We start from the raw sequence: 72,089 nt of genomic DNA, 5'->3' as shown, positions 1-72,089 counted from the left end.
GCTGAATGCTCTTTTTAATCTGACTTTTCAATTGATACACTTTTACCTGATACTCTTTCATTTGGCTGGCCTGTCATTATCCTTTTACTATACTTTTTCACCCTTACTGTACATTTTTACATTGTGTATTTCTACATTAAGTCATCCAATTTCTCCCATGTTTCTGCATCTGGTAATTGGATATTTATCACTTTCCTATAAATTTCATCTACCTCTGTGTACTTGGAAATAGTGGGCTTATTCACAAACAGGTATTTTACCTCATGTTGGAGGTAAAACAAGTTTTCAAAGGTCTGGTATAAGACCTTGCCAATAGGCATCCCCTTCATAGATGAAGTATTTACCTGATCTCTGGCCACTTCTCTAATTCTTTTGTTGTAGTCCTCTTGTGGCATTAATTTATCATTTATTACTAAGGAATTTGGCAGACCCTTTTGCCTCAAAACTTCAAATTTAACCATAAATCTGTCTATAGCTAGTTGCATGGTTTGGCACTTATCTTCTAGGTTTAGCATTAAGTTTCTTTTGGTGAGGATCCTTTTTATTTCTAATATTATACCTGTCCTATCAGGTATATCCAGCTCCTGCAATTCATGCTTATTTTTGGAGTTAAGGAAGTGAATGATCCTAGTGGCTTCTTCTAACATGTCTCCCAGTTTTGTTTTCACTCTTTGTATGGCTTATGTAGCCTGCTTCACTAAGTCAATCTGTTCAAAAATAACTTGAATGAATGGCCAAATATCATTGACAGAGTCAATGATATTGGCCCATAATTGTTCCTTAGCTTGGCCAAGGGGTTCCTCCAAAGTCAATCCCTTCTCCAAGCTTTGTATTCTGTCATTCATCCTGGTTTCTTTCTGCACTCCTTCTTTGTGCATAATTTGTGCAAGCTTATAGTCAGTCTCTAGATTGGTTACCTTTTCCTTGAGCTTGTTCATTTCGGTGGTCTGAATGGACATGTGTTCCATTGCCTTGACCAATCTACTATCCTCATCACTTGACTGATCTATTTTTGTTGACCCTACTGCTGATGTAGCGCTGCAGACATTGGAAGTGTTAGCCATTGGAGCCGTAGGAGCTAAGGATGCTGCCAAAGTGGAAGGTACTGCTGTAGTAACTGTTGGGATAATAGTGGCAGGCGAAGCCTCCAGACTAGCTTGTTTTAATTATATCAATTTATCTAACTCCTTTTCCATTTCCTTTAGTTGATCATTCAATTGTAGCACCAGATCCATCATCTCCTCTCGATGTGTCTGGCTCTCTACGACCTCTTTTGTTTTTGGGTGCTCTGAATGAGGAAGTTTCAGTTGTTTTTTGAGAGCTGCAATGTCATCATTCTTCTTCTTGATCAATTTATCAGTAGCCTTGATGTCATTGGGATCATGTCCCAACTCAATTACAAAGTCCTCCAAGGACTTGATCCTGTTGTCCCTAGCCTGTGAGGAGGCATTTTCCAATTTGTATTGAGTTGTAATGTTATCTAATGAACTTTGCAGCTTATGTGCAGCCATGGACTTTCATGTCAAGGTGGAGTATATCATCTCTCATGCCTGCTTGTGGAATTTAATCTGGTCAATGGGATGAACATCCCTGGCCAACACCTCAAAGTCTATTTTTTTGTAGTCAACTAATGTCTTTGGATGTTGAATAGTTGGTTGCATGAAGGACACCTACATTTTTCCTACTTTGATGTCAAAAGCTGACATCAACCTGCTTTGATTTTCTGGTGTGTGCTTGAAGTATTGAGCATATGTTTCAGCCTTCAACTTCTTATTTCTCAACTTGATCTCCTTGTATTTGTACTTGATATCCTTTTCTTTATATGTTTGTCTAGTGAAAGAAGAAACCTCAACACTGAGCTCTCTCTCAATCAATTGAGTGTTAGATATTGAGGGATGTTGTGTTTCTCCTGAAGCTGTTGTACCTTTTCTTCTTTCCACCATTGTATCAATGCCAGTTATTTCCACTGATTCAATGGTGTCCTCCTATTCAGTTACAGGATTCAACTTGGGCCTCTTCCTGTAACTGATCTCAAACTGCTCATCAATGGTTTCCATAGAAGAACTGGAACCCTCCTCCCTGTTTCTCTTTGGGTTTCTCTCCTCATTTGCAGGAGTCTGTAAAACATGAGGAATGTTCATTGGTTCTTCTAGTTCTGGAACCTTTAGGAAGGAAATTTCATCAATCTGTCTCTCTACATTAATCAATGTATTCTCTACATCCACTACAATGCTATCCATGTCAATTAGAGTGTTTTCCAACCATTCTAATTGGTTGGCAAACCTCTCAATGTCTGGTCTAGGATGATGGATGAAAGGTCCCAATTTGACCTTGATCCTCAATTTATTTATGACTCCATGAGGGTCATACTGCCACATAAAACTATTTTTGAACTTCATTTGTTGTAGAATCTTATCTTCCTCTAGTCCAGCTTCCCTGGTGTTACAAATGAAGGGGCCCAATTGATTTTTCATTTTGAATTGGGTTTTCTTCCTAGTTGCTAGGAAGTTGACTTCATCAGAATTGATAATCTGCCTAAAATATTCTAGTGCAAATATCCTCACAGGGAGGTATTTGGGCAGTTTGTAAGGGGCAAGATGGCATCCATAAATTCTTATCTCTGTGTGGTTATGGTACAAATACCAGTCTCCCACCTTATTGTTCTTGGCCAACTATAACACCCTTTTGATCTCTTGGTTGATTCTAGGCTAAGGGCTATTGGTTAGCATATTCATGACTGGATGGACAAATGAATCAATGAACTCCTTATAAGTGAATGTAGTGGAGTACTTTTGGATCAAGGGTGTCCAATAAATAATTGATCTTTGATTTCCCTTAGTATCCAACTTCTGAATGCTAACAGGGAATTTATCTGATTGATAATACAAGAACATATGAAATAATACATAAGAGTACTTGAAGACTCTTTCAGTAGGTAATCTGGTGAACTGTTCCTACATCCTGCCTACAATGAACTGAGCATAGTTGTAAATAATAAGAAGAGGCTTGCCTGGGGCTAAAGATGGAAAGGAAGGCCAGGACAACCTCATCCACATGCTCATCTGTGGTGTATCCTAAGATGCAAGAAAGCATAGTAATAATTTGTTTGCCTCTCTCAGAAAAAATAGTGGCAGCATAAGGGGGACTATATGTGGGAGTATGACATTCCTCAATGGTGAAAGTTTGGAAAATTGGGCTATTCTGGGTAGGTCTAACTTGGTATAAAGGTCAAACAATTCTCCAATAGACAATGGGGTCTCATTAGGTCTTGGTTGGACCTCCAACATTTGGTCAATGGATTTTGCATTGATGGTAAACAATACTTACTGGTTAGGGGTAACAATGGCCCTTTGGCTAGGAATGTAGCAAGCATGACAAAAGTGGATAATGTCTAGGAATGAATTTACTTCTGGAAACAAATATTTGGGGAATTTATACTCCCAAAGGTGGATGTCATCGTTCTAGTTTAAGAATCTATCCTTACTCAAGCAATGGAGCTTTAGAAGGTAGGCAAGGGAGGTTGTGTCCTTATTTGGAAATCTTTGTCTGCTAATGCAAGGTGGTCGATGTATAGGTGAGGGGTTTATAGAGGTCTCATGTCCAAAGAGGTTTGGGAAGCCATAATTGGGTGTACATACATGAATTAGGCTTTGAGGGGTTTTAGGAGTGAGTTTAGCAATTCTCGTATAGTGAGAGAGTAGTTACAGTCTGCAAAAGAAGGGTTTTGGGGTATAAATAGGTTTCTTTTCAATTCAAGGAATTTTCTTTAATTAATTCGATTAATTAAGCTTCCAATTAGATTGTACACCTTCAAATTGAAGGGTCGTTCTGTTTTTCCCAAGACTACCTGGATATCGATGATTTGGCTTGCAAACTGGGTTGAGTGGCAATTGTAGAGGGTACGATGGCTTCAACTGTGAACTGGTTGCTTCAATTAGGTGTTTGGAGCTTGTTTCGATGGTAGATAGTGGTCAATTTGGTCGCAGAGGTCTTAGGGTGTTACAATGGCTAAGCAGCAGTTGTAGTGAAAAATGAGCGAAAAGTGTGAATGGGGCTTTTCCGGCCTTTTAACTGGTAACGGTCACATTTTGGCGGGGAAATTATAAATGAATAGTGGGCAGTTTTCATCTTTGGCAGGGAGGTGGTTTTCTGGGCCATCGCACCGCTTTTGGAGGGTAGGTGGTATTTTTTGCAAGCACGCGATTTCACCTGGTGCCACCACGTAGCAGAACAAGGCTTAGGCAAAACTGCAAATCTCGCATGCTCTCAGGCTGTTATCGGCTGGATAATGAACTTGCACGATATGGATGTGCACCATGGGATCTGGGGGCAGGAGATCGGATAGTTTTCGCGTGGTTAAGAAGCACGGAGGGAATTGGGAAAGGGATTTTCCGGGCCTGGGGTTTAATTACACAAAAATGTAATTAATTAACAAATAAGGTCGAGATTTTTAACATAAACAGCGGGTTAATAAAGTGGGACGAGGGGTTATGTGCCCAGGTTTTTTAACCACTCCAAGGGTTAGGGGGTTAAAAGATGTTTGTCAGGGAAACATGAAATGGGGGGTTTAATTAGATAAAGTGGGGGGATAAAAACTTAGGATAAAGGGGTTTTTGTGGGTTTTGAAGGGAAATAGGGAAATTATTAAGGGGGGAAGGTAATATTTGCAATGGGGAATGGGTTTCACACTAGGGAAAAGGGGTTTTTGGTAGGAGATGATTTTTGAAAGATAATTACTAGGGAAATGTGTGAAACCAAGGGGTAAAGGTCAAAATGAGGGGAAAAAATGGATTTATAATTGATGAAAGGGTAATGGGGAAATTAGAAAATAAGCATGGGGGGTGAAATGAGGGAAATTTAGTTAAACCAGCTTGTGAATATCCTTTCTTTCTCATGAATCCTCTTGCACATGAAACATAGGATTAAGCATGATAAATGTGCTCTTTGACTTAGCAACCTTGTGCATTTGTAACCTTTCTTCTACCTACCCTTTATTTATCCTAACATTTTTTCTTCATTTTATTGGGTGCATTTGAGCTTGCTGACCCTTTATTTCCTTTTCTTTTGACAAGAAAACTATCTAATTCTAACCTTATAACTTCCAATGGCTCAGATTAAACTGATGAGCTCATTTTTATTCTCTACCTAACTATTGATCTGCCAAGGTTAAACAGTTTGGCTAGATGTTTATTCTCTATCTATCAACATAAAATTTAAAGCATGAATAAGTCAAGATTAAGCTATTTGACCATCATGGATTGTGGCATTTCTAACAAGCTGCACACAACCTTATTTTACAAAGTAAAGTAAAAAAGTAGTGGCATTTGAATTTGCACACTTTCATGATCTGTTTTATTTCTTTTTTTGGGTTCATATTTTTCATTTTTTTTATCTTTTTCTTTCTTTTTGTTCTTTGATTATTCTTTTAGGACATACCCTCTTTACATTTTTAAATTTTTAATATGGAAAACATTTTGCAGAAAGCAAAAGTATGTAAAATATTACAAGAATAATCAAAGCCAATTCAAAATTATGAATCCTATTATTATAGGACCCTAACAACATCCATCCTTTTTTGGCCTAGTGATTGGATGTAGATCATGGTAAATCTTGTTGTGATCTATTCATTGTGTTGGCCTAGTGATCTATGATGGATTATGGTAAAGCCTAGTTTCCATTGATGAGGGTGAGGTGGTTTAGCCTCGGTATGCCCTTATTGGTTCTTTTGGTTTGAGTCTTACATTCATGCTTGGAATATGGCATGAGGGTGAATGGGTGAAGATAGATTTGGCTCAACCATTCTATGGTTGGGTGGAATATGGTAGTCCCATCTTGAGTTGGTTTATTGCATTCATTAATGAAAATTTCATTCACTTGATTTTCATGTGCAAATGTATTGATGTATATGTGGATTTTATGGCTGATATGTTTATGATATTTTGGTCCCTATTATGTTGGTTAAATGTATGTTTTATGAAAACATCTATGTATGGCTCTCAACATGTATTTACTTGTAAATGAATGGATAATGTATTTATGGCCTAATAGATGATAATGCAGCAAATGACATGAGGGAACAATGGTTCATAGCGATTCTCAAATAAGTATGAGATCCCTACACTTAATTCTATTGTTTACATCTATAGGTTACATGTTGAAGATATGTTTGACGAAATGTCTATCATGGCTAGTAGGGGTTTGGTTAAGGTATTGTTCAACTTATTGCTTTGGCATCATTATTTCCCTATAATTTTACTGATTTTAAGCTATCACTCCATTCTAGGTAGTGACCTGGGCTCTCAGCTTGAATAAGCAGCTTAAATCCCAGGGTCGCTAGCATATAACTGGCAATTTTAGTCTCTGGCAACTAGCAGGAAAACCTATGCAAGCGACTTTAGGTTTCTGGACACTTTCTTACCCATAGCATGGGAGCGACTGAGCCCTAAGATGTCCAGAACATTAGTGGGACCCAGGGACAAGCTTTCTGAGTGACTGACTTGTATCCTGAGGATTCTGAAGCTCATGATGGATGATTGTGTGTGATGTTTCCGTTGATTCCACTTTGTTAAGGTCACATAGGAGGTTGAATCCAATCATAGTAGCCTCTTGTCTCATGTTTACCTTGGTTGGCTAGTTACTTGTGTAGATGTGGGAGGAGGGTGTTACAATAGATGCTCCCATACTTGGTGGGGAACCTAACAAGACCCCCAAAGCCTTGACTTGGACATGTTATCTTTTATGCAAATGGTCCTAGATTTGGTAGGGAACCTGGCAGACATCCAACATCTTGACTTAGGTAGGTGTTTCACTTTGCAAATGCTTGTAGTCTTGGTCAAGAACCTGGCAAGCATCTAACGTCTTGAATTGGGTGGGAGCTTCGTTTTGCAAACACTCTTAGACTTGGTCAGGAACCTGGTGGGCCTTCAATATCTCGACTTGGGTGGGTGCTCCACTATGCATATGCTTCCAGACTTGGTTGGGAATCTAAAGACTTGGAACATCTTGACTTGGGCAGGGACTCCACTTTACATACTCTTCCAAACTTAGTCGAGAACCTGGTGGCCCTCCAACTTTTTGACTTGCAAATGTGCTCCACTCTAAAGACACTCCTGGACTCAATTGCGGACTTGGCGGTCCTCCAATGTCATGACTTGATTTGGTGCCCCAGTCTGCAATTGCTCCCAAATAGGGTTGGGAACCACACAAGCCTTCAAAGTATTTCCTTGTATGGGTGCTCCAATCTATAGATATTATCATACTCGATTAGGATGAACATATCAATGAAATTAGTCGATGTAGGATGAACACATCGACCTAGGACAAAGAGATTGGGGCAACTAATCAACTTATTCATTCAAAGAAAATAGCAATTGTTATTCCACCGATTTCACTTTTCGTTTCACAGTCTGACGAGCCCATAAAATCATTCCATGGTGAATCATAAATACCAGAAGAACATAAGAAGGAAAAAGGAAGTGCAGTAAATGACAACAATATATTTAGCACCTTGAAGGGTTATAATTTTGAATCGATAAATATCCCGGTAATTAATAAAAATCAGAATGTAAATATGAGCCAAAGAGAACATGATTGGGAAATCATAATCACACAATTTGAGTTTGAGCCTCCAATTTGTCACACCAAAAGTGAAAAGGATACCATCATACTTTCTAGACAAAGCTACAACAAATAACAACATGCAATACACTGGTCATTTATGATTAGCTACAATTTTAGTTTTTCCTTATCAATGAGAATATAAAAATAACTACATTTTGATAATGTTGTGCCTTTGGCTCTACAAAGTGTATGGATATCCTGTGCAATCCTATCATTTCTTAATTTTCTGACAACCAGCGGCCTTGCGAATACTTGGCAATGGACTGATTTTTATACTTTGTACACAATACATGTGTTCTTTATCAACATACAAAAATAATAGGAAATGTTGGACACCTAATCCTTTATGGGTTAGTGTGGAAGCGAAATAGACTAAGGAAGTCCAAGATACCTTGGGATGTGGAACCCAATAGTCAAACCATGTACTATAAATGTATATGTTTTGTTAATAAAAAATGTACTCTCATGTTTTATCTTTCCTAATTGTCTTTGCCATGTGTGTGTTTAACATGGTATCAAAGCGGGCGATATCCTACCCTGCTCATATTTGAGCCATTAGTTTATGGCCTTTCTGTGCAAGTCATTTTTGCCATCAATTTTGCATTTTATGAATATTTTCTTAGCTCAATTCTAGCTGCAAACTCTGTCATTTCTCCAATGCCATTTTTGGCTTCCCTTTGCTTTGTAACTCCCTATTCTACCTATGTTCTGCATTGCATACAAAACACTGCTCTCTGTCTATTATTCACCTGCATATAAAAGTGCTACTCCTCTGCTCTGCTTTGACATATAATATGCTACTGGTACATTGTGGTATCTTTTCTGACATATAATACACTGTTGGTATGCTATGGTATCTGATCTTACATATATACGCTGCTCGTACGTTGTTGGTGTAGAAATTTTGAATAATATGACACATATTCAACAGAGATTATCATGATCATACAATTTAAGCGGAACATGTATAATACATAATCTCCTCTACGTTGATCATCAAATTACAAAAGCAGAAACAATCACAGGCGCACATAGAAGCATCAATCAAACTCATAAACACAGTATGTATCCCGGGGAAAGCATCTCGCTAAAAACCCCACACTATCTGTATATTATATTGATTGAATCATGTAACAATACAAAGCATAATACTTCTCACAAGTATCTCCACCTGTTACACACAATACAGCTCAGATTTGATCTCCAAATCTCCCCCGCTGCTTGCCTGCCTCCACTGCTCAATACCTGCTCAAGAACTAATGAGAATAGCTTCCCAAACTCGATTTTACACTGCAAAATAGTCACCCACACTATGTTGGACGTGAGCAACAGCTATAATATCATGAAGATACGTGAGCAAACTCATTGGCATACTCAATCCTTTGATTGTGCAAATCATCATGCACAGCTATAGTCACAACTGATAGCAATCTGATCCTCTAACACCTGTCCCTGCTGAACTGAACATGCACTGACATGCAACTGAGTTAACTGATGTATTCTATAGTTGCATTATGAGTTAATAACTTGTGAATTAATTAATAACTAATTCACCCAACTCATCTTTAGTCTATTGATCAGTTAGACTAAATACAACCAGTTTAACAAAGCTAAACTGAACACAACTCCATCAACTATACCTCCAGTCCACTAAACTCAACTCACTTGAGTTCTAACTGAAGTCATGCATGCAACAACTCAACTGACTCATCAGAAAAACGAATTTCCTTCTGACAGCTGCATGTGCCACTTCCGTAGCTCAAACTGAAGTGCTCCAAGAGAATAAGATTAAGTTTATAGTCCAAATATTATTGTGAGATAATAATATTTGACTTTTCTATTTTTGACTTTGATCACTCACACTGTGATCACTCACACTGTAATCACTCACACTGTGATCACTCACACTTTCATCAAAAATAGAAGTCCATCTATTTTTCCCAACTTGATCAATCATCCATAGACATGATCCATATGTCTAAAAATAGACATAGTCTAAAAATAGACTTGCACCAAAAATAGTCTGCGGGCCCACTTAGTGAAGGCGACTCTTTTCACTAAGCTCCATCATCTTGTTGCACTCTCAACAAGCATTTCTTGTTGCACACTTTTCAACACTCCCTCTCAACAAGAAAGGCTTCCTCTCAAACCCGATCCTATAACTCTGGAATGTTCTCCATGCAACACATTTGGCCGGTCCACTTGCTCTGTCATCAAAGTCTCTGACTACTATTGCCTCTGTCGACTGAAACTCTACATCTCTGTGCTCTTCAGTATCTGACTGCTCTAGCCTCTGTCACTTTGATCTATGACTGCATCCGTGCTGCTGCTGGTTCTATCTCCCAGCATTGCATCCGCACTGCACCTCCCAACTGACCTCCCTGTTGGGATAGAAACATCCTCTGATGCTGAAGCTCTACCTGCTGCTGACAAGTGCTCCCTCTCTGACATCTGCGCTACTGCAACATCTCCATGCATCTCGCACCATTGCACACCTCTCTGTGCCACCTAACACTGTGCAAAACACTTGTGCCTCTCGCATTGCTACAGCCTGCTAGCTATGCGCTGTCCTGGGATTCCCTGCACTGTCGCTCTCTCTGCCGCTCCATCCGCATCTGTCTCTACCCAATCAGTCAGTTCCTGCTACTACACATCTAGGCTCCCGTAGCAAGGTCTCATCCAAGAGGTTGGGTACCTCAAGGATCTTGCCCCTCCTCCTTGGGACAATCAATCCACATCACCCCACCTCCTACCTGGAGGTATGGATGCATGCGATCCCTCAGCCCACCTGGCTTGAAGTTTCCCCCTACTGGAGGTCTCTGGATGAGTAGATGTCTCTACTCGATCTCCTTTCAGCTTCCATTGTTGTGGCTGCTCCACAACCTCCTGAAGCTGCTGCACCAATCGTGGCTCCTCCACAATCGTCTGAGACTTCTTCTGGCTCTGCATGTTGAGAGGTAATATACGCTCCCTCTCAACCACCAAGTCTCCATCAGTTGCCTTGCTGCTCAAGGCTTTGCATGCATCTTGAACCTCAAGAGCATACAGGTTCTTGACCCGTGAACCAATCTTCTTCACCTGTATGGTGATGATGTGTCTAAGGAAAACCTTTCCCTTACTGAAGACTACATCATAGCCTCTGTCTTCCAGCATCGCGATCGACACCAAGTTTCTCTTCAGTCCTGGTACATACTTGACATCGGTCAAGGTAAGGCGAGCTCCATGCTCCCTCTGAAAAATAACCGTGCCTACACCTGAGACACTATACTTCTCATCATTACCCATCCCTATGAGTATCTGGAGATCTTTCTCCTCCAAAGTACTGAACAAACTTTTGTCACCGGTCATGTGGAAAGAAGCTCCACTGTCAAGAAACCAACCACTTCCCATCATGGATGAAACCATGCATGCGAAGAGTGTGAAGTCCAACTCAAACTGTGAAGCAAGTGAGGCTGCCTCACCTTCAGATCCTTCCCCGGATCCCTTCTTGGACTTCTTCTTTGGGCAATTAGTAGCATAATGACCCAACTCATGACAACGAAAGCATCTCACCTTCGCCTTGTCAACCTTCTTCCCATCATTGGAAGAACTGGATTCAGAAAGAGAAACCTTCCCCTTCCCCTTCTTCGCCTTACTCGCTAAGGCACAGTTCTCCTCATCCTGCATGGATGAAGAACCGTCTTTGGTGCTCCGTCTAATCTCCTCTTGCATCAAATCCGACCATAGTCGTTCCCAATTTGGCAATTTCTCCCTTCCATTCACTGAGTCCTGGTAGCTATGCCAACTCTTAGGAAGGTCAAGGAGTGCTAGACTCACCATCCTCATCCGACAGTCACCCCCACACTTCCCAGCTCATCCCGGCATTGGGTGAACTTCGTGAGATACTGGCACATACTGTCTCCATTCTCACACTGAATGTTTCTGAGTTTTATCTCTTGCTTTGGAATTAAATTCAAATTCCACCAGCACAAAACTCAACCGCTTCCGATCTAGAATTCGTGAGAACAAAGTATTTCTTGTACAGAGATCGACTGTATGGGCATTCACTGGATATCTCACCTTCCAAAGGAAGGATGAATCCAAAGGCTACCTGGCCCGATTACAGACTCTGCCTAAAGAAATAGAATGTAAACACTTCCTGAATAGTAGATTTGATGATCAATCCTCGCTTGATATCTTGTAAAAATCTCTTCTACAAATCAAGCAGCTCTGATACCATGTAGAAACTTTTTCTACAATTATCTAGCTCTGATACCATGTAGAAATTTTGAATAATATGACACATATTCAACAGAGATTATCCTGATCATACAATTTAAGCGGAACATGTATAATACATAATCTCCTCTACGTTGATCATCAAATTACAGAAGCAGAAACAATCACAGGCGCACATAGAAGCATCAATCAAACTCATAAACACAGTATGTATCCCGGGGAAAGCATCTCGCTAAAAACCCCACACTATCTGTATATTATATTGATTGAATCATGTAACAATACAAAGCATAATACTTCTCACAAGTATCTCCACCTGTTACACACAATACAGCTCAGATTTGATCTCCAAATCTCCCCCGCTGCTTGCCTGCCTCCACTGCTCAATACCTGCTCAAGAACTGATGAGAATAGCTTCCCAAACTCGATTTTACACTGCAAAATAGTCACCCACACTATGTTGGACGTGAGCAACAGCTATAATATCATGAAGATACGTGAGCAAACTCATTGGCATACTCAATCCTTTGATTGTGCAAATCATCATGCACAGCTATAGTCACAACTGATAGCAATCTGATCCTCTAACACCTGTCCCTGCTAAACTGAACATGCACTGACATGCAACTGAGTTAACTGATGTATTCTATAGTTGCATTATGAGTTAATAACTTGTGAATTAATTAATAACTAATTCACCCAACTCATCTTTAGTCTATTGATCAGTTAGACTAAATACAACCAGTTTAACAAAGCTAAACTGAACACAACTCCATCAACTGTACCTCCAGTCCACTAAACTCAACTCACTTGAGTTCTAACTGAAGTCATGCATGCAACAACTCAACTGACTCATAAGAAAAACGAATTTCCTTCTGACAGCTGCATGTGCCACTTCCGTAGCTCAAACTGAAGTGCTCCAAGAGAATAAGATTAAGTTTATAGTCCAAATATTATTGTGAGATAATAATATTTGACTTTTCTATTTTTGACTTTGATCACTCACACTGTGATCACTCACACTGTAATCACTCACACTGTGATCACTCACACTTTCATCAAAAATAGAAGTCCATCTATTTTTCCCAACTTGATCAATCATCCATAGACATGATCCATATGTCTAAAAATAGACATAGTCTAAAAATAGACTTGCACCAAAAATAGCCTGCGGGCCCACTTAGTGAAGGCGACTCTTTTCACTAAGCTCCATCATCTTGTTGCACTCTCAACAAGCATTTCTTGTTGCACACTTTTCAACAGTTGGTACACATATAATATGTTGCCCATACTGATTTAGTTTCCCATATGATACGTTGTTGTTGCCTAAAGCCTGCTCCATGCAGATGGTGTCAATATGCATTTTATTCTCTCTGAAATTGTCTGCCCTCCAACCATTATGCTCGGTGAATATCACTGGTCTGACCTGCCGGATGGTGGTTACTTGCAATGGATAGCCAGCGATGGATGATGGCATTTTGAGTTTGATTTTGAAGCATTGATTATTGAAGGTTGTGATAGTGTCGTTGTTGGTTTTGCATTGGAAGCATTGATTAATGTTTTCGCATTAAAGAACCTACATGTTTTATAGTAAGTAGGACGTTGACAAATGCCACCGATGATCTAGACGCGAAGGAGCAGGGAGATCGCTTCTTGAAGTATGGAGGAGACTCAGAATTTTGTGGTGAAGATCGAAGAGGGAAAGAAAGCGCAGATTAGTGAGCCTTTAGTTGGCCCTGTTTACTGAAGCATTTTCTAAGTTCTTTTTCATTTCTTTTTACGATGCGTATATTTGATCTTCAAAGATTTTAAAGATTTGCAGAGATTTTTTGAAATTTTGCTACAGTGTTTTTAGCATTGGAAAATATTTCTTAAGACATTCAGTAGTTCGATACAAGATATTTTGAGAGCTTGGTTGTATATGCGGCAAATTTGATGATGGCCTCCGCACTGCATTAAACATGGTGGCGCCGCAGTGTTTCATATATAACATTGTTTTGGTATATATATATATATATATATTGCCATTGTTTTCTTTGGTATATATATAACGTTGGTGTATAAAGAATTTCTCCAAAACGCAGTGTTTCATATAACGTTGGTAATGATGCATGATTGTATTTCCTCTTCGGAGCCCGCTTGAAACATTGGAGCGTTCGAAACATTGGAGCATTCGAAAGCCGATATTTAAGTTTGATTTTATTGACCTGTTGTATAGAGTTGGGAAGCAAGAATTGGTTGATCTTTCGTATGCCCAATAGAAACGAAGCGCTGGTTTTTGGCACTCGAACCGATTGTTCTGTGACTAGAATTACGAAATCTTGTAACAGTAGGATGATACCAAATGGAGAACCAGTCCCTTAACGCATTGAACTAGAGTCGCGGAGCAGGTGTATCTTTCTAATTGGGACGAATTGTAAGCATTCCAATGATGCATGATTGTATTCCTCATGATCCCCTTTCCATGCAAATCATGTCTTAATTTGTCTTTTTTGAAGGTTTTATTGTGCTAAACGAGTGAGTTGCAAGGGAATTTGGGCAGGTTTATAGTAGGACAGACTGCACGAACAAATCAAGTGACAAAATTTGGTGATTGGAGCAATGTGTCGAGTTTAGTGAATGGTCCAACCAGTTGAATTATGGTGACAGTTGTAGTCACTTATCGTATGTAAATTTCATTACTATATTGAGTTTGTTGCATAAAGAAAGGAGCACATAATATCAAAGTTGCCAATGCATCCTTGGTCCATACCAGGCAGATAGTTCGACGTAGATTGAGGATGGAAGGAGAACTATGAGAAATATCGACCATTCACAAGTCATCCAAGGAAATTAAGGCTTGTGCACCACTCCAAGGCAGATTGAAGGGAATGAAGGGTGATTTTTTGTTTGCAATATAGAGTCGATATATTGCCGAAGGAGCATGTAATTGTCTGGACGTGGTTCTCTGAGAACAAAAGACAAACCACATTACCCTTATCATGGGAAGAATCACCTTAGTTCTGAGTCAATTTTCTGGTTGAAGGGACGAGAAGACAACTCCAGATTATATACATTAACTATCCAGTTATATACGCTGTTGAACACTATCCATAAGTATAACACTATCCATATACATTGTATTGTCTCATTCTTTGTGTGTCAGTTGCGAGACCTGAGCGTTCTCTGAAACCATATATTTATGCGTTGTTTGTTGACACTGGTCAATTTTAAGCGTTGAATTGGTTATGTGTGTTCTCAACGATATATATTGAACTTAATGTGGTGAACATATATGCCTTTGATCACATATATGTTGTTGATTCATAAGATGACATACACTGGATCAGTTTAAATTATATGACTATATGTGCGTTGGCTATACTTTGGAGTTAAATATGTGATTTGGTTTCAATAAATTTTATATGTGCATTGAAGACAAATTTATGTCAGTAGAAGAGTCAGGTTATGCATTGATTCCTTGTTACTTTGACTGCTGCATAAGAGTTTGGTGGGTTGTATAAAGGAAATGATTATTTTGACAAATAAAAGTAGTCTTTTGTGGAGGAAAGTTTAGTCGGTTGTATTGGCATAACATAGTGCTAGTCATGAGTAAACTCTTATTTTTATGTAATGGATTGTAATTGGTGCTTGCTGGTTGCACATTGATCATTTGCTGCATATTTATAAAGGATATCGCTGTGTACTATGAGTGGGTATTACTTTTCTGCATTGAGTAGTAGTTGTGATCAGTTTTTAAGGTGTAATTCTGACATTGAAAAAAAGGTCCATAACCAATGAAGTATTAGAGTTCCTCAAAACTCTGATATTTTCTACTGCTCATGATACATTAAAAGTCAACAAAGTTTCTCTCATAAACATTTAGGTTTGTCTACAAAATGCACAAGAGAAAATTGTTTTTTTTGCTGCTCGAATCTCAGCTACAGTAAGAAGAATTAAAACAGAGGAGTCATTCTCAACCTGTTTCTCTTCAAAAGATTGAAATAGACTCCCATAAAGCAGCAGTTGTACATGCAGAAGCATAAATTCAACATACACTTCCCAAACCCATCATCAGACCTTCGGAAGAGCTTGTCCACAACAAGCACAAAACTGGTCTTGGATATGAGAAGGACTTGTCCTTTCATATTCCAAATTACGCAAAGCCCATTCAGTTTTAGAGTGTTGGATTCCTTCATGACAGTTCATCTCCAGCTGTTCCAGACTCTGCCCCTCTTCAACAACAACAGATTGTGAAATGCCAACACTGTGACCGAGTTGGCCATTTGAAAGATCACTGTTTTGATCTTCATCCATGTAAGCATTGTCATAAAACTAGTCATTCTTCAAACAGATGCTTCAGAAGCAAACCTCCTGCAAGAACAAAGATTCATCTTGGATGGATTGCTTCTTGGCAATGGTCATCAACAGCCAAGAAGATATTCCAGTCACATGTCAAAACTTGTTCTTGAGTATTGAACAGTCTTGCAGTTGAGTTTTCTCCATCATCTCACCTTGTATCTTACAGGGGGGGAAATGATGGTCATCTACAAGCTTCAAAGGCACACCAAGCGAGCCTAAGCCACAACCTACCATACCAGATTCAGAGTTGTAGCCAGAGACAAAGATGCCCCTGAGCATGCCTTTAGTTGGTAATTTGGGACACTTCCTCTAGCAGAAGACTTCAGCTTCTTGCCAGTTTCGGAAGAATTCTAGAAATAGAGTTGGGGACACTTCCTCTAGCAGAAGACTTCATCTTCTTGCCAGACTTGGAAGAGTTAAAGGAATTGCATTAAGCATTCCAGAGTCGCTGGTCATCCTTAAGCCATCACAGGTTGAGACTTCCCTTTTTTAGGTTGAATTTCTCCCTTTTATGCAGGGTGAGACCTCCCTTTCATGGTTGAAGGTTTCCCTCTTCAAAACAATAGGAGCACTTCCTCTAGCAGAAGACTTCAGCTTCTTACCAGTTTTGGAAGAGTTCTAGGAATTGCACTAAAAATTCCAGTGTTGGTGGTCATCCTTAAACAATCACCCTTTATACCAACATTTCAGAGAGCACATTCAGCCTAGTGCTGCCATGCATTTTTGCACATTTTGTATTACAACTCTCTTCTTGGACTCATTCTTAACCCTTCGGATTAAGGGGGGGAATGTTGGACATCTAATTCTCTATGGGTTAGTGTGGAAGCGAAATAGACTAAGGAAGTCCAAGAGACCTTGGGATGTAGAACCCAACGGTCAAACTATGTACTATAAATGTATATGTTTTGTTAATAAAAAATGTACTCTCATGTTTTATCTTTCCTATTTGTCTTTGCCATGTGTGTGTTTAACAGGAAAAATGAAACTTTATTCATGGACAATTACACATTTCCAATGCAACAATTAATTCAATTCAAAGATCAACTAAATCCATTATTGTCTAGTTGGCATCGAAATGCGAGTAATTATTATTTTTAATCAAAGTATGAAAATGAGAAAGGAGAAGAATTAGATAAATATTTTTTATAAAATTTATTTTTTTTAAATTATTTTTTATTTCGAAATGTGCACTTTAGCTTAGTATGATAGAGATGTTGTAATGCCATGTCTTGTTTTCTTTAACATTGTTTAAAAAAAAAAATAGTGAATTATCATCCACACTACGTGAAAACATTTTTGCTCAATTAACATAAAATAAAATTAATAAAAAAATAGGATTTAAATAAAAATCACTTCATGGTATTGAATCATGGTATGAGAACCCATGGTATTGACCCATAGTATTCATGTGGAATATAGCATATTTAAATGGGGGAATTAAACTAGCCTATATTAATCTTAACTCTAGATCTACCAAGATCTATTTTCATTCTAAAAGATGTTTACATCTCAAGGGATTTGATCCCTCTCGGAGCTTGGTAGATCTAGATTTAAGATGGATTTAGACTGGTAAATTTAGAACTAGCAATTGCACATAAAGGTGCAAAGATACACCGAATGAATAGAAGATTTAGAAGAACCTCTAACCAAGAATAGAGCCCATTGCTAAATGGATCCTCACTACACTTGCTTGCAACCCCTAATAAACCATAAAAATTGTTAATGGAGAAAAAAAATTCATATATGTCTATGGATTTAGATTAAAAAACTATGAAAAAAACTGTCAAACAGAGAAAAAAATCCATATATGTCTACGAAATGAAATAGAAAGGGGCAAATACCTGTGGAATTTATGCCACACAAGGAGTGATTTTGTTTGGCGAATGTATAGTTTGGATAACTCTACCTAAACACTTTACTTGTGTGCGGTAAGTTACATACTTTGCGTTAACTTTTTCGAATATTCATCCTCTTCCCCAAAAATTCAGTGCCATGTATTTCCATCCAAGAACTAAAATGCGGGTTGTCATATTTCGTCACATGCCATATCATAGGTGGCATGTATATCTATCCAATAATTAAAACACAGGTTGTTAGAGATTTCCAGACTAACACTGTGTAATGAGTGTAATGGATTGATCACACTCATTACACAGTGTTAGTCCAAAAATCTCTAACAATATAATTCAATGTGAAAGTCTCCAATCGCTCAAAACACAGGTGTCGTATGTCGTCACATGCCTAGAAATGCTACAACTACACATGTTTTGTATCCATTATTCCATCACAAGAAGTAACTTTTCAAGAAAAAATAAATCTCATAGAGAAACACTCAGTACGTAACTTTTATGCAAAAACATTTAACATTTTATTGAGAGGATATTACTTTTTATAGCAATAAATTAATTAATCTCCTTATGTGTAGACTTCCACACTTGCTTATTGACTTGCAAAGAATCTATATTATATAATAACATTGAAAATAACAAATTAACCTACAATGTTAATTTTTATTTTGGTGAATTTTTCTTCTATCTCCTTATGGGTAGACTTCCACACTTGACTTATCGACTTTCCATTAAAACAAAGTGTTCTTTTATCAATTTGATAAAAGAAACATTATGTTGGTAGAGGCACACTATACCTGACCTGGCTTGGAGATTTGGTTATAGATTGGTGATGACAATAAGATTTCTTTAATCCCATAAATAAGCCATGACACATCATCTTGATTTACATTTCATATAAATTTTATAAAATACTTTAAAAAACAATATTTACAGATGTATGAATAATTAAAAAATATAATATATGCACATAATTTAATATATTTTCAACCTTGTCCATTTCAACCCATCCATCTTTATTCTCTATTAGCAAATTGGTCTTTTTTGGTTGGTTGGTTTCGTTTGGTCGAGATCCAACCTCAAACCACATCACTTTGTTGAACATTCTACTTAAATGTGGCACAACCATTGATTGGAATGACTGGAAAAAGGATGGTATAGCTTTCGATATTCTATTCAAATCTCATCAAGGCAATGAGTGCATGCCATGAGATTAAAAAGTTTGAATAATTTCTCACCATCAAAGCTCACGGAAGTCGCCATATCTTGACTTTCTTAGACGGATAATTATTTAGTGAGTATTCAGTTCATACACGGTGGATTGTTTGCGGTGTTGTGTGCACAGCCCTTTCTCTTGTGAACCCTCTCGCTTTAAATATCATTCGTGTTTTGCATATTGAGGTTTTTCTGGCAGAGAAAATCATTCATGGCGATTTGAAAAGCCTCCGTTTGAATTTATGTATTATGGGAAATCATAAAGCATGTGCAAGCTCAAACTCCACATGATCGAAGAGCCGAAGCCCCTGAGATCATCACAAATAAAGGGCCTTAGCACGAGTACAAACGACATCGGTGGCGCCCGCCTCTTCTCCACTAGCACTGCCAATTCGCTCGCGAGCAGTGATCAAATTTGAAGGGCTGGTCTTAATTTTGTTTGGAAGGGCATATATTTATCTAACCCTTCAAAGATGAAAAGTTATAAAAAAAATTGTACTTCTATTGACAAGTGTATATTAAATAATTTTTTTTATAGAAAATAATGCTAAAATGAAATGGTGTCCTTTTAAATATTTAAAATTTAAAAAGTGGCTACATTAAAACACTATAAAATCTCAATAGAATTTAGTATATAGGCAAACATTTTTCTCAAATTCTGTTTAAAAAATTAAACATATGTTTCTTCTATTCATTAAATAATCTTCAAAAGTATTTGAATTTACATCATTGAAAATATAAATTTATTTGCACAATGGAAAAAATAAAAATAAAATAGTTTTCATTGTTTCTAATTTATAATATATCTTTTGCTCAGCTTGAAACAATTTAAAGAAAACCAAAAAAACAAATATATACTTTCAACAACCAAGGGAATTGAACTTTTCTCTTAACATTGCTCAATCAAAGAACACTGTCAATAGACTTTTATGTCCATTAAAAACTTCAAGCTCTATAGATTCAAAAATTTATGTAATTAAAAGGAAAGTTTTCCATATCTAATAAGGAAATATTGTAATATGTAATACACATCTGCAGTGTTGTTGTTGTATGGCTTGGTTGATCATTTTTGTTGTTGTTTAAGAATGGTTTTCAAATTTGGTCCTTACAATGAATTCAAGTTTGGTTGATATCTTTTTCTAATAATGCGGTTTCTTTTCGTTGATGTCTTTTTCTAATAATATGGTTTCTTTTCATTAACAATGTCTTTTAATTTTTCTATGATTTCAACATCTCCTTAAAAACCCCTTCATAGCAGCAGCTACATGGACACCCACACACACAACTTATTTCCTAGATACCGAATGGAGAAAATGAAGCAGGAGAGACAATAATAGTTGTATGGATAACTATTGGCATTCTATATCTTTTGGGAAGACCGACTGGAAAAAGAAAATTAAGTTGTAGCCCTATAGGCAGACCAATCTTCGGTTGTGTGGTTATTAATAGAGCTTTGGAGTTTCATTTTAACACTTCTCCCCGGTTCAAAACTCTACATAATTTTATGGGAAGCACACTTATTATTTCTCAAATTTTTTTAAAGCATTAATTTCTATGTTTTAAAAAACTAGAGAGTTAATAAAGAAAAAGGCTTTTTAAGATAAGAGAAGAAATACAAGGTTTTAAATAAACTTTGATTTTACAAATGTTAGGCTTAATAGTAAGTGGGCTTAATAGTAAGCTTGATTACAGTAAGTTCAAATGGAAGCAATGTTAGGCTTTTGTAAGCCTTATGGTTGTCAGTCATGGAATCGTCTAAAATAGAAAAGAGATGGTAGTAGTTATTTACCACCATCTAATGGGGTAATTTCATAATTGAACAATCTTGTCTGAATGGCTGGTTGACAAGAAATAAAGAAAATTTTACAAATTAGGAAAGAAAATGAAGATACAACACATGTCCAATAGAGTTTCAAAGTAATGATGTTTTCATGGAAAATGTAAGCAACCATATCGGCCTTATTATACTATGTCAAGATATCTATGTGGAACATCAAAGTAATGTCATGAATATGTCTGCATAAAGGTAGGATGGAAGATGTTTACATAGCCGTAGGATGATCAATACTCGAATATATTCGGCATCCTCAAAGATGTAGTAGATGGTAGTAGTTATTTACAAGATGACAAATAAAAGTTTGTGAATCAATAAGCGTAGGTATCACTATCTAATGGGGTAATATCATAATTCAACGATCTTGTGTTAATGGTGGGTTGACAAGAAAGAATAAAATTTTACAAATTAAGGAAAATGGAGATACCACAAAAAATGCAGTATGTAGTTATGATGTAAAAATGTCAATACTGTCACTTTAATCTATTTTTAAGTGTTGGACAAGTATGCAAAATATTGTTTTAAATGCTGAATTGCATATCTGTTGAAGGCAATTGATTGGGACTTTGAAATCACTTGCCTTTATAGATGCTTCAGAAGCTTCATAACTCCCCTTCCAATCCCCTGGAAAAATGAATATATGAAAAAATATGAAGTGAAATACTTCAACGGATTGATTTTTCAGAGTTGATCAAAGCAAGATGTAATTACAAGTAGAAGTAAATAGAAGGAGAAACAAATCCACATCAAAACTTCGAGTTGAATGGAAAGATTAAGAGAGATACGGAGTGTAACCTTGACGATTCTCATTTCGCAGCTATTTCATTTCCTCCTCAAGAAGGGAAAAAAGTTGTCGACTTTGCTCAAAGACTTAGTCCAAAAAATCTTCATCGATGACATGATGGACGATATAAAAAAAATCCAGAGTCTACACATGACTATATAAAGATCAATAAACCATTCCAGACATAATAATTTTAATTGGTTCTGCCTAACTGAATGAAAGGCCAGGGAAATGAATGTTGAAAATTAAAATTGAGAGTTAAAAATACCTTGTGAACTTGTGTTGCACTCGTAGTAAGATTGGGATTGGAAAAATCAATGCAGGAAAGATTCACAGGCTTAGAATAATCTACCTTAGTTATAATTAATTCTGTCTTTTGTCATTTGTTTCTTCTAAATCTCTGATACCTTCAAAATATGCCCAGTTCATGGATACCAATACATAGCTACTTCTCCTCTGCTATCAATGAATGCGAAAAGAAACCTCTGTTATCAATGAATGCGAGCATAAACCTCATATCATGACTTCTAACTCTATCAGTGTTGCCATTATGACTAATGGCCTGGGAATGGATGAACAACCTCCATTACATCCCATTGCACTTTCTTGAGTGTTGCAAGAACCTCCTGTAGACTTTAGAGTGTTACATCAATCAGACAACTGGATTTTTTTTTAAATGTCCTACAGACAGGTAGCCCTTCGTATGACATTTTATAATATTATTTAAAATTTTTAAAAAACATGTAAAAATAAAGATTTAAATTTCTTTTGACTAGTAAATTTAGCTGAGCACTTCTCTGACGTGCTAGAGAGCTTCAGAAGGGTTGTGATGTGTTCAAATTTGAACACTGCTCGCGAGTGTTAGGGACTCCCTCCTCGAGAACCCCATTTTCTACTTGTACAAAGAAATTGCAGTTGTGACCACAAAATTCACGTTTAGAAGGATATGTGTCATATACATTTTTTTTTTACATGGGTTAAATTGTATTTGTGTGATATGGAGTCAATTTTGGTTGCTACCACTATAATTTTTAAGTGGTCATTAGTGCTATAACTTCTATGTGCCTACATATGGAAGATTTTCATTGCTACCACTATAACCTCTAGTTGGCCACCACTACTATAATCTCTATGTGCCTACATATGGCCCTTCCACAAACATATGCCAATAAGAGGGATTTAAACTTTCACTATGATCACCAATTGAACTACCCCTTAATCTAATTTTTTTGTTTTTTTTTTTTAAATTGTGTCAATGCTCTCCAACCTAGTATGGTAGAGATTTTGTGATGTAATGCACTGTTTAACATTTTGACTTGGCCAAATTACATAAAAATAAAAATAAAATAAAATAACATAAAATTATAACTATATTATTAATCTATAACTAAATCAAGCTATATTTATCAGGTGTCGAGAAGGATTAAATTTCTTGAGATGCAAATCACTTTTAAACTAAAAAAAAATTTAATCCCTCTAAAAACTTGGAAAATCTAAAATTAAAATAAATCTAAATTAATATTTATATCAAATATTCTTCAATTATATTATATAAATATAAGTATTAAATTATATTTAACCATTCACTTTTAAATTAATATTAATATTTATTAATTTCAATTCCTTTTTATTTAGGCACTATTTTGTACTTTGGGTTCATTTTTGTTTAATCATAATATCTCTTTTTTATACCCTTTAGATTAATATAGACACCCCGACACCACTAGGTGCAACTAAGCTTTAAAAATAAGATCTATAAGTGATTAGCTCACAATTGTGTCATTTAGTCGTAGCATTCCTTTAATTTCCAGTTAGCCGTACATTTTTCCAAACCTGAAATTGAAACTAATATCAGAAATTATTTCATGTCCACAAGATTCTTATTCCAATGGACGAGTTCCCTTCTCTGATGCCAACTCCCATATGCCTGTGGATGAGCTAGATGCCTCTCGATGAAATATAAATCCCAAAGTGAGAAACAATTGTCATCCTCTTGATAATGATGATGGGTACCTGCGTGATGACTGTCATTATCATGAATCATTAATGATGCAGTGATGAGGGATTGGCGACGGTTGTCAATCCTCACAATTAAACAACAATGCAACGTTTGAAGCCTCTGGAGTCTTCTGAAAGCACAAAAGAAATTTCTTTTTCCATTTCAATTTCTTTAAAAAAGCACCCATTCCATTCCTTCCCTGTTGTTTGTCAACGGTCATTTATCCAAAAAAGCAAGCAGCTCCAATGATTTAAGGAAATGGCCACCGGATTCCATGGTTCCATAATTTGTTCACACTGATTTTGAATGGATTTATTTTCTTGCATCGCCTTTTTTCTTACTTTCCATGCTCTGCTTCATGCTCTATTGTTTTTTTTCATGTTATTGTATCATTTTTCATGTTTCTTTCTTGTATTTTTCAACTTAGATTTCTTTAATTTTTTTTTTACGCTTTCTTTTTTTATTATGATTAAATCGTTTATTTCATGTTTTCGCTGGTGCACCGCATTTTGTTTTTCCAAATCTTATCTTCCTAATTTCATATACATGTTCATCCCATGGCTGGACAAAAGCCTCAAATGTTTGTGTACCACGCAATAACTTCTGTTGTTATGAAACCAGTGCACAAAAAGATAGAAAAGAGAGATAAACGCCTTAGAATTCAGCCTCTTCGAGGGGGCAACCTCCTTTACATTACACAAATGAACAATTCCTGGATTATGCAAATGAGAAGACCTCCTTTCTATATATAGGAGTCTAACGGGTCATAATATAATCAGAGCCGACATAACAATAATAATGTAAGGGCACAATAATAACAATAGTAGGTTTCCATGGGGCACAATAATAACAATATGGGGACTACATGGGCACAACAATATAATAAGGGGGTTATACTAATAACAATAAGGGGTTACACTAGTAGTATAGGGACCTAACATGCCCCTCTTTCAAAAAGTGTTGTTCTCAACGCTTGAGTAGTTCTTGATGCTTTTATATAAATTCTTGTCTTCCCATTTGGAATCTTCAGCGGGTAAGTTATTCCACTTGACGAAATACTCTGAAATTGATCTATTTCGTATCTTTTGATTTCTCGGTTCTGTGACGGCTTCAGGTTCCAATATGATTTTTCCTTCCTTAACAAGTTCTCGCAATACTGTTTGAACTGGGATCTTCTGCAACTTTTGAATGAGTTCCCACTTCTTTGGGCATATGGATATATGTAAGGCCTGATGTTTGGAGGAACACTTCATGGAATCAAATAAATAGCATGATCATGATAATGAATAGGTGGGAGACCTTTGGGAGTCTCAAATACCTTGGAATGGTTGTCCAAAACGTTTTGGAGCTTTGGAGAAATACATGATTTCGATGTGGGATCCTCTAGTGAACATAATTGTGCAATTACACCCCGTTGTTCTTTATTTAGAAGCTTTTTCATGTTGTTAGAGTTGATTATCTTTCCATGTTTTCCTTCGATACCCCTCAATTCAACTTCTTTTTCTTCCCAAAAAAATTTCAAGAAAAGTTCTTGAAAATTAAAAGCTATCGTACCCAAAGATTGTAGGCATTGGACTCCTAGTAAAACATCAGCACCACCCATTGGAATGGAAAGCATTGGGCTATTCAATACATATTCTCCCATGGATAACATGATATTATGACACTTTCTAGAGCAATTTATGGTTTCTCCACTTGCAACAATCACTTGACACTACGGTGCTGGATATAGGAAGCAATTCAATTCCTTAGCTATCTTACAATCAATAAAATTATGGGTACTACCCGAATCAATCAACACTCTTACCATTTTCTTCTTGATATGTCCTTTTATCTTGATAGTTTGAGGAATGGTAGTTTCTTCCAATGCATTACAAGATATGTTCGATTGATTTCTTGAGACTCGATGTGATCTTTCAATTCTTGAACATTTTTCTTCTTGATATGTCCTTCTATATTGATAGTTTGAGGAGTGGTAATTCCGTCCAATGCATTACAAGATATGGTCAGATTGATTTCTTCTTTCTCGATGTAATCTTGCATTTCTTGAACTTTTTTCTTCTTGATATGTCCTTCTATCTTGAGAGTTTTAGGAGTGGTAATTCTTTCCAATGCTTTATAAGATATGGTCGGATTCATTTCTTCTTTCTCTGGGGTTGGTTCCTGGTGTATATACTCTTCTTTTGACATTTCTTGATCATTTTCTTCCTCCTCTCCACAATCAATGTAAAATAATTTCTTCTCAAAACATTTATGACCTTTAATGTATTTGTTATCACAATTGTAACAAAGCCCTTTTTCTCTTTTTTATTCCAATTGTTGTGGTGTAACTCTTGTAGGTTGTGGAAGGCTAGGAGAAACAACACTTCCATCTTTATAGTTGTGAGGGGTAGACTCCCTTGTTGCCATAATTTTCCTTTCCACTTTGTAACAAAGCCCCTTTTTTCTTTTTTCTTCCAATTGTTGTGGTGTTGCTCTAAAGAAGGTGTTTCTCTTTGTATCCTCATAATGCGTTATCATTTCCTCCATGAAAATTGACCAGGTAACAAGTTGTTTATGAAAACAAAGCTCTTTATACCATAAAAATTGATCCAGTTCTAAATATGAAGATGCAATACATACCTTTTGTAACAGCGTAACACCATGTAGATCAAAATATTGCTCCATCTGCAGTATCCAATTTACTGGATCCTTTCCATCAAACTTCCTCATATCGCCTTTTCTTGATTTTAGGAGCTCGATCTTGAAATGACTGTAACTCTGTACTTTCAGATCTCAAAGTTCTGAAATTGTCTCCTGTAGTAGTCCTCTGAGTCCTCTTTCTAACCCTGCAAGTCTGATCAGAATTTGATTCTCCAAGAAAGAGTTATGCCCAATCTCCTAAGATGACCTGATTATATAATGTTTCAATAGAGCGAACTTGTATGACGTGCCACGTGTCACTGTTTTGACTTTCGGATCTGAAAAGTATACACAGAAAACTACAGTCCATCCTTTTTCTATAACTTCTTATGAAATTTCAATTTGTTGCTCAGAGAGAAAGTTGTGACGATTTTCCCAAGGTCACTTGTTTAGGATGTAATTCGGGAGTCTGCAAAAACCCTAACTTCCTACGATCATATATCCAAAAATATAGCGAGACAAGGTCCTAAATTTGGACCCGAGATTTAGAATGATTTCTTCTCAAATGGGTTTTTTCTTTAGCTTCTAAAACTTCGTAGCGAAAAGGTTATAGCAAAAATACCACGATGAACTGTTTTAGATGAAATTATGGAGTTTGCAAAAACCCTAACTTCCTTAGATCATATCTGCGAAAATATAGTGATACAAGCTTTGAAATTCGGACCTGAGGTTTAGCATGAGTTCGTCTCAACTGGGTTTTTTTTCGCTTCTGAAACATCGCAGAAAGAAAGTTATAGAGAAAATCCCACGATGACCTATTTGGAGCAGCAAAACCCTAGAATCTAAAGCTCTGATACCAAATGTTATGAAACCAGTTCACAAAAAGATATAAAAGAGAGATAAACGCCTTAGAATTCAGCGTCTTCGAGGGGGCAACCTCTTTTACATTACATAAATGAACAATTCCTGGATTATACAAATGACAAGATCTCCTTTCTATATATAGGAGTCTAAGGGGTCATAATATAATCAGAGTCGACATAACAATAATAATGTAAGGGCACAATAATAACAATAGTGGGCTTCTATGGGGCACAATAATAACAATATGGGGACTACATGGGCACAAAAATATAATAAGGGGGTTGTACTAATAACAATAAGGGGTTACACTAGTAGCATAGGGACCTAACATTTGTGCAAAATGTGATGCACCTCAATATGAGGAGCATGTTGTTGTGGATATCAAGAGCATTTTGCTATTGCAAAAAGTTACGATAGGCCCAATCGAACAAGGATTCTGGTGAGTGTCAGCTTAGTGGTAGATAGATGTCATTGGTGTACCATTGGGACAAAGATTAAATAGAGACGAAAGGTACAATAGATCTAATCAAACAAGGACTCCAGCTAGAGAAAATCTTAACAATCATGCACTAAGTTAATCATTCACGTTGGCTTAGTGCGTGGTCCATGCCTGTTATGAAACCAGCTCACAAAAAGATAGAAAAGAGAGATCCACGCCTTAGAATTCAGCCTCTTCGAGGGGGCAACCTCCTTTACATTACATAAATGAACAATTCTTGGATGATACAAATGAAAAACCTCCTTTCTATATATAGGAGTCTAAGGGTCCAATATAATCAAAGCCTACATAACAATAATATTAAAGGGCACAAAAATAACAATAAGGGATTCTATGGGGCACAATAGTAACAATATGGGCACTACATGGGTACAACAATATAAATAAGGGGTATAACTACAATAGTAATGGGGTAATCACTAGTATTATAGGGACCCAACATGCCCCTCTCCTTCAAAAAAGTGTTGTCCTCAACGCTTGAGTAGTTCTGGATACTTCTGCATAAAATTCTCATCCTCCCATGTGGAATCTTCAGCGGATAAGTTCTTCCACTTGATAAGATACTCTGAAATTGATCGATTTCGTAGCTGTCGAGTTCTTGTTTCTGTGACTGCTTCCGGTTCCAATATAATTTTTCCTTCCTCGTCAAGTTCTGGCAATATTGTTTGAACTGGGAGCTTGTCGCCTATAACCTTCTTTAAACATGAAACATGGAAAACTGGGTGCAATCGAGAAGCTGCAGGAAGCTCCAATTTGTATGCCATAGTACCAATCTTTTGCAACACCTTGTACGGACCATAATACTTTGGTGATAATTTATTATCCTTCTTAGCTTGCTTGAGGGACATTTGCTTATATGGTTGTAGCCGTAGGAATACCCAATCACCTACATCAAAACTTCTTTCACTGCGATGTTGATCTGCCTGTTGTTTCATTCTATTCTGTGCCAACACGAGGTTATCCTTTAAGAGTTGGAGGACTTGTTGTTGATGTTCGATGTGATGTTCCACTGCCTGAACCTTAGAATTTTCTCTTAAATATGATGTGATGGATGGTGGTTGATACCCATAAAGTGCCATAAATGGGGTCATTTTTGTTGCTGTATGGAAGGAAGTGTTATACCACCATTCAGCCAGAGGCAACCATTTGACCCATTGTGTCTGTTTATCAGATACAAAGCAACGAAGATATCCTTCCAAACATTTGTTTACTATCTCAGTTTGCCCATCAGATTGAGGATGATAAGATGAGCTATGAGCTAACTGAGTACCAAGACAAGAAAATAATTCTGTCCAAAAATTTCCAGTGAAAATGGGATCTCTGTCACTTACAATAATCTTTGGGTTTCCATGTAGCTTTTGAATTGTTTCCATAAATGCAGTAGAAACTGTACTGGCTTTAAATGGATGTGATAATGCACAAAAGTGTGCATACTTGGTAAGTCTGTCAACTACCACCATGATGACACTCTTTCCCTCAGACTTGGGTAAACCTGTGATAAAATCCATTGAAACCTCCTCCCAACGTTGGCTTGGAATGGATAAAGGTTGTAATAGACCCGGTGTCTTAATTGTTTCAACTTTATTTTGTTGGCAAACCAAACATTCTGCCACAAACTTTTGAATATCTGATTTAAGGCCATCCCAAAAAAATTCCTTCTTAACCCTGTGGTAAGTTTTTAAAAATCCTGAGTGCCCTCCTAAGGGAGAAGTGTGCAATTCCATAAGAATCTTTTGTTTTAGCTGGGAATTCTTACAGAGGTATAAGCGATCTTTGTACCATAACGAATCATTTTTCCAGCTAAATGTATCAGACGTACTGGAATCTTGTTGTAGCTTTCGAATAAGTGCCCACACTTCTTCGTCATTCTTCCATTCCTCCCTTGCTTCGTTTATCCAATCTGGTTGGATAATAGAAATGGCGCACAACAATGCTTCCACATCCTCATCCTTTCTTGAGAGTGCATCTGCCACCACATTTTGCTTCCCTTTTTTGTAGATGATTTCAAAGTCATAACCCAACATCTTTGTGACCCACTTTTGTTGCTCTTCAGAGGATAATCTTTGTTCTAAAAAGTATTTAAGGCTATCATGATCCGTTTTTACCTTGAAGTGTCTTCCCATTAGGTAGGGTCGCCATTTCTTAAGTGCATGGAGTATTGCCAACATTTCCTTCTCATAAATAGCTTTGCTTAAAAACTTTCCCTTGATTGGACGACTTTCAAAAGCAATGGGTCTTTCATCTTGCATTAGAACAGCACCAATTCCATTTCCTGAAGCATCACATTCCACAATAAAGGTTTTTGTGAAGTCCGGTGTAGCTAAGACCGGTGCTTGGCACATTGCCTCTTTAAGATGTTCAAAGGCCTTTGTTGCTTCCGAAGTCCATGAAAATGCATCTTTCTTCAATAATGTTGTTAGAGGTGCTGCTATTCTCCCATAATTCTTAACAAACTTGCGATAATACCCTGTCAACCCAAGAAATCCTCGCAGATGCTTTATGGATGTGGGGATTTTCCATTCCTTAATGGCTTTAATTTTGCTAGGGTCTACCTTAACTCCTTCATGAGATACAATATGACCCAAATATTCCACCTCCTGGACTCCAAAGAAACATTTGGATCTTTTTGCATATAATTGTTTCTCCTCCAATAGTTGTAGCACCCTGTCAACATGTTCAACATGATCCTTCCAAGACTTGCTGTAGATTAGTATATCATCAAAAAATACTAACACAAATTTTCTAAGGAATGGTTTGAAAATTGAATTCATCAAACCTTGAAATGTTGAAGGTGCATTGGTAAGGCCAAAAGGCATGACCAAAAATTCATAATGACCCTCATGAGTTCTAAATGCCGTTTTCGGAATGTCTTCAATCTTCATTCTGATTTGATGATATCCTGAACGAAGATCCAACTTGGTGAAGTAAATTGATCCATGCAATTCATCCAGTAATTCATCAATGACAGGAATGGGGAACTTATCTTTAATAGTGAGCTTGTTGAGCTCCCTATAATCCGGACACATGCGCCATGATCCATCCTTCTTGTGCACCAATACTACTGGAGCAGAGAAAGAACTTTGACTCGGTTGAATTATACCAGCCTCTAGCATTTCTGCAACCATACGTTCAATTTCACTTTTTTGGACATAGGGATATCTGTACGGCCTGATGTTTGGAGGAACACTTCCTGGAATCAGATGAATAGCATGATCATGATCACGCATAGGTGGGAGACCTTTGGGAGTCTCAAATACCTTGGAATGATTGTCCAAGACTTTTTGGAGATCTGGAGAAATAGATGATTCCAATGTGGAAACATCTAGCGAACATAATTGTGCAATTACACCTCTTTGCTCCTTTTTTAGAAGCTTTGTCATACCATTAGAGCTGATTATCTTTCCTGGTTTCCCTGCAATACCCCTTAATTCAACTTCCTTTCCTTCCACAGAAAATTTCATGAAAAGTTCTTGAAAATTAAAAGCTATTGTACCCAAGGATTGTAGCCATTGGACTCCTAGTACAACATCAGCACCTCCCATTGGAATGGAAAGCATTGGGCTAGTCAATACATATTCTCCCATGGATAGCTTGATATTATGGCACTTTCCAGAGCAATTTATTGTTCCTCCATTTGCAATCATCACTTGACACTCTGGTGCTGGATATAGGAAGCAATTCAATTCTTTTGCTACCCTACAATGAATAAAATTGTGGGTGCTTCCTGAATCAATCAACACTATTACCTTTTTCTTCTTGATTTGTCCTTCTATCTTGATGGTTTGAGGAGTGGTAATTCCCGCCAATGCATTACAAGATATGGTCGGATTTATTTGTTCTTCATCTAGGCTTTGTTCCTGGAATATATCCTCTTCTTTTGACCTTTCTTGCTCCTTTTCTTCTTCCTCTTCACAATCTATGTAGAATAATTTCTTCTCAGCACACTTATGACCTTTTGTGTATTTGCTATCACAATTGTAACAAAGCCCTTTTGCTCTTTTTTCTTCCAATTGTTGTGGTGTCAACCTTGTAGGTTGTGGAAGACTATGGGCAACAACACTTCCATCTTTATAGTTGTGAATGGTATGCTTCCTAGTTGCCATAATTTTGCTTTCCATTTTTCTTGCTAACCTGAATGCCTTCTCTAATGAATCAGGTTCCCAAAGGCGCACATCATGTTGGATATTATCCTTTAAAGACCCTATGAACACATCAATCCTATGCTCCTCTGGAATATCTTTTACCCTTATGTTCAATTTTTGGAACTCCTCAATGTGCTCCATTATTGAACCCTTTTGTTTGAGACTTATCAATTGGCTAAAAAAAGTGTTGCTTTTTGTATCCTCATAATGTGCTATCAATTCTTCCGTAAAAATTGCCCAAGTGATAAATTGTTTACGAGAACAAAGCCATTGATACCATACAAACTGATTTGGTTCCAAATATAAAGTTGCCATACGTACCTTTTGTGTGTTTTGCACATTATTGAGATCGAAGAATTGCTCCATCTGTAATATCCATGTGGCGGGATCCTTGCCATCAAACTTCCTCATATCGATTTTTGGAACATGGTGAGTCTTCGATCCAACATTAGAGTCTATGGAATCATGATTAACATTTCTTTTGTTCTCATCATGAGTTTCCTTTACTACCTTTTCACCATTAGTGACCCTTTCTTGTAGCAACTTCTTCAATTCATCCATCTTATCATCCATGCCATCAATTTTAGCGTCCATGCCATCAATTTTAGCGTCAATCTTAGCTTCCATGCCATCCATCTTAGCTTCCATTCCCTTTATCTTAGATTCCACGCCATTTATCTTAGCTTCTGTTAGCTTTTGTGAGCGTGACATTTGTTGCACTTGTTCTTGTAATTTTGATATATCATGTAGCATTTCTTCCTCTTCTTCATGAGTCATGCTAGAGCTTTCAGGTTCCTTACTAGGTGTTTGCATTTTCTTTCCTCGGGGCATCAGTTACCGATAATAATGTTTTACTATGCCCTTTGAATTCCGTTAAACCAAGCTTACACAAAAATTAAAAAAAAAACTACACACCTTTTTTCACTTTATAGAAGCCTGATATTGAATCTGATGTATCTCTGTAATTTCGGATCATCCAATTCTGAAATTGCTACCTGTAGTAGCCTTCTGCGTCCTCTTTCCAATGCCACAAGTCTGAGCCAAATTGGATTCTCCAAGGAAGAGTTATGTGAAATCTCCCACAGTGACTTGCTTTTAGACTGGTTCAGTAGAGCGAACTTGTACGACGTGCCACGAGTCACTGTTTCAACCTTTGAATCTGAAACACACACAAAAGAAACTACAGTCTGTCCTCTTTCTGTACCTTTTTACGAAATTTCAATCCGATCCTCAGAGAGAGAGTTATGACGATTTTCCCCAGGTCACCTGTTTTGAATGTAATTCAGGAGTCTGCAAAAAGACCAACTTCCTCAGATCATATCTCCGAAAATATCGCGAGAAAAGCTCTGAAATTCGGACCCAAGGTTCAGCGCCAATTCTTCTCAAATGGGTTTTTTTTTTGACTTCTGAAACGTCCAGAAAAAAAGTTATAGCGAAAATGCCACGATGACCTGTTTGGAGCAGCGAAACCCTAGAATCCAAAGCTCTGATACCAAATGTTATGAAACCAGCTCACAAAAAGATAGAAAAGAGAGATCCACGCCTTAGAATTCAGCCTCTTCGAGGGGGCAACCTCCTTTACATTACATAAATGAACAATTCTTGGATGATACAAATGAAAATACCTCCTTTCTATATATAGGAGTCTAAGTGGTCCCAATACAATCAAAGCCTACATAACAATAATATTGGAGGGCACAACAATAATAATAATGGGCTTCTATGTGGCACAATAGTAACAATATGGGCACTACATGGGTACATCAATATAAATAAGGGGTATAACTACAATAGTAATGGGGTAATCACTAGTATTATAGGGACCCCACAATGCCCATGTATGGTATGGATGTCACACTTACATATTCAAGCCACCCGATTGATTTTATAGTGTAGTTGTTTTCTAACAAGAAAGGAACCGATTGTTGTATCCACTCATTGGCTTAGTGCATGGTCAATTCCCATGTATGGTATGGATGACACACTTACATATTCAGGCCACCTCATGAATTTTTCGACATAGTTAATTTCTGATAGGAAAGACACAAGTTCTTGTATCCACTCATGAGTGAAAGGATTGGCTTAGTGCATGGTCAATGCCCATGTATGGTATGGATGGCACACTTACATATTCAAGCCACCTCATGAATTTTCTAACATAGTTGATTTCTGGCATAGTTGTTTTTTGACAGGAAAGGCATTGATTGTTGTATCCACTCCTGAGTGAAAGGATTAAGGACAAGATTAAGGATTTTGGTACATCTGACGACTGAGTGAAAGGATTGAGGATGACGATACATCTGACGACTGAGTGAAAAGGATTGAGGGACGATGGTTCATTAATGATATTTACTCTGCCCATCTCCCAACTCGCCCCTCTTGTATTACATTGTTGTAACATGTAATCTTTGCATTCTGGTTCAGGAGCAAGAAGAACCCAGGAGCTATGGCTAGAAGCTGAGAAAGAGGTTGAGGAGCTAGAGCTAGAAGCTGAGAAAGGGGTCACCTTCATAGCTGAAATTGGAAACGAACACAATCATAAGTTGGTTACAAAAATCAATCCCTCAACTATGTTAGTTTAAGAGATTGTAAGATGCAGTGTACCCCTTTGGGTATGATTGTTAGTACATAACAACAATTGACGTAGGCCTTGAGGTGTTGGTTTCTTAAAGAAATGCAAGTAGTGTATGACACAACAAAAAAATATCAGAACACTACACATTACACATTCATGCACACATCACAAATATCATTTTTTTAATATAGTTTTAATGCCATAGCTTCAACCAACAAATATCAATGTTAACCACGGATCTATTAAGGAATGACAGGGATTGGAAAATCCTACAGATTCTACTTTGAATTTTTACCTTTAGCAACGCTTGTGCATTGGTGCATAGTAGCATTGATACAAGCATAACACTTGCAGTGCCCACACAATATGTACCACGTTACCTCAAATTTAAGGGAAGCGATATATTCGTCATCGAATGAGTTGAATCAACTTCCATTACCTAATATGTGCAAATGAAAAGTTACTCGAGGGATACATACCTACGCAAAGGCACAGAATTTGCATAACCATGAAATTTCGTGTGGACGCCATGATATATGATATGATAAGATAGATTGTATCCGCTGGAATATAATCTCTGTTAGTTTAAGAGATTGTCGTAAATCTGAGATCTATTAAATTCGTTAAAAAATTTAAACAAGTCTGTAATATAAACAAATAGTAAAACAACCCACACTCGGTCTATTTGTTTATACTCAGTGTATCCATTTAAATCTTCCGATGCATGAATTTCTTCAAGATCCATTTTAAGTTTTCTTTAAAATAAAAAATAATAAAATAAAAGAATATCTTAATATGGTTACTAAACAACTTTCATAATATTTATTCTCTCCACTTTCATAATATTTATTCATATATTTAGTTTTCTTTAAAATAAAAAAGAATAAAAGGAAAGAGTATCTTAATATGGTTACTAAATAGCTTTCATAATATTTATTCTGTCGACTTTCATAATATTTTATAAAAGAGTATCTTAATAGGGTTACTAAACAACTTTCATAATATGGTTACTAAACAACTTTCATAATATTTTTTTTTTTTCCCCTGGGAAAAAGTCGTAATTTCCATTAAGTTAAGAAATTACATTTTGTAGATGCCGAAGCATATTCATATGCAGGCAGTTTGCCTGTCAAGTTCATAATAACTGATAAGAGTGTAATCAGGATGTCTCCACGCAGGGAGCATTTTCAAAAAAATCTAACTGTGATAAAAAATTGTGACTAGCTCTTCGCAGAGAGCAATATATAACTGCTGAATATAAACAAAAAGTTGTACTGTTCTCTTGTCTAACAGTATCTATCTACATGCTATAAACAAAAAACAAAACTGATAGTGGATGGGCTTTATAGCCCATCTTCCATCTGTTCATCAAAAGGTCGGTAACTTTCATAATATTTATTCTGTCGACTTTCATAATATTTTATAATGGAGTATCTTAATATGGTTACTAAACAACTTTCATAATATTTATTTTGTCGACTTTCATAATATTTATTCATATATGCAGTGGGTGGTGTATAAATTGCTAGATTTCGACTGTATGTATTATATATTATTAGTCTTTCCCATCTGGTAATGGCCAGGTATGTATTATGTATTATTAATCTTTCCCATCTGGTAATGGCCAGGTATGTATTATGTATTATTAATCCTTCTCATCTGGTAATGACCACGGACTATAGTAAAAAAAACTATAATAATAGAAATAGTAGTTGTATTGTTTTTAGATTTAAATGTATTTTCAACCTAGCAAAGCAAATTTATTAGCCATCTTATTTGACCTTGTCATCTAACCATCTTATTTGGCCTCTTCTCCATGTGCTATAACCATATAACATAATCTATTATATTATCTTTTTCTTTTTCTTTTGCATTTCATTACGCATTCTGAAATCAGGGCTTAAATCAGGGAACTAATCCTAGTATTACGAGAAAGCATTAAATGTTATATATCAGCTTTTTCTTTTGTATTTCATTACGCATTCTGAAATCGGGGAACTAATCCTAGTATTACGAGAAAGCATTAAATGTTATGATTTAGCAAGGGGTTATTCAATGTGTGCATGCAGGTGCAGGTGCCCTCCTTTCTGTTTTTGACTGCCCTCCCTTGCTGGTTTCTCAATTCAGATTCTGGATTCTGAGGGCTCAGTTCAGATTCAACTACGGTCAGGTCCAGGCTCGAGGGGGCAGAAAAAACGAAACCTAAGTCTACGGTCAGGTCCAGGCTCGAGGGGCAGAAAAAACGAAACCTAAGCGATGGAAGACAGAGAGGCAAAGTTCGCAATTTCATCGGTTGGAGATCGAGCATAAGAGGCGAAGGCTTCTTCGGTAGCAAATCTAATTATAGAGTCCCCAACAACAGGGCAACAGGGCTTGGGCGGGGTATTCTTTGTGTGGATGGATGATTCATACGTGAAAATACACAGCAGGCAAAAGGAATGGTTATAAATGGACATGTTATTGAGTCGGAGGTTACACGCTTAGCTGGGCCATTCAGATACAACTGCTCACACCGGAGCCACAGAGAGAGGCTATTCCGCCCTCACAAGATTGATAAGAATTTAGGCCGCAGTTCTAACCCAGTCAATAAACTAAAAGATGCATAGGCACGCACTGTAACTACCCAACCCGCTGAATAAGTTACAGGACATAGATATGGCTCCCAGAGGAAGCTGACTACTATGTGAGATGAAACTCTGACGAAAAGGCTGCGTTAAAAGTTCATGGGCGGTTTGCCTTGGGGGATGATTAGGGGCATCCTTGGCACCATGGGCTGCTTGAGGAGGTGGGCTGGAAGAAGAAATGAACTGGCACTGGAAGAAGCTACTCTGTGCTGAGATCTAAATGAGGGCAGAAAAAATGAAACCTAAGCGATGGCAGGGTTACCGAGACGGAAAGGGAGGTGCGATACTTCTCAAAATATTCATGTATCTGCCAGTATCTTGAGTTGGAAGAACCGAGCTCCTTAACAGCGCAGGGAAGGGCTGACAGTCAGGAAGGTTAAACTGTTAAACAGCCAACAGGGCATGGGGTTTAGACGGTTAAAAGGGAATTTATGACATCTGTGCTGGTTAACTGGTGCCGGTATCTTGTGCTGGAAGAACTGAGCTCCTTAACAGTGCAGGGAAGAGCTGACAGTCAGGGAAGGGCTGACAGTCAGGGAGGTTAGATTGTTAAACAACCAACAGGGCATGGAGCTTAGATGGTTAAGCAACTAAGAGCTTAAACATTTGAACCGGCAGCTAAGGTTGCAAGAAGAGAAATGGTGCTGAACAGAGAATATGACATCTATTTGGCAAGCTATGATATCTGTGCGGTTAACCTGCGAGGCTGATTTGATGGAGGTTAACGAAAATCAGGGCATTTGTACGTGTTAGCTGCTAATTATTCATTGTGACAACATTTCATTCTATTCTGCATTTTCCATGCAGCATTCCCTACGTGTAAGTTACTTGTGTAATTTACTTTTGTTGTTATATAATAAAATTAGAAATGATTTTGTATTTACCTAGCTTCGACTTTTATTTTTGTTTAGCTCCACTATATTGGTTTATATCAAGTACTCTTTATGTTATTACATTGCATTTGAGATATTTTACGCTCTGTAGGGTTTGAGTTTTTGACCTAGTCTGTGTACGTTTTCAGTTTTTGAGCTATGGGAAACTTGTGTTTTTATCCGCATCTGTTTTCCAGAGATATAATTCATGGAAATTTCAAATTTTTGGCTTCATAAGTTACATCTTTCTGTTTGAAAGCACAATGTCGTGTTGTTGAATGATATAATTCATGGAAATTTCAAATTTTTGGCTTCATAAGTTACATCTTTCTGTTTGAAAGCACAATGTCGTGTTGTTGAATTAGTTTTCACAGCAGGTTCCTTTTTATCTTGGCAATGGTATTTTGAAGTCTGGTAAACAAACGATTGCTTAGGAAGGGACCTCAAACTGTAGTACCCTCGCAAGTTACGGTTATGTTGAGGGCTAAATCAGTACTGTTAGATTCTAACCGGCACTTAGGAGCCTGAAGGAGAATATGTATTGTATAAATCTGATCCTTATGATGGAAAATGCACTCCTAGCACTATCTGTTGAGGGCTAAATCAGTACTGTTAGATTCTAACCGGCAGTCCTCTTCTCCTACCTCCTCATCCTTGTCAAAGACAAGCTAAGTGAATGTACACACACTCTCCTCAATCATTGTGCTCTTTCCAATCCTCTCATGTGGGATGCTCTGTGCATAGATAACCGCACGAAAAACACTCTTATTATGATTTGTATCGTCTGAGTCCACAGTTCTCCCCACTACAGACATGAATTCAATCAATCAATGTTGGTTTGACCTCACATGTGTCTAAAGTAGGGATACTTTCTTATCCACGGAAACAGCGCATTCTTTCAGGGGCTTCTAACCAGTCTGAATGTGTGGTCTCCAATAGAGAGTTGGAGGGTTTGGATTGGTATGTGCTTCCGTTATCAGCCGGGCTGTTTCTCTCTCTATTCCTATTGAAAGGCGGCGATGAACGAAGTGAAATACCGGCTACGATATAGAAAATATAGCATTACTGACCGGTTACCATTTGCTCTCGCGGGGTCTTGCATTAACGGGCATTTAGGAGCCTGAATGCTGTTGTATCTACTGGATATGCCCCACCTTTCATTAAGCAAATTTACACCTCGATAGGTATGTGTCTGATAGGTCTTGTACCTTTTGTTTATCTACTCTACCAACCCTGTTCTCTTTACCAAGCTTGCATAGGCAGGCTCACTCCAGTCACTGCCATTCTGAGAAAGGGGAACAGCTAGTCCGATCTTAGATTTAATTTCTTTTCAAGTTCAAAATAGGCTTCACAAATATTCAAAAGGCGACTTTGGCATTCGTCTTTCCGACACTTCCTTACAAGTTGACATGCTAATAGTTGCGTCGCGAAGCGAACCTCTGGATCCTGGATAGCAGAAATTACTACTTCACGCAAAACCCTATGTGTGCCATATTCCCTGTAGATGTCCTTTGCAGTAACATTCATCACCATCATAACTTCAGTTGCATCTTCTCCTTGTCTTGGTAGTAATCCTGAAACCCAATGCAGTGTGTCTGGATCCACAGGTAGGGTTTGTCAAGCCACAAATAACCTCCATGCAACTGGCTTAAGGGAAATCTAACACAACATGTTATTGGGGTGCTCTGTCCAAAATGGGGAAGATCCAACAAGGCCATTACCCTAGATTTATATAATCTCTTTGCCCAGGGCTTTGGTTGAACACTCTCATTACCATTGGGCAATGTCGTGAGCTCAGTATAGTAATCGAACTGGAAATCGGGGAATTGTGTAGCATCCTGCAAGTGAAAGTCTGAGAATCCGATGATGCCAACTCTTTCCAGCAAGGGCTGAACTATATTCACATTCTCATGAATCTCCACCACAGGTATATTGGCTTCCTTGTGGGATTTCTGCTTTGGACATGATTTAGGCTTAGAAGTAGTCACCATGGCTTAATTAAGCTACAAACTACTCGCCTTCAACACTTAAGCTTTCTCTTCACTGTAAACAACACCTTGTCATTTCCCAGCTCTTCGACCTTTATTTATACACGCTCCAACAACGAGCTCATCCATAACTCCGCGCATTATCTATCTTCTTAGGATGTGCCTCAGTCAATGTGAATCGCGGGTCTTTTTCATTTGAATCGCTACTCACTTCCTTCGAATTAAACTCACCATAATTCCCTTAGATCTTATCCCACGATTCACCTTTTGTAATGACACAGCAAAGATTTCAAGTTTTCAGTAAAACCAAAGCACCCAATCCACAACTGAACTCTCGTTTTTGGTAATATGCAAATAGCATGAAGAACACGAGAACATTTCTATAATTTTAGACAACTACTTTCTGTTATTCTAAAGAAAAAGAAACTGATACATGGATCAACAAGCCAAACATAGTATAATGCTTTACCTCTCATTTTTGTGTATATATGATATATAGCTAATGTAATAAAATCTGTGAAACAATCCTGCTTTTTAAATTGGAAATCACTGAAATTTGTGAATTTCCATGGCTTCCTGCAATAATTTAGAAGGTTTAAACCCTTAACTTGCCATTTGTGTTTTCAGTCTAGTCTACTGTACTCGGTTCTTTACCTTTTTCCTATGTCTATACATAATTTCTATTATGTAACATGACTTTTATATGTCTTCACAAGTCACTGTGATATTATTTTCCACAAGGTTGGGGTCATAAGCTTCCCTTTCTATTCATTCATCATTGCTTGTGCTCGCTTTTTAATCGATACTAATTGACTCTATGATGTTTGCCTCTAAAGTATCCTGAGGAAATTTTAAATTGTTATTCCATTTCTTCTAGGCTATTGTATATAGAGGGATATGAACATTTGTGAATGAATTTTGTGCTTGTAAGTTGTTATTCCATTTCCTCTGCCAATATTTTATATGTCGTGACTCATTAGTAACTCTCATCTCTTAAAGGTTTAGATATATGAACTTCAGAATAACTGTCCAACATTTTTTGCATCACCAAAAGCAAAACAACAAAATAATATTACAGTAACTGTAACATTCGATGAGTAATATATGTTAGATAATACATTTTTGATAAGATAACTCTGTTTTTAAAATACTATTTGAACACCATGATGAAATTTCTTATCAATGTATCTTGTAACAGTGCATCCTAACTGAATGCATCAAGGTTTCATTTCCTTTCATGATAGTATATGCATCTTCAACTTGTGCTAATAAACGCATATTCAAAAATAGCCTCCATATCCTTGAGCATTCGTCATGTCTGACAAATGTTTCATCCTCAAATATCGTAGAATCAATCAAAATTCCTTTGATAAAAATCCAAGCATCATAAATTGATTTGATTTAAACTAAAATTTGTGAATTGCCATGGCCTTCCTGCAATAATTTAGAATAGTGACAAGATATTTGTCCTCCTGTCCATTCTCCCCAATGACTGTTGTTGCATATTAGATGAATCTCCATTGTCTGCCATGGTTTCTGATTAGGGTCTCTTGTTCCTTGTAGCCTTCGTTTCTCTCACTTGTCATTTGGCTATTTATGGGAGCACTTCTTGTCCATTGTGATCGGTTTATGTCTCTTCATTCTAATGGAGCTAAGTCATCCCATCATGTTGCTCGGTTAGTAAATCGAAATTTCATGCAGGATTATTTAGTAAACATTTTGTAGCCTTTGTTCATAAGCACTATTACAAGCTCTTATATGAAACTTGGGGATTATCAACCACTCATGGAATTGTACGTGCGGTCATCGTTAATTTGTTTTGCAATTCTAAACCTGCAGATGATTACAAACAATAAGCCTTTGTTTCAAATGACATTCTCTGTTTCAGAATGAATCTGTTCTGCAATTCTAAATCTTCAGATGATTACAAACAATAAGCCTCTGTTTTTATGAAGAATCTTCGGCGAAAATCACATAGAAAAACTTATGTGGACGCGTTTCGAACCTTCCAGTGCGGTTCATCATCAGGACAAGGTTCATCACCAGGACAAGTTGAATGAGCAGATCTCATTAAGCACATTAAATAGACAGGGCAGAGAATCCATGACTCAACGGCTAAAAAATAATAGCTAGAAAATGATAACGGTTAGTTTGACCGAGATAAAGGGAAATTAATAATAATAATAATAATATTATTAAAAATATTTTCTTTTAAAATTAAAATTGATAATAAGTAAATCAAAATTAATAATTTTAAATATGTTGAAAAAATTAAAATGAATTAAATTATATAAAATGAATAACTTTTTAAGATTTTAATGGTTAGTTATACATATCAAACCTATTATTATTATTATTAATATTTATTTATTTTTTTTAATTAAAATTACTAATAAGAAAATCAATAAATTCAAATATGTTGAAAAAATAAAATGAATTAAATTAAAATTACTTTTTATAAAAAATTTTATAAATTTTTTATAGTTAGTTATAAACGTCAAACATGGTGTAAAAAAATAAAAAAATAAAACTTGTCCTGATGATGAACCGCACTGGAAGGTTCAAAACACGTCGACATAAGTTTTTCTATGTGATTTTCGCCGAAGATTCTTCATAAAAATTGATATGGATCACAGAAGTCTCAGTTCAATAATAAACCTCTGTTTCAATATCTGATTTATATATGATCACATTCTAACTATGACTTCATAATACGATTTATAGAAATCTCCTTGGATCCTCAAACGATAAGAATACCTGGAAACAATACTTCCTCGTTGAGGAAATACAAAGAAAATTTATATGCCTAAGAAAATTGTTTAAACATTACCAGAATTATATAGATCTCATAGGAATAGTAAGTTGTTACAAGAACTTCACAATTCTATTGGAATTGGATTGTGTTTTACCAGATTTGATCGTTGGAAACTAATTTAAATACCATCTCCAGGTTTTCGAATTTGATTGTTGAGAAAACAATATACCATCTCTCTCATCTAAAACATAATGATCCCGTTCAATCAACCTTCAATCGATTGGGGATAACCATAAAGGCGTTCTCTGCAAAAGTGTTTCCAATAAAAAAAATGTTTTGCAATTCCAAGTTCCAACGCATTCACAGATTATAAACTTAGATGCAACCATATTTTCCCTTTGAATAATACTTTATTAATAATAGAAGGCCTATTCCATTAGACCTATAGATCTATTTTTTAAATCTGAAAATGTTAAGATGTTAAATCTTAACTAATACCATGATTAAAAATATAAACTGAATTGTAATGTAATGACAACTGGCATTAGAAAGCGAAGCTTTGAAACTTGAAAAGAAAGCTTCTATTTCTACTTGATTACACCAAACACCAAATTTGTTATCAATGTATCTTGTAACAGTGCAGCCTAGCTGAATGCATCAAGGTTGTATTTCCTTTCATGATAGTGTATGCATCTTCAACTTGTCCTAATAAATGCATATTAAAAAATATCCTCCACATCCTTGAGCATTCATCATGTTCGTTTAGATATCCTCTTGAATTGCTCTGGTAGTCCAATTTCTCTAAGTACATGCAGGTCTGCCAATAAGATTGTCTCTCAAATAAATGAAGAGCTAGAAAAAGAAAGCCATCTTAGGGCTGAGGCCCTCAGCATGGGGAAATTCAAATGACTGGATGTATTGTTGGTAAATATCTTAATCACCATGTTCAAATCCTTCTTGGAAGGAAGAAGGTGCCCAGGTGCATCTTACAACAAACTAATTACAAGTATAGCCTTCAAAAATTATAAAAAGTCATTAAAAAAGGCCTAGAGATCAGAGATAATAAAGAAATTTATTTGGGACATCTGTTGAATTGAGAGAAACCAATCCCAAATTGAATGACTTGTAATTTATATTATACCTCCTCATCCTTGTCAAAGACAAGCTAGGTGAATGTATACACACTTTCCTCAATCATTGTGCTCTTTCCAATCCTCTCATGTGATTTTATTGTTGAGAAAACAATATACCATCTCTATCATCTAAAACATAATGATCCCGTTCAATCAACCTTCAATCGATTGGGGATAACCATAAAGGCGTGACCATAAAGGCGTTCTCTGCAAAAGTGTTTCCAATAAAAAAAAAGTTCAGAGGTCTGTTTTTAAAATACTATTTGAACTCTTGATTACACCAAATTTCTTACTAAGTCATCCCATCATATTTCTCGGTTAGTAAATCGAAATTTCATGCAGGATTATTTAGTAAACATTTTGTAGCCTTTGTTCATAAGCGCTATTAGAAGCTCTTATATGAAACTTGGGGATTATCAACCACTCATGGAATTGTAGGCGTGGTCATTGTTAATTTGTTCTGCAACTCTAAACCTGCAGATGATTACAACCAATAAGCCTTTGTTTCAAATGACATTCTCTGTTTCAGAATTAATTTGTTTTGCAACTCTAAACCTTTAGATGATTACAAACAATAAGCCTCTGCTTCAAATGACATTCTTTGTTTCAAAATCTGATTTATATATGATCACATGTCCTAAATATCAAGGATGGCCAATCTCAAAAAGACAAAGCTACGATATATACAAATTCAATCATATATACTTTTTTACATGTACTTAATAACACTTGTACATTTAGCAATTCAGGTTTATCTCTTCAGTACATTTGTATCAATTTTGAAATCCATATAAAAAAACAAATTTCGAAACAAGAACCACCAATGATGTTGTTTCGAAATGTTGTGAGAGGAAAAGAACACAAATCACTATGCACGTGCAAGTCCACCTTCATAACAGCTGTCAATTCAAACAGAGTACTCGCAGACCTGTGCAAACTAATTGTGTCAACAACAAAGGTTGTTTCATAGTTCATAAAATATAAATTCTGATCTTTTATTCATTGTTCTCCTAAATTATTCTCCTTTATTTATTGTCTTCCTAGCATTTTCTATTACAATATCTAACGCTAAAACTGTACTGCAACATGAACCAGGTTAAAGGAATGTTGACGATATCAAACATTCATGCAGAACTTTTTTGCAACAATTGCTCTCTTCCAGCAGATACATTTGGAACAGTTTCCGCGGATCAACTTAATTGTTCTACATGTAAAGAGCTAACCACCTATCGACGTTGTTTACAATTGCACTTCATTATCCAAAAGATAGTTTGCTACTAGAACTTTGTCCATCTTTAACAGATCTGACATATGAAAAATATCTAGAAGACATTGCTGATGTCACATACAACTTACGAGACTTCCACGTACAAAGCAGTTTTTTGTTGGATAGTTCAGATGTCATTGTGCGCATAGATTGACATATTTTACCCTCTGTATGGTTTGAGTTTTTCAGTTTTCATGGTGTAATTCCTGTCTAATCTGAAGTACATAAAGGAGTGGCTCATCTCCTAGATGGCTTCTTAAACCCAGTCAATGTATAAAGTGAATTTCAGATGCACATTTAAGGGTTACAACTAATGTTCTTATTCTTGTAATGATCAGGGTCTCTTGTAAAAATGTTTTACTGGCAGCAACTGGATTGAATTATCTTGAATTGATTTATACTTAATCCTGTCATTCAATTGGCACAACTTTGAGGAAATTACAAACCTAATGGAGTGAATTGATGAACTGTGTATATTCAATTGTCTGTTGGTTAGTTTTGTCCTACTTACTTCATTCATTCTGACGTTCCCAGCTCTGTACTGATCCTCTTTGACATTGATTTAACAATGGTTTGTTAGCTTACTTAACCCGAAGCTAATCCCATATATATTATGTACATATTCTATTAGTCTTGTTAAGGTTTGAGAACTAGTCTGAATACCATTTCTTTACTGTCCTAAGAGGTTTGATAGGAGAGCATGTTATTACATGTATGAGGCTTAGTGGTCACTCCGTGTAATTTGTGAATTTATAAACTCAGTTACTCTTTTCTTATCGCACGTGAATTTATAAACTCAGTTACTCTTTTCTTATCGCACTTCAAATTTAAAAATATGAACGTAGGTTTTTTTAATTTATTTTTCATTGTGGTCACTGAGTTCTAAAGTTTTTTACCACAAGATGTATTTGACATGGAAGCTGCATAAATAAGTCCTTTACCGGAGGTGGGAGAAGAAAAGCTCCACTTCAATCCTCTAGTCTTGTAACATCTGCAAAAGAAATAGCCTACTACCTTCAAGCTTTTAAATCTGAGAAGTCACATCAGAGCTTTCTATTCATTGATGCAGAACTTCCAGGACTTATGTGTCCATCACCTCCTAGTGATCGACCAACATGAAGAAACCAAGACTAAGATCATCCTCAGCAAGACTGTTTTTGTCTTGCATGATGTAGAGCCACATCATCAGGAGCACTTTGTCACATATCATTGTGAAAAGCTGGTTGTTTATCAAGAATTTCAAATCTCCTTGATTTAGTAGAGTAGTGTTATTCTGCCTATGGACATTGCACTCGTCTACAACTTTGTCAATCAAGAATACTCTCTTGGCCACCATACGATGTTTCAGATATACTCTTTGGTTTATAATGATGATTTTCTGAACTGGTAGTCTTGAGTATATCGCTCCCCTTATTCAAGAAACCTTTACTTTAAGTACTTAAGTGTTATGATTCACTTCCTTTTGGGTGTGTAAACCTTTACTTTAAGTACTTAGGTGTTATGATTCACTTTTTTTTTGTGCCATGATGACTTTACCTACTTGGAGTCCATAGTTAACGTGACACTACAACAGGCGCTAGAGGACGATGTCATTCAATTTTTCACAATTGTTTTGTGCAAGTGTGTAAATATTTAGCTTCGTGCCAAAGCTGGGTGTTTGTGAGCATTGAGCCTAGAGATTTTGATATCACAAAATTGACTTTCCTTCTTTTACTGAAATTATCAAGTCTGTCACGTGCCTTATGCTTCATAAACATCCTTATAGTGTTGTCATCAGACGACCTAGTCATAAAACAATTTAGAACTAATATGCATTAGACTAAAATAAGTGGTATAGAAACAGACAGAATATAAATACTTTGTAAACAATAAATCTAACCTTAGAACCATTTCTCCATGCTGTATGCCATTAGACATCCAATTTTCCAGGATAGGGAAATCCTCAGCAACATTTTCTAACAAGCACCATATATTCCAGGCACCATATATTCCTGGAGAAAGAGGCTCCCACTTTCAGCAGATGATTTGTCTGAAAAAAAAGGAACCAACTTATTTCAATTTTAGTCAAATGTTCCCTGTGCAAATAGACCCTAGAACCTAATTCCATCCATTGAGTCCATGCGTCTGATACAGAGGACTGCCAAAGAAATAGGCTACTAACTACAAGCTTTTAAATCTGAGAAGTCACATCAGAGCTTTCTATTCATTGATGCAGAACTTCCAGGACTTATGTGTCCATCACCTCCCAGTGATCGACCAACATGAAGAAACCAAGACTCATAAGAGGTTTGATAGGAGAGCATGTTATTAGCTGTATTAGGCATGTTATTAGCCGTGAAAAGTTGGTTGTTTATCAAGAATTTCAAATCTCCATGATTTAGTGGAGGAGTGTTAACACATTTTTTAGTCATCATATAAATGTATTTCTTTCCATGAAATCATGGCATGACCTCTGAATAGTAGAATTGAAATAATCTTGAGCAGTGTTGGCAGTGTGAAACCTATTAAAATCTCTTGGAGCAGTGTTATTCTGCCTATGCACATTGTACTTGTCTACAACTTTGTCAATGACCATTTCTCCATGTTGTATGCCATTAGACATCCAATTAAGCCTCTACAAGCCACGTAATTTTTGAATTTATAAACTCAGTTACCGTTTTTTATCGTACTCCAAATAATTTATTTTTCTTGGCTAATTGAACTCTGCTACTTCCACTTGTTTTTTCAATTTGTCATGGGCTGATGACTACCTTCAAGCTTTTAAATCTGAGAATTCACCTCCCAGTGATCGACCAACATAAAGAAACCAAGTGATCGACCAACATAAAGAAACCAAGACTAAGATCATCCTCAGGAAGACTGTTCAAAACTGTACTTGGTTCACACTGATGGAAGGAAAGCTCTCTGTGCATTGTAAACGATAAATCTAACCTTAGAACCATTTCTCCATGCTGTATGCCATTAGACATCCAATTTTCCAGGATAGGGAAATCCTCAGCAACATTTCTAACAAGCCTCTACTGTCAAACATGCAGAATGCTTTCGAAGTTCCAGGCACCATATATCCCTGGAGAGCATCCACAGGTATGCAAGCTGTTATAATTTTATCCAATACAAGTGCGATCTAGCGTCATCGGCTCTACCCAATACATTGAAGGTTTTATTTATGCATGTTTTGGTTTGAATCGTATTTAGCTCCTTTGCATATATTTTGATTTGTTTCTACATAACTCTGGGTTTGGGCAAGCCATAAGTATACATCTTCTTACGGAAAAGGGTGCGACGAGTGAAAATGCAGAGAAAAACATGGAACATGGAGGCTTGTTGGAGTCTGCATTGGCATTACCAGTCTAGAGTAATTCACGAGGCCATGCAAGCTCCTGGTTTCCTGTGTTTTCTACTTTAACTTCTTATAACAGAGAGCTGCCCAGTTACTTTGACGTAGTCGGTTGAGATGCTAGTAATTGAGATCCCTTTGCACATGAGAATGGAATGCTTTCTTGCCAGAGATATGGGTGGATCAGATGGGCATCGAGCTATTGTATTTGTAACATAGTCATTGGTTTGCCTGGGTCCCACTTTCTGCTCCATCATGCGCATGGATGTGGATCTCAAAATGAAACAATCTAAAAAAATAAACAAAACTTGAAAGTGAAATTAAACTAAAAATGAAACAATCTGAAAAATGAAACAAAACTTGAAAGTGAAATTAAATTAAGTCTTGGTAATTAACTTTGGTTGCTCAGAAGATGCCTTAGCCAACACATTCACTGGTCAGAAAGTCATACAAAACTATGTTTTTTTTTCATTTCTTTCAAATATAGTCTGGAGAGTGAATGGGCATGTCGTTTGTCACTACAGGAATTCTTTGTCGTGTTTTTGTTGTTTCCATTTTTTAATATAGTCTTGAGTGAATGGCATGTTGTTTGTCACTACAAGCATTGTTTGTAGTGTTTTTGTTGTTTCCATTTTTTTCAATATAGTTTGGGGAGTATTTGAATACATATTTTTTTAGTGTTTTTGTTGTTTCCATTTTTCTCACTATAGTTTGGGGAGTATTTGAATGCATATTTTTTTTTCTGTCACTGTAGGAATTCTTTGTGGTCAACACAACTGCAACTGCACAGGCTTAAAGGAGGACATCTCCAAGACTGAGGAACTGAGGAACTAGGCAGTTCAAGAACCAGAGCCAACTTGAAAACTAAAACTTGAAAAACTATTGACTCTTTTTAGCAAGGCAATTCCTAGTAAGTAACTAAACTTTGTAGTTGTAGTTGAAAATGTACAAATTTCTTACTAAACTTTGTAGTTATAGCTAAAAATGTACATAATTCATATTCATTATCTTCTGGCCAATGAATATAGTGTACTCAAATGTGAACCTCTGGCCAATGAATATTGTGTACTCAAATGTGAGCTTGTATGTTTTCATGCATTTGAGACTGCATGTTTTCATGCATTCTAATATCTGGTAACCCTGCAATCCTTGCAAGAAAAAATAGAAGCATTCTTTTTTAGTTTGAAAGCAGAAAGCATCTTGCAAGCAGAAATAGAGACATTCTCTTCAAAATTGCAAATTGCAAGTAGATCATTACATTACAATTCAGTTTATATTTTTACTTATGGGATTATTTAAGATTTAACATCTTAGCATTTTCAGATTTAAAAAATAGAATTTCTTTCCAAAGTAAATTTCAAATTTTACCTTTTATTGGAAACACTTTTGCAGAGAACGCCCCATGACTGAGAGAGGGTCTTAGTGCAGGATTATGCACCCGATGTGGAGGACGGTGTGGCCAATGGGTGATTAGACAATGTAATGGTGCACATCAAAGAGGATCCGATGGACGGAAGGTGTGGCCAATGGGTGATTAGACAATGTAATGGTGCACATCAAAGAGGATCCGATGGACGGAACATGGGGTGATCGACCATGATATGTCCTATGCAAGGTGAAGCCTTTGAACACACTGGGGCCTACATCAGTGTAAGAGGTAACGGGTTTATTACCCCCAATAGTAGGGAAGACATTGTCCAGATTGGTTTGTGGCTTGGGATCATAATACGTAAGTTGGTCTAAGGACACCATCTTTCCATTGCGTGGAAACATCACGTTGCAGAAAATCGACAAGGCGACTACCTTTATGGCATACATATCACTATGAGAGAGATGGTATATTGTTTTCTCAACAATCAAATTCAAAAAACTGGAAATGGTATTTAAATTAGTTGCCAACGATCAAATCCGGTAAAACACAATCCAATTCCAATAGAATTGTGAAGTCCCTGAAGCGACTTACTATTCCTATGAGATCTATATAATTCTGGTAATGTTTAAACAATTTTCTCAGGCATATAAATTTTCTTTGTATTTCCTCAACGAGCAAGTATTGTTTCCAGGTATTCTTATGGTTTGAGGATCCAAGGAGATTTCTATAAATCAAATTATGAAGTCATAGTTAGAATGTGATCATATATAAATCAGATTTTGAAACAGAGAATGTCATTTGAAACAGAGGCTTATTGTTTGTAAATCAGATTTTGAAACAGAGAATGTCATTTGAAACAGAGGCTTATTGTTTGTAATCATCTGAAGGTTTAGAGTTGTAGAACAAATTAATTCTGAAACAGAGAATGTCATTTAAAACAAAGGCTTACTATTTGTAATCATCTGCAGGTTTAGAGTTGCAGAACAAATTAATTCTGAAACAGAGAATGTCATTTGTAACAGAGGCTTATTGTTTGTAATATATTCTACTCTTGTACAGAAGGAATTCCTATTAGACATTGGAAGACATCTGCATGACCGCGCCTACAATTCCATGAGTGGTTGATAATCCCCAAGTTTCATAGAAGAGCTTCTAATAGTGCTTATGAACAAAGGCTACAAAATGTTTACTAAATAATCCTGCATGAAATTTCGATTTACTAACCGAGCAACATGATGGGATGACTTAGCTCGATGGGATGATAGGAGAGCATGTTATTAGCTGTGAAAAGCTCCAGTGATCGACCAACATAAAGAAACCAAGACTAGGATCATCCTCCGCAAGACTGTTCAAAACTGTACTTGGTTCACACTGATGGAAGGAAAACTCTCCGCGCACTCCTCTTACTGGCTCCGTCGCGCCAGGACAGAAAAGAATTCTACCCCACTCAATGCAGGGACGTGCTGGCCTCGCAGCGTCCCTTGTTTAATGTTATGATGGGTGATATATAAGATGTTTTTAAATTTAAATTAGAATGGTTTTTAATAATGCATATGGAACACTGAATAGTCATATGTCTTGGATGTTGCTCCCTCTGCAACTTTTATATTAAAAGAAAACTTTGATTTTTAATAATAAGTAATAGTAAGTAATTGTGTATATAAATTAATATCTGATAAATTAATTGTGTATATTTATAATGGACCTGATGTTTATATAAATTAATATCCACTAAATAAGGTTTTATTTTTTTTTACCTTAAATTAAAAGGATTCTTGTCGAATTATTTTTCCTCCTCAACATGATTGTACAAGAAGTCATAGGATATATCGTTTTTCTTTTATCTAAATATGTCCAGTGAATTTTAATTTTAATTCTTTTTAGTAAAAAATTTTAATTTTAATTCTTTTTAGTAAAAAGTTTCTTTTATTTCAAGAGTACTTTTTTTTATTAGTATTTATTTTAATAGTTTTATTATTTATTTTAAGGGTGGTTTTAGTTTAGTTTATTTTCATTTAAGTATTTTTATGATGGTTTTAACAACATCACTGTTTACATGTTCATTTATAAGGAATTTAGAAAATGGAGGAAAATAGACATGAATGAGAGGTAATTATCAAGGGCACCAATCAAGTGTTCACTTGTTTTGTTGGTGGTTGTGTTGGGATATTTAGCTAAACTATTTGGCCTTAATTGCCATCGTGTTATTATGCACAATCTCCCACCAATTCCTCCACATCAACGAGGTCTGCGAAGAGATGCAAATGCTAAATGGGTTGTCAAATCAAAAAGTGCAATTAGAAGGAAAAATGAAAAAATACAATATGATTTAGATGCAACGGTATGTCGTGCATGACAACAAGCAAACAAAAGATTTGTCAATGAAGAAATTGTTTCAACTGGAAGTATTTATTAGTATTTATTTGCATATTTGTTTTAATAATATGAATTTATTGTTGTTGAATAAATTCATTGAAACTTGTATTTAGAGTCAGTTGCTACATTTGATTAGCTCATTGATACTTCAATGTTAGGATATTCCAACACACAGGAAATAATTAAGTATAACTTTGTCTAGTGTATAGTTAAGTAAAATGTGTTTCTTTAGTATGTACTTTTTGTAACTTACAATCTGACATTCACAATATGTTTTAGACGTGAAGTGATCTAATGGTTCATTCTCTCCTCGGTATTACAGACACTTGATCCGCGACTTAACACTTGATTGGTCCATGATCTCTATTTCAAGAGCATGGATGGTCATTTGTTTGGTGATTGTTCATGAGAGAATATTATGTAAACTTTCTTTTTTTTACATTAATAAATTGCTTGAAGTGGCCGTGTTGGCTTAGGCCATGGAACGTTTCCCTCTTTGAGGGTTTTAACCACGTCAAGTATACTGGTGTAATGATATGTGATATGTTTGTAAGTGATGTCGTTTGGTGTTCTATCTAAGGAACTTATCCTGTAAATTCCTACATGGTATCAAAGCCACTTGAGAGCCGCATCCATTGGTGATCCAAATCCAAAGTCGTTACAACTACATCTGAATGTCGTTTCTTAGATTTATTATTTCTAACTTCTTTCGGGTTGAGAATTCTTTATTGTGGTAGGAGCATATGCTTCAGTGGGGAACCTCTTTAATTTCACGCAAAAAGGTTTCTGGTAGCCCTAGGTATGTCAATTTTAAGATCTGGAGGTATATTTTTTTTTCTAAGTAAGTTTACACTATTATTCACAGTAAAAGAGTAAAATTACAACAAGCTGAGCATGGTGAACCAACTAGCCTGAGAGGAAGGCCATGTGAGCCGGACAATGTCCAAAACTGAGAAATTGGACGAGATTTCCCACACAGGGGATCCAGAAGAACACATATAGCAAGAGAACACAACAGAAACTAGAAATTGACCTCGACACAGTAGCAGAGACAGAGTTTGACACATTGAGCAAAAAAAACCTTTCAACTGGGCCGCAAAACCTGTTAAGAAGCTGCAAAGCTTGATTACACATCTGGTAACTCCTCCACGATCCTGCACCAACCCCCTTCAGCCAGGTCTTGAGCTTGCGTCGCTGCATTTTCTTGCGTGACAGGAGGAGCAGGCTCCATTGGATTGACATTGACAATGCTGGCCAGAGGTTCCATCCCGCGCTGTAAATCAACAGTTGGCATCGGGCACTGGGTTCGCCCGCCTCATGTTCATCCTCTGTGATTGGCATTGGAGCACTTGGATCGCCCTCTTCTCGGGCTTCCTCTAGAAAGAGGACAGAGACGTGTGCTGTGATCCGAGGGCGATTAAGGGAGCAATTGAATGTAAAGATAGCAGAACCGAAGGAGGGCGAAGTCGAAGAGCCTGGAGAGCTGGGTTCAAGGAATTGGCTGGGCCTCAGAATGCCCCCACTTCCACTGCGAGGTCGAGGATCCTGACTCGAGGCGACATCCCCGGAGGACGGGCGTGAAGGAGCGCCCCGCGCTGAGCCTCTGCGGTTGAGCATCCTCTGCCGGGGCCTAGGCATGACAACAACGTGAATGTAAACAACACGAACAACAGGGGAGATACCACGCGAATAGAGCACACAAGCTTGCAGTTGTGAACCCACAACCACAATAGAGCGCTGTGGATAAGAGCCAGAGCCCAACCACCACGAAGCCTTTGCACCAACAGAATCTGCAACCATCCAAGACAACATGAGAAACCGCAGTGGATAGCCATGGCTGAAGCTGGCTATTAAACAGTTTCCTCCACCTCGATACCCTCTTGCCATAACTATCGCATTCATGGGAGCCGAGGGTTGATACCAATCATCACATGCGAAGAGGGACAGTATATTAATGCTGGCCTCAGACATTCCCTTACGCACAATGACTCCCACCTGCGGAAGAACCTCCTCCCACATGGCTTTTAGTCCTCTGTTCATGGCTGGCAGGTGGCGTCGCAGCTTCTTCCACCCCAGTCCCATCACACTGAATGCACTTCTAATCCCCCGCATCCGGGGAGATCTGGAGGTATATAATCTTTATTTACAGTGATAATTATTTATTTCACTTTATAGTTATCTATAATTGTTTTTATTACCGGATCTATACCTTTCATTTCTACATATGTTTTTTTCTTCTCGACTCTGTGCAATCTGGGCAAACCAGAAAGAGAAAGAAATGATTTTTTTCATGCGTATGTTCTTTTCCGCCACGTTTTAGTGTGATCTCGGAAAATCAAAAATATTGAGGGAAATATATAGTTTCTAGTGAAATCTAACTTTAAGCCAAAAGACTTGGATACTTTTTCTTGTTCATTTGGTTTGTGTGGTTGTTTTTTTGTTTTATAGGAAAAAATGGGTTTTTCAAACAAGCACGTACCTCGAAGCTTCAGTGAGAAAAAAACCCATTTTTTCCTTTCCAACAATTACTAACCTTTTAAACTAGTTCACTTGGTCTAAAGTTACTTTATGAGAATAGAAGTCTTGAGTTCAAGCCTTTCTTTTTGTTGAGTCACTTTTTCAAAAAACACATGTAACTTATGTTTTAAGATTACTTTATGTAAAAGTGTTATCATCCATTATAAAAAGTGAGTCAATTATAATTCTAAAGTCACTTTATCTTTTATTTAAGTTACAATTTAGTGGATAGTTCATAAAGTATCATTGTAAAAATGACTTTCACTTATTTATAAAAGTGGGTCACATAAACTAAATATTTTTTTAAAAGTGAACTAACTAGATTAAGTTTGAAAATGGGAGATTTTTTTTTTTTTTTTAAATATAACATTATCATCAACTTCCAAACATTCATGTGGTTCGTTGGCATCTTCAACAACTTTTCTTCAAAAATTCATGACTTTTTCATCTGGAAGCCGTTTTCAAAACCACTTTTTTTAATCAGCGTAATTTTTCGAGATATTTCCATTTGAACTCTTGACTTTTAGCATATACAACTTCAATTCCTTTTAAAATGAAAAGTACATGCCTAGTTATTCTTGACATCACCAATTACTTCAAATGGCTATCTTACATGGTGGCTTTACTTAGAAGTAAAGGTCTTTATAGAAATCCTCAGATAAAGAGTTTAAACCTCAAGATGAAGATAAACAAGCCAAATGGGAAAATAAGCAAGATCAAACACGCGGGTTGATAAAAATGTCTATTTCTTTAGACCTTAGATTCTATATCACAGAAATTGATACCCTCGATGAAACATTGAAAAAATTTAGTAATGTTTTTGGAATTAAAAATGAAAGTAGAGTCCATTAATTTGACAATGAGTTGCTTACATTGGACACCAATAATTTTTCTTCTATTGAAGATTTTTTGTCCAATTTCAAGACCCTTAGACTTATTTTGGAGGGTGTTAAGGTTAAGAAAAAAGATGGTAGCCTTATCTCTTCCATTCTTACAAGTTAGGATCAACCTACCCTGTGTTTGTTTCCACCTTCCATTCTACTAGAGAAGCCTTTATTTCTCAAGGATAATCCTACTAGAGAAGCCTTTATTTATCAAGGATAATCCTACAAGTCCCCCTCTTTTGATGCCTTTTGTGATTGTTTAATAAGAAAGCAAGAAAAAATCTTACATCTTGGTCTTCTTAATACTTGAAACTCTTCTAAGAAAGCCCTAACAACCCAACAACAACCAAGTTCAAACAATACTAAGAAGAAACATCCTAAAAAATGGTCCTAAACAAAACAAGGGTCCTAAGCAATTTCAATCTCATAATGAAAAACCAACTCAACAAAAAATAAGGCAACTAAAAACAAAGAGAAGAAGATTGATAGACGTTGCAAATTTTGTAATCCTGATGGTCACTTACAAGTCCCCCTCTTTTGATGCCTTTTGTGATTGTTTAATAAGAAAGCAAGAAAAAATCTTACATCTTGGTCTTCTTAATACTTGAAACTCTTCTAAGAAAGCCCTAACAACCCAACAACAACCAAGTTCAAACAATACTAAGAAGAAACATCCTAAAAAATGGTCCTAAACAAAACAAGGGTCCTAAGCAATTTCAATCTCATAATGAAAAACCAACTCAACAAAATAATAAGGCAACTAAAAACAAAGAGAAGAAGATTGATAGACGTTGCAAATTTTGTAATCCTGATGGTCACTTAGAATCCAAATGTTTTAAGAAGATGGAAGCCTTGGAAACAACAATGAAGAAGCATAACATCCATTTGGAGTGCTCTTCAACTTCAACTTCATCTTCAGAAATAACACTTGCATCCCGGTTTGGTTATGCATTAAATGTATCTTCTTCTTCTCATTCTCATGAGTGGCTCATTGATTTTGGCGTTTCTTATCACATGGCCAAAAATAAAGCCAAGTTTTATTCTTTAAATGATTGTAACACCAAAAATATATATGTTGGTGATGATAGATCTCCTAGTGTTGTAGGGACTAGAACTATTTATCTAGACAATGGTCAATTTAATGATGTATTATGTGTTCCTACCTTATCCTGCAACTTTCTATCTGTATATCAGATAACTCATTCAGGTGAAGGTAAAACTGTTGAATTTTCACCTCATGATGTTGTAATTAAGGACCTAAGAGATCCTAGACAAATTTTAGCTTCTGGCATTGCTAACGATTCTACAAGGTTGTATAAGTTTAATAACTTTGGGTCATCAACTCTTCCCTTGGTATTTGTTGCTCATAATGATGAAGTGAACAAACTTTGTGTAGGAATTTACAGGATAAGTTCATCAGAAAGAACACCAAAAGGACACCGTTCACAACCGGATCTCAAATCAATACACCAGTATTTTTGACGTGGTTAAAACCCTCAGAGTGCAAGGAGGGAAACAGTCCACGGCCTGTCCCAACGTGGGTACTACAGGCAATTTATTAATCAAAGAATGAAAATTTACATAAGCTTCTCTCATGCACGGATTACCCGAACAATGACCCTTCATGCGCTTTAAATAGAACTCATGGACCAATCGGGTGTCAAGCCACGGATCAAGTGTCGGTAATACCGAGGAGAGAATGAACCGTCGGATCACTACATATCGTGACCGTCGGATTGTAAGTTACAAAATGTACAACGGTAAAGAAACACACTTTACCTAACTCTATACCTAACTCTAAACTAGACCAAGTTGAACTTAACTATATCCTATGTGTCGGAATATCCTAACATCCCCCCTTAAGAACAACTTGGGATAGGATTGAAGGATTTACAAATATGACACAATAGGAGAAGGAAGGAGGCACTAGAGCCTATCCCCCCTTAGTGACAACTTCCTGAACTCCAAGCATATATCGAAGTTTAGTGAACTTCGCCTCTGTGAGAGCCTTTGTGAAGATGTCTGCAACCTGATCATCTGTTGGACAATATTGCACTTCAAGAACATGGTCATGAATGAGCTTTCTGATGAAGTGCATGTGTAGTTCAATGTGTTTGCTGCGCTGATGCTGGACTGGATCTTTGCATAGCTGAATGGCACTTTGATTATCACACCAAAGTGTGGTTGGATGCTGCTGCTCAAAGCCAAACTCTGATAGGATCTGACGAAGCCACAAGGCTTCCTTACTAGCTTCCACGGCACCACGATACTCTGCTTCTGCTGACGAAAGAGAAATGGCAGCCTGTTTCTTACAAGCCCATGTAATAGGTCCTGAACCAAGAGTGAAGACATAACCGGCAGTAGACTTCCGATCATCAGGGTCACCAGCCCAATCAGAATCAGTGAAACCAACTAACAGAGGAGCTGCTTTGGCACTGTAATGAATCCCAAACTGTACTGTACCTCGAACATAACGAAGTATTCTTTTAGCTGCTTTCCAATGACTTTCACGGGGGTTTTGCATAAAACGAGCAACAAGGCCAACAACAAAGGAAAGATCAGGACGAGTATGGGTTAAATACAAGAGTTTTCCTACAAGTTGACGGTATAAGGTAGCATCAACTTCAGGAGAAGTACAAGAGACTGAAAGTTTGACTCCAGACTGAAAGGGAGAAGGGGCTGGCTTACAGTCTTCCATGTGAAAATGACGAAGAATATCACAAGCATACTTGGACTGGGAAAGGAAAATACCCTCCTTGGATTGCAAGACTTGAAGACCGAGAAAATAGTGTAAGTGTCCTAAGTCTGTCATTTCAAATTTCTTTTTAAGGCTGGACTTCACATGGTTTATAAGGTTGGGATCACTACCAGTAAGAATAAGATCATCAACATAAAGAACAAGGATGATAAGAGAGTTGCCCACTTTCTTGGTGTAGACAGTATTGTCAGAATGACACCTAGAAAAGCCAGATTCTAAAAGAAAGCTATCCATTTTGGCATACCAAGCCCGAGGAGCTTGCTTGAGGCCATAAAGGGATTTCTTAAGTCGACAAACAAGGCTGGAGTCTGTTTGTATGAAGCCAATGGGTTGTTCCATATAGATTTCTTCCTGCAAGTCCCCATGCAAGAAGGCAGATTTAACATCCATCTGATGGACTTCCCATTTTAAAGAGGCAGCAAGGGAAAGAACAAGGCGGATAGAGTTCATTTTGGCAACAGGGGAGAAGGTTTCAGTGTAGTCAATGCCTTCAACCTGTGAAAAGCCCTTAGCAACGAGACGAGCTTTATGTTTATCAACTTTCCCATCTGGTCCATACTTGGTTCTGTAAACCCATTTACATCTAACAAGTTTGCGTCCCTTTGGTAGAGGAACAAGATCCCATGTATCATTTGTCATCAATGAATGATATTCTTCATTCATAGCTGCTTCCCAATGTGGATGGCCTGAAGCTTCTGCAAAAGTGTCAGGATCATGATTTACTGGAGCTTGAGCCAGTAAAGAAGAGGCTCTTTCAAACTGAGAACGTGTACGTCGCTGATCTGTAGGATCACCGGCAAGATCACCTGCTGCATCCCGAGTAGCACGGACCCATCTTGGAAGTTGAGGATCCTGAGAAGGTGGGGGAGGATTATCATCCTCGCTTTCATCATCTGAAGAAGAAATGTTTTCAAAAGTAGAAGAGATAGGAAGAGGTGGCACATCCGCCGGACTAGGCTCGCAGGCCGATTTATTTTCATCAAATTTTACATCTCTTCTAATGATAACATTTTTGGACTTAAATGGAATAAGTCTATAACCTTTTACATCTTCAGAATATCCAACAAAAGTACATTTCTCACTCTTAGGTTCTAAAGCTTTATGCTTTTCATCTGGAATATGGGCCCATGCTTCACTTCCAAACACACGAAAGTGACTTACATCTGGTTTAATGGAACTCCAAGCTTCTTCTGGAGTGATATTCTCTAGAACCTTAGTAGGAGTGCGATTGATTATATAATTTGCACAATTAATTGCTTCGGCCCAAAAACTAAGACTGAGTCCTTTAGATTGCAGCATACAATTAGCCATTTCCTTTAAGGTGCGATTTTTCCTTTCAGCTACACCATTTTGTTGTGGAGTGTATGGAACAGTATGTTGCATTTGAATTCCATTTTCGGTGCAAAAGTTGATGAATGTGTTTTTAACATATTCTCCACCATTATCAGTTCTTAGCTTAAGAATTTGATGTCCAGATTGTTTTTCAACAAAGGCTTTGAAGGCCAAAAAAGTGTTAAATACTTCGCTCTTGAGTTTTAAGAAGTATACCCAAGTGCGTCTGGAGAAATCATCAATGAAAGTTAAGAAGTACTTGCAGCCAGAGAATGAAGCAACAGGAAGAGGACCACATAAATCACTGTGCACAAGCTGTAAAGGGGCTGAGGCGTGCCAAGAGGCACGTTTGTCAAAACTGTCCCGATGATGTTTTCCGAGTACACATCCGGAACAAACACCATCTCTGCAAGATACCATAGGAAGACCTGTCACCATATTTTCTTTACATAGATGCTGAAGGGAGCGATAGTTTAAGTGACCAAATCGCTCATGCCAAAGTTTGCTCACTTCATCATTATGAGCAACAAATACTGAGGGAAGATTTGATGACCCAAAGTTGTGAAACTTATACAACCTTGTGGAATCATCAGCAAGACCAGTAGCTAGAATCTGTTTAGGATCTTTTAGATCCTTGATTACAACATCATGAGGTGAAAATTCAACAATTTTACCTTCACCTGAATGAGTTATCTGATAGACAGATAGAAGGTTGCAGGATAAGGTTGGAACACATAATACATCATTAAACTGACCATTGTCTAGATGAACAGTTCCAGTCCCTACAACATTAAGAGATCTATCATCACCAACATATATATTTTTGGTGTTACAATCATTTAAAGAAGAAAACATGGCTTGGTTTTTGGCCATGTGATAAGAGGCTCCAGAATCAATGAGCCACTCATGAGAATGAGAAGAAGAAGAAGATACATTTAATGCATAACCAGACTGAGATGATTGACAACGACATGCAGAAAGTGCCATTCCGGAAGTTGAAGTTGAAGTAGGCTCCACATGGATGTTATGTTTCTTCATTGCGGCTTCCAAGGCTTCCATCTTCTTAAAGCATTTAGATTCTAAGTGGCCATCTCGATTACAAAAGTTACAATGTCTATCAGTCTTCTTCCATTTGTTTTTATTGGTCTTATCATTTTGCTGAAATGATCTTTCATTTTGAGGCTGAGTTGGTTTAGGACCATTCTTTTGAGGATATGACTTCTTAGGATTCTTTGAATTTGGTTGCTGCTGGGCGGCTAACGCTTTCGTGGAAGAGTTTCCAAGATTAAGAAGACCAAGGTGTAAGAGTTTTTCTTGTTCTCTTATTAAGGAATCACAAAAGGAGTCAAAGGAAGGGGCCTTGTAGTCTTTTCCTTGACAAATGAAAGCTTCCCTTGTAGAATGGAAAGTGGAAACAAATACAGAGTAGGCTGGTCCCAACTTAGTAAGGATGGAATAAATAAGGTTACCATCTTCTTTCTTAACTTTAACACCTTCCAAGAGATATCTAAGGGTCTTGAATTTGGACAAGAAATCTTCAATGCAAGAAAAATTATTAGGATCCAAAGTAAGCAGCTCATTTTCAAGTTGATGGGCTCTAATTTCATTTTTAATCCCAAAAACTTTAGCGAGTTTTTCTAATGCTTCATGAGGAGTTTCAAGTTCTGCAATGTGGAATCTAAGATCAGGAGAAATAGACATCCCTATCAAACCACGTGCTTGATCTTGTCTATTTTCCCATTTTGCAGCCTTGTCTTCATCTTTTGGTTTCTTCTCTTGGTCTGTGGCTATTCTGAAGAGACCTTTACTTCTAAGTAAATCTTCCATGTAGGCTACCCATTGGAAGTAGTTAGTGCTGTCAAGAATGACTTGGCATGGACTTTCCATTTTTAAAAAAAAAACTGAAGCTGAAGATGCTGAAAGTAAGTGTTCCAATGGATAGATCTCGAAAAAATAGGCGGTTTAAAAAAAAACGGCTCTGAAAAAGGCTTCCGGATGAAGAAGTTATGGCTTTTTGAAAAAAAATTGTTGACGTTGCCGGCAAAGTGCGCGAATGTGCGGGAATGAAAAAAATCCGCCCCCACAAAATGGAGACTTGAACCCAAGACCTCTACTCTCTTAAAATAGCTTTGAACCAATTGATCTATACAAAAAATTTGAGAGAGAGAGAGAGAGAGAGAGAGAGAGGGGGGGGCCTTGGTTTGCGTGCTTGCCTTGAGAAAGCTCTTTTTCCCTACAAAACACAAAACACAAAACCCAACACGAATATGCAAAGAAAAACGAACCTTGCGGCTCGAAGTTAGCTTTAGCCAAAAAACTAGAAATTTTAAAAAAAATCTCAAAGTTAGCTTTAGCCGAAAAACTAAATATTTTTCTCAATGTTTCTGATTTTCCGAGATCACACTAAGGTGCAGGGAAAAGAGCATACGCATGAGAAAAATCCTTCCTTTCTGTTTCTGATTTGCCCAGATCGCACAGAGTCGCAGGGCAAAGAGCATACGCAGAAATGAAAGGTATAGATCCGGTTAAAAAAAAGGCTAAATAAACCGAAACCGAAATAAGCAGAGAGAAAATAACAGTAAACTGCAAAAAACACTGTATACCTCCCGATCTGAAAAATGACGCAGCTAGGGCTACCGGAAACCTTTTCGCGTGAAACGAAAGGGGTTCCTCACTGGAACAGATGCTCCGAACGCAACAGAGCAGTCCTCTCGGCCCGAAAGCAGTCAGAAACAGCAGATCTAGGAAACGACAGCCGCATGCAGTTCTACCGGCTTCAGATTTGGATCACCAACGGACGCGGCCCTCAAATAGCTCTGATACCATGTAGGAATTTACAGGGTAAGTTCCTCAGAAAGAACACCAAAAGGACACCGCTCACAACCAGATCTCAAATCAATACACCAGTATTTTTGACGTGGTTAAAACCCTCAGAGTGCAAGAAGGGAAATAGTCCACGGCCTGTCCCAACGTGGGTACTACAGGCAATTTATTAATCAAAGAATGAAAATTTACATAAGCTTCTCTCATGCACGGATTACCCGAACAATGACCCTCCATGCGCTTTAAATAGAACTCATGGACCAATCGGGTGTCAAGCCACGGATCAAGTGTCGGTAATACCGAGGAGAGAATGAACCGTCAGATCACTACATATCGTGACCGTCGGATTGTAAGTTACAATATGTACAATGGTAAAGAAACACACTTTTCCTAACTCTATACCTAACTCTAAACTAGACCAAGTTGAACTTAACTATATCCTATGTGTCAGAATATCTTAACACTTTGGCATGAGTGATTTGGTCACTTAAACTATCACTCCCTTCAAAATCTATGTAAGCAAAATATGGTGACAACTTTTCCTATGGTATCTTGCAGAGATGGTGTTTGTTCTGGATGTGTACTCGGAAAATATTATCGAGATAGTTTTTAAAAACGTGCCTCTTGGCATGTCTCAGCCCCTTTACAACTTGTGCATAGTGATTTATGTGGTCCACTTCTAGTTGTTTCATTATCTGGCTACAAGTATTTCTTAACTTTCATTTATGATTTATCTAGACGCACTTGGGTATACTTCTTAAAACTCAGAGTTAAGTTTTTAACATGTTCTTGGCCTTTAAGGCCTTTGTTGAGAAACAATTTGGACATCAAATTCTCAAGCTAAGATTTGATAATGGCGGAGAATATGTTAACAATAAATTCATCAAATTTTGCACTGAGCATGAATTTCAATTGCAACATATTGTTTCGTATACTCCACAAAAAAATGGTGTAGCTGAAAGGAAGAATCACACCTTAAATTAAGCGGTTAATTGTATGCTTCAATCTAAAGGACTTAGTCTTAATTTTTGAGCATAATCAATTAACTGTGCAAATTAAATATTAAACTGCACTCCTACTAAGGTTTTAAAGAATATCACTCCAGAAGAAGCATGGAGCTCAATTAAACCAAATGTAAGTCACTTTCATGTTTTTGGAAGTGAAGCATGAGCCCATATTCCTGAAAATATATCGGCCTATGAGCCTAGTTAGGTAGATGTGCCACCTCTGTCTATCCCTTCTACTTATGAAAACATTCCTTCTTCAGATGATGATAGTGAGGATGACAACCCTCCCCCACCTTCTTGGGATCCTACTTCAGCTCCTTAGCTTCCAAAATGGGTTCGCGCTTCTCAGGATGCAACATGTGCTCTTGCAGGTGATCCTACAAATCAACGTCATACATGTTCTCAGTTTGATAGAACCTATTCTTTACTGGCTCAAACTTCAGCAAATTATGATCCTGACGCCTTTGCAGAAGCTTCAGGCCATCCAGATTGGGATGCAACTATGAATGAAGAATATCATTCATTATTGGCAAATGATACATGTTACCTGTTCCTCTTCTAAAGGGACAAAAACTTGTTAGATGCAAATGGGTTTACAGAACCAAGTTTAGACTAGATGGAAAAGTTGATAAACATAAAGCTTGTCTTATTGCTAAGGGTTTCTCCTAATTTGAAGGCATTGACTATGCTGAAACCTTCTACCTTGTTGCCAAAATGAACTTTATCTGCCTTATTCTTTCCCTTGTTGCCTCTTTCAAATGAGAAGTCCATCAGATGGATGTTCAATCCACCTTCTTGCATGGGGACTTGCATGAATAAATCTATATAGAACAACCTCCTTGCTTTATACAAACAGACTCTAGCCTTGTATGTTCGCTTAAGAAATCTGTTTATGGTCTCAAGCAAGCCCCTCAGGCTTGTTATGCCAAAATGGATATATTTATTTTAGATATTGGGTTTTCTAGGTGTCATTCTAACAATATTATCTACACCAAGAAAGTGGGTAAGTCTCTTATCATTCTTGTTCTTTATGTTGATGATATTATCCTTACTGGTAATGATCCCAACCTTATAAACCATGTGAAGTCTTGCCTTAAAAAAAAGTTTGAAATGACAGACTTAGGACACTTGCATTATTTTCTTGGTCTTCAAGTCTTGCAATCCAAATAAGGTATTTCCCTTTCCTAGTCATGGTATGTCTATGATCTTCTATGCCACTTTCACATGGAAGACTGTAAGACAACCCCTTCTCCCTTTCAGTCTGGAGCCAAACTTTCAATCACTTGTACTTCCCCTAAAATTGATGCTACCTTATACTATCAACTTGTTGGAAATATTTTGTATTTGACCCAACCTGTCCTGACCTTTCCTTTTGTATTGGCCTTGTTGATCAGTTTATTAAAAACCAACATGAAAATCATTGGAAAGAAGCTAAAAGAATATTGTGTAATGTTCGAGGTACAGTTCAGTTTGGAATTCATTACAGTGAAGAAAAATCTCCTATATTGGTTGGTTTCACTAATTCTGATTGGGCTGGTGACCCTGATGATCAGAAGTCTATTGCAGGTTATGACTTCACTCTTGGTTCTCGACCTATTACATGGGCTTGCAAGAAACAAAGTGCCATTTCGATTTCTTCAGTGGAATCATAGTATCGTGGCACCATTGAAGCTAGTAAAGAAGCCTCGTGGCTTTGTCATATCCTGTCAAAGTTTGGTTTTTAGCAACAACATTCGACTACACTTTCATGTGCTAATGAAAGTGCCATTCAACTATGAAAAGATCCCGTCCAACATCCGTGCAACAAACACATTGAACTACACATGCACCTCATCAGAAATCTCATTCATCATCATGTTCTTGAAGTGCAATATTGTTCAACCGATGATCAAGTTGCATACATCTTTACAAAGGCTCTCAAAGATGATAAGTTTAACTCAATTTGGTTTATGGTTGGAGTTTAGGAAGTTGTCACTAAGGGGGGATATGCTCTAATTCCTCCTTCCTTCTCCTATTGTGTCATCTTTGTACATCCTTCAATCTTATCCCAAGTTGTTGTTAGGGGGGATGTTAGGATATTCCGACACATAGGAAATAATTAAGCATAGCTTGATCTACTGTATAGTTAGGTAAAGTGTGTTTTTTTAGTATGTTTTTTTTGTAACTTACAATCCGACGGTCATGATATGTTCTAGACATGAAGTGATCCGATAGTTCACTCTCTCCTCGTTATTACCGACACTTGATCTGTGGCTTAAAACTTGATTGGTACATGATCTCTATTTAAAGAGCATGGAGGGTCATTTTTTACGTGACCGTTCATGAGATAAGCTTATGTAAATTTTCTTTCTTTTACATTAATAAATTTCCTGTAGTGGCCGCTTTGGCTCAGGCTGTGGACTGTTTCCCTCTTTGAGGTTTTTAACCACGTCAAGAATATTGGTGTACTGATTTGTGATCTATTTGTGAGTGGTGTCCTTTGGTGTTCTATCTAAGAAACTTACCCTGTAAATTCCTACATTCAAAGAAAAAAAATTGTGAAAAAATTCATCGTTGGGATCAAAGTCTACCTCATAGACGTATGGACACAATGAAGCACATAGATATTGCTTTAAGAGGGAAAGTAAGGAATGAGGTTCCTGATGATGTAGGGGAAGAAGGATTAGATGGACACACCCATATATTAAACTTTCATGAAACTAATAATAACAATGTCCACACAGTTGAGTCCATTGTTTTGCATGTATTAATTTTCTAGACATTTTAACATTAAATAATTTTTATATCTATTATAATTGTATACTAATTTCCCATTATTATTGATATGCATAGCCTAATCAACAAAATTCCCTAGAGATATCCATCCACTTGGATGTACAACAAACTTGAAGTTACCAGCCATTACGACGCTCACCTAGATTTCAAGGGGTTATTGAGCCAATAAGTGTTTAATCCATATAGCCTATTCCACATAAACATTAAATATAAATAGTTATCTTTTAGATATATATATATATTTTCTCATTTATGGTGCAAGTGCTTCATTTTCAATGAGTGCAATCACTGAAGACCCCAAAAGATTATATATATATATATTCTCATTTATGGTGTAGGTGTTGCCTTTTCAACTAGTGCAGTCACTGAAAACCCAGAAGATTTTCAAAGCCTTAAGAAGAATGGAAATTAAATGGTTCAAATGCTACAACCATCTTCACATCCAATGTCACAATTCAAAGTAAGTTTATATTCATTTATAGTCTTATAATTTTATCATATTTTTACATTTAATTCTATTTAAGTCACATACTTATATCTATGTATAATCTAATGTTCAGAGTAATCAATATATATCTCCTAAAACACTTTTGCACATGTATGATGGTGGACATGGTAGTCAACAAAAATCACATTCTCCTCAACCATTGCGACATTCATCTCGACTTCAAGATAATTTAAGAGGGGTAGTTTATATACCATATATCTTAGCTGATAATAACATTGACAATTTTTTTTATAATTTGAAACTACATAGCTAGTTAATGCATTGTGTTTTCATATTCGTTACATGGTCCCCTCATTTTCATTATATCTATGTGGATTTTGATATTTATTGATAATGTTGTAATTTTGACAGAAAACAAAAAAGATAAATGTTGATGCTATGGGTAAAAGAACCAAAATCACGCCAAAGGACTTCAAAGCACTTGGGTTCAAGTCACGCAAACAACACATAGAGCATGTATGGTCAACTAGCATTGTTCTCACTAAATTCACTAGGTTTTCGACTTTGAAGGTTAAACATTCCAACAAGTTTAAATAACTTGGGCTACAACATTAGAACTTTAGCCATTGTTTTGTCTATAAAGGGGCTATAAGGACAATTTCAATAAATTAATTTTCTTTTATTTTTTTAAAATGTTTTGAATACCAATACTTTTGGCACCTAAAACATGAAAGATACATTTTGTTCAATGAGAGCTAGTTTTATTTAGATATATAAAGTATCTGAATAGAGGGAATGCTTTTGTGGAATATTACATGCACTCCATCCAACTAGGCATATATCTTTATAATTTTTTAACATCAAAAGTTTCGAAAAAAGGTTGATAATTTTATGGTTGTTTGAATGTGATTTGTGTGTTTAAAAGTGACATTTGGTTTATAACAAATGCTTTTTAAAAGGGTATTAATATTTAGAATATTATATATAGTTTAGTCACATGTTTTGTTGGTATGTATGTTATGAAAATAGCTCACAAAAAGATAGAGAAGATAGATCAACATCTTAGAAATAAGCCTCTTCAAGGGGGCAACCTCCTTTACATTACACAAATGAACAATTATTGGATGATACAAATGAAAAGACCTCCTTTCTATGCATAGGAGTCTAAGGGGTCATAAAACAATCAGAGCCGACATAACAATAATAATGTAATTGCACAATAATAACAATAGTGGGCTTCTATGGGGCACAATAATAACAATATGGGGACTACATGGGAACAACAATATAATAAGGGGTTGCACTAATAACAATAAGGGGTTACACTAGTAGTATAGGGACCTAACAATTTTTCTGCACTATGGATGGGTAGAAATCTATGATATTCAAGATAACATTTCAATCATCGAAGAACTAGTGATAAAAATGCAAAAAAAAGGTATGACATATATATATATATATATATATAGTTTGAATGCATTTGTTTACATAAGAAGTGTTAATAATTGTTTATTTAAATTCAAATGTTAATAGATGAAAAATATTTTTATCTTAGATTATAAAATATTCTTATAAAGGAAAATAAGTATCTGTTTTTTTATTGATTTGAATGTAAACTTTATATATATGAAATGATTGTCATTGTTTTCAAAAGTGTTATAAATAAAACGAAGTGTCATTTTTAGAAATTTCATATGGATTGAATTTCACCTTAAGCCTTCTATTAAATATATTTTTTTATTATTTTCATGTTTATATTAAGTTTTTTATTATGCTTTTTTATTTCAATGTATAAGGATGAATCATTTTAAAATAATTTAGATATATTAAGTATTTGAATAGAGGGATTTTTTTGTGGAATATTACATCCACTCCATCCAACTAGGCATATATCTTTATCATTTTTTAACATCAAAACTTTGAAACAAACTTGCTAAATTTGATGTGGTTTGAATGTGATTAGTGTGCTTAAAAGTGAAATTTGGTTTATAACAAATATTTTTTAAAAGGGTAACAAGCTTTAGAATATTATATATAGTTTAGGCACATGTTTTTTTCTTTTAAATTTCTTTGCACTATGGATGGGTAGAAATCCATGATATTCAAGATAAGAATTCAAAGAGCTAGTAAAAATGCAAAAAAATGTATGACTTTTATTTACAAAATATTATATGAAATATATGTATTTAAAGATGCATATTTTGTTTGAATGCATTTGTTTACATAAAAAGTGTAAATAATTGTTTATTTAAATTTAAATGTTAATATATGAAAATTATTTTTATCTTTAGATTAGAAAATATTCTTATAATTATGATTGTAAAGAAAAAAATGTATGCGTTTATTTATTGAATTGAATGTAAACTTTATATATAAAAATGATTGTCATTGTTTTCAAAAGTGTTATGATTTGAATGTAAACTCTATATATAAAAAACGGTTGTATTGTTTTCAAAAGTGATGTAAATAAAATGAATTATCATTTTTAGAAATTTCATACGGATTGAATTTCACCTTAAACCTTCTATTAAATAGAATTATTATTATTTTCATGTTTATCTTAAGTTTTTTATTATGCTTTTTTATTTTAATATATAAGGATGAATCATTTTAAAATAATTTAGATATATAAAGTATTTGAATATAGGGATTTTATTGTGGAATATGACATGCACTCCATCCAACTGGGCATATATCTTTATCATTTTTTAACATCAAAAGTTTTGAATTTTTTTTGCTAAATTTGATGTTGGTTTGAATGTGATTAGTGTTTTTACAAGTGAAATTTGGTTTATAACAAATGATTTTTAAAAGGGTATCAATATTTAGAATATTATATATAGTTTAGTCACATGTTTTGTTGGTATTTCTATGCACTATGGATGGCTAGAAATCTATGATATTCAAGATAACATTTGAGTCATTGAAGAGCTAGTGATAAAAATGCAAAAAAAGGTATGAATTTTATTTACGCAATATTGTATATAATATATGTATTTAAAAATGTATATTTTGTTTGAATAAATTTGTTTACATAAAAAGTGTTAATAATTATTTATTTAAATTTAAATGTTAATAGATGAAAAATATTTTTATCTTCAGACTATCAAATATTGGTATAGTTATCATTATAAAAAAGAAATATATCCATTTTTTTACTAATTTGAATATAAAATTTATATATAAAAAACGATTGTCATTGTTTTCAAAAGTGTTATAAATAAAACAAATTATCATTGTTAGAAATTTCATATGGATTGAATTTCACCTTAAACTTTCTATTAAATAGTTTATTTTATTTTTATTTTATTTTATTTTATTTTATTTTAAGTTTTATATTATGCTTTTTTTTTCAATGTATAAAGATAAATAATTTTAAAATAATTTTGGTAGTTTATATTTACCACTCCAACTAAATACAATCAAGTAAACTTGATTTATCTTTTAATATAAATACTTAAATATTAAACCATATTCAAAATTGATAAATAAATGTAAATATATAAATGTATAATATTATACTATAAATTTATAAATTTTATATAATGGTAATTGTTTTTAAACATTAAAGAATGACACAATTATGTCTCTATTATCAATATTTTTATTAATATAAAATATTTTTATTTTTATTAATATAGAGTATGTGTATGCATTGTTAATATTTTATTATTTATTATCAATATATTATTAAATATAAATAATTTTTTATTATAATGTTATTATATAAAGTGAATATGTAAATTAATCATGAGAATCTTAAATACATTTATATAAATTCATTTTATTTATATAATTTTTTATGGGGAAATATCTTCCAAATGCATTCAAAAGAATAAGAAATATTCATCATATAAATACTTAATAAAAAACCTATAGGAAATGAATTTCCTTATTCACTATTATAACAAACCACTTATACAAGACTTTAGTTATTCTCAAAAAATCATAGTAGATCAAATAACAAACCATAGTGAACCATAATAGTGCATATATTACCATTTGACAATAATTTTGACATTGAAAGTTGAACAATTTTTAGAACAAGAATTAAATTTAAAAAAAAATAATAATCATTCAATTTAAAAAAAAACCATTTTAACTTGATGAAATTTGGATCTGTTGTAGGTTGTATCTCTAGCAAAATGAAGAGATACAACCTACAACAGATCCAATGTAATTCCTTCTTTGCTCTCACACAATCAACTCTCTCTTTCTCACCCAGAATATAGATCTACATAGACGCAATACAATTCCCTCATATATAGCGAGGGGTTTCCTTCTAGGGCAAAAAACCCTAAATTAAACATAACTTATATCGTCAGATCTCAGCCTAATGAACAACCCATATTGACTATGACATTACAACATTTTAAAAGGCAATTTTACATCTATTTTTAGCTTTGGGGGCACTGTCCTCGATCCCCCGCCAGGGGGGCACTCCCAAATATCTCAGCCGTCCGCCCATCCCGACCCCCCTTGCAGCACAAATATTACGGGCGGAAACGTTACAAATGAGGTTCAATGCGGTGATACCTCTGAATAAAGAAGATGATCAAGCTCCACACCCAACAGATAATATGATTATCCTACTAATTTTGATTAGCAGAGTAATTAAGTAATCTAAACTGACTTGAAAAGAATTGTAGAGGTGAAGGCAATTCATTAAAGTCTGCCAATGTCTTCAACTAGAAAATATTCATTTGTGCATTCTGTTGGATGACTTTTGGCATCTCTTGGATTGTACAAATATGTGTATTATTTTCTAGTGTTAACATACATAAGATGACTTTTTTATATTCCTACCTTCTATATATTCATGCATATATGGAAGTGTGCATGTACATAATACAAAATATATGCATATCTTCCGTATATGGACAACTTCAATATGTGAATGTATTTTGCATATACACATATCTTCTATATATGTGCATATCATCCATATATGTGAAACTTTCGTATATGCACATACACAAAAGTTGTGCATATACAGAAATTGTGCACAACTTCTGTAACATGCATATATGACAGTCTCTAGATATGCACAACTTTTGTATATGCGCAACTTCCCTATATGCACATCTGCTTCGTATATGTGCATCTCATCCATATATGCACATCTATTGTATATGTGCATCTATTATATATGCTCAAATTCCAAATATGCACATATACTGAATAATTTCACATACAAAAGATATACACATATATGGAAGTTACACATATACGAAAGATGTGCACATCTTCTATATCAAATA

At 36.1% G+C, this 72,089-nt stretch overlaps 1 protein-coding gene across 25 annotated transcripts; it reads left to right on the top strand.

Moving 5' to 3' along the window:
* The first annotated feature begins 37,795 nt into the window (after nt 1-37,795).
* Nucleotides 37,796-50,574, top strand: LOC149214637 (uncharacterized). 25 transcript variants are annotated; one of them, XR_016250928.1, is made up of 6 exons: nt 37,796-37,926; nt 44,682-44,890; nt 45,028-45,142; nt 48,235-48,283; nt 49,291-49,446; nt 49,929-50,574. XR_016250928.1 is itself a non-coding variant. In XM_089392364.1 (5 exons), coding segments are annotated over exons 1-4 (411 nt in total). In that variant the 5' UTR covers nt 37,796-37,841; the 3' UTR covers nt 49,967-49,989; nt 50,054-50,574. The 25 variants fall into 25 exon arrangements, 6 of the variants coding, with proteins under 6 accessions (XP_089248490.1, XP_089248486.1, XP_089248489.1 ...); XR_016250932.1 differs by lacking the exon at nt 48,235-48,283 and having other exon boundaries at nt 49,965-49,989; nt 50,054-50,138; XR_016250933.1 differs by lacking the exon at nt 48,235-48,283 and having other exon boundaries at nt 49,960-49,989; nt 50,054-50,138.
* The last annotated feature ends 21,515 nt before the right edge of the window (nt 50,575-72,089 follow it).

This window comes from Pinus tabuliformis, chromosome 1_1 (assembly GCF_031772625.1).
Source record: "Pinus tabuliformis cultivar Carrire ecotype Pingquan chromosome 1_1, CPIR1, whole genome shotgun sequence".
NCBI classification, from domain to species: domain Eukaryota; kingdom Viridiplantae; phylum Streptophyta; class Pinopsida; order Pinales; family Pinaceae; genus Pinus; species Pinus tabuliformis.
This window is presented reverse-complemented; position numbering and strand designations above follow the sequence as displayed.

Excerpts from the sequence above, each read along its gene's own strand:
- LOC149214637 (XM_089392360.1), top strand. The coding sequence starts at position 37,842 with ATGACATCTATTTGGCAAGCTATGATATCTGTGCGGTTAACCTGCGAG. Across the intron at positions 44,891-45,027 it reads TAATTGTGTCAACAACAAAG|GTTAAAGGAATGTTGACGAT; the intron begins GTTGTTTCATAG and ends AACATGAACCAG. Across the intron at positions 45,143-49,959 it reads TCAACTTAATTGTTCTACAT|TGCAGGATTATGCACCCGAT; the intron begins GTAAAGAGCTAA and ends AGAGGGTCTTAG.